The sequence below is a fragment of the Schistocerca americana genome, chromosome X (assembly GCF_021461395.2).
Source record: "Schistocerca americana isolate TAMUIC-IGC-003095 chromosome X, iqSchAmer2.1, whole genome shotgun sequence".
NCBI classification, from domain to species: Eukaryota; Metazoa; Arthropoda; class Insecta; order Orthoptera; family Acrididae; genus Schistocerca; species Schistocerca americana.
In genome coordinates this window covers 67279980-67352068 of record NC_060130.1, presented here as the reverse complement: position 1 = coordinate 67352068, position 72089 = coordinate 67279980, and positions in this window count along the sequence as shown.

Below are 72089 nucleotides of genomic sequence, written 5' to 3'. Positions count from 1 at the left end.
ACTCTCTTAAGGTAGCCAAATGCCTCGTCAACAGGTGAAATACATTAGTAAACTGGAGGAGCCCCTAGCAGAAGTACTTTGAAAGTCATGATGTCTACAAATAATGGCGTATCGCGTCTGGTGAAAGGGGCAGAGGAAAATGGTAGATGTGACTGTGGTTTAACGGAGAGACACGGGCAGGAGTAACTATGACTCTCTTAAGGTAGCCAAACGCCTCGTCAATAGGCGAAATACATCGGCAAAGTCGAAAAGATCCCGGCAGGAGTACTGTGAAAGTCTTTATGTCAACAGATATTAGCGTATCGCTTCAGGAGAATTGGCCAGAGTAAGCTTGTAGATGTGCCTGTTGTAAAATGGGGAGCGACAGCAAGGGGTAACTATGACTCTCTTAAGGTATCCAAATGCCTCGTCAACAGGCGAAATACATCGGCAAACTCGAGAAGCTCCCGGCAGGAGTACTGTGATAATCTTTAGGTTGACTGACAATGGCGTATCGCTTCAGGTGAACTGGCCAGAATAAGATTGAAAATGTGACTGTGGTAAAACGGGGAGCAACTGACAGGAGTAAGTATGACTCTCTTAAGGTAGCCAAATGCCTCGTCAACAGGCGAAATACATTGGTAAACTGGAGGAGCCCCTAGCATGAGTACTGTGAAAGTCATAATTTCGACAAATAATGGCGTATCGCGTCTGGTGAAAGCGGCAGAGGAAAATCGTAGATGTGACTGTGGTTTAACGGGGAGCAACTGACAGGAGTAACTATGACTCTCTTAAGGTAGCCAAATGCCTCGTCAAGTGGCGTATCGCTTCGGGTGAACTGGCCAGAATAAGATTGAAAATGTGACTGTGGTAAAACGGGGAGCAACTGACAGGAGTAAGTATGACTCTCTTAAGGTAGCCAAATAGCTCGTCAACAGGCGAAATACATTGGTAAACTGGAGGAGCCCCTAGCAGAAGTACTTTGAAAGTCATGATGTCTACAAATAATGGCGTATCGCGTCTGGTGAAAGGGGCAGAGGAAAATGGTAGATGTGACTGTGGTTTAACGGAGAGACACGGACAGGAGTAACTATGACTCTCTTAAGGTAGCCAAACGCCTCGTCAATAGGCGAAATACATCGGCAAAGTCGAAAAGATCCCGGCAGGAGTACTGTGAAAGTCTTTATGTCAACAGATATTAGCGTATCGCTTCAGGAGAATTGGCCAGAGTAAGCTTGTAGATGTGCCTGTTGTAAAATGGGGAGCGACAGCAAGGGGTAACTATGACTCTCTTAAGGTATCCAAATGCCTCGTCAACAGGCGAAATACATCGGCAAACTCGAGAAGCTCCCGGCAGGAGTACTGTGATAATCTTTAGGTTGACTGACAATGGCGTATCGCTTCAGGTGAACTGGCCAGAATAAGATTGAAAATGTGACTGTGGTAAAACGGGGAGCAACTGACAGGAGTAAGTATGACTCTCTTAAGGTAGCCAAACGCCTCGTCAATAGGCGAAATACATCGGCAAAGTCGAAAAGCTCCCGGCAGGAGTACTGTGAAAGTCTTTATGTCAATAGATATTAGCGTATCGCTTCAGGAGAATTGGCCAGAGTAAGCTTGTAGATGTGCCTGTTGTAAAATGGGGAGCAACAGCAAGAGGTAACTATGACTCTCTTCAGGTAACCAAATGCCTCGTCAACAGGCGAAATACATCGGCAAACTCGAGAGCTCCCGGCAAAAGTACTGTGAAATTCTTTAGGTTGACCGATAATGGCGTATCGCTTCAATTGAACTGGCCAGAATAAGATTGAAAATGTGACTGTGGTAAAACGGGGAGCAACTGACAGGAGTAACTATGACTCTCTTAAGGTAGCCAAATGGTTCGTCAACAGGCGAAATACATTGGTAAACTGGAGGAATCCCTAGCATGAGTACTGTGAAAGTCATAATTTCGACAAATAATGGCGTATCGCGTCTGGTGAAAGCGGCAGAGGAAAATCGTAGATGTGACTGTGGTTTAACGGGGAGCAACTGACAGGAGTAACTATGACTCTCTTAAGGTAGCCAAATGCCTCGTCAAGTGGCGTATCGCTTCGGGTGAACTGGCCAGAATAAGATTGAAAATGTGACTGTGGTAAAACGGGGAGCAACTGACAGGAGTAAGTATGACTCTCTTAAGGTAGCCAAATGCCTCGTCAACAGGTGAAATACATTGGTAAACTGGAGGAGCCCCTAGCAGAAGTACTTTGAAAGTCATGATGTCTACAAATAATGGCGTATCGCGTCTGGTGAAAGGGGCAGAGGAAAATGGTAGATGTGACTGTGTTTTAACGGAGAGACACGGGCAGGAGTAACTATGACTCTCTTAAGGTAGCCAAACGCCTCGTCAATAGGCGAAATACATCGGCAAAGTCGAAAAGATCCCGGCAGGAGTACTGTGAAAGTCTTTATGTCAACAGATATTAGCGTATCGCTTCAGGAGAATTGGCCAGAGTAAGCTTGTAGATGTGCCTGTTGTAAAATGGGGAGCGACAGCAAGGGGTAACTATGACTCTCTTAAGGTATCCAAATGCCTCGTCAACAGGCGAAATACATCGGCAAACTCGAGAAGCTCCCGGCAGGAGTACTGTGATAATCTTTAGGTTGACTGACAATGGCGTATCGCTTCAGGTGAACTGGCCAGAATAAGATTGAAAATGTGACTGTGGTAAAACGGGGAGCAACTGACAGGAGTAAGTATGACTCTCTTAAGGTAGCCAAATGCCTCGTCAATAGGCGAAATACATTGGTAAACTGGAGGAGCCCCTAGCATGAGTACTGTGAAAGTCATAATTTCGACAAATAATGGCGTATCGCGTCTGGTGAAAGCGGCAGAGGAAAATCGTAGATGTGACTGTGGTTTAACGGGGAGCAACTGACAGGAGTAACTATGACTCTCTTAAGGTAGCCAAATGCCGCGTCAAGTGGCGTATCGCTTCGGGTGAACTGGCCAGAATAAGATTGAAAATGTGACTGTGGTAAAACGGGGAGCAACTGACAGGAGTAAGTATGACTCTCTTAAGGTAGCCAAATGCCTCGTCAACAGGCGAAATACATTGGTAAACTGGAGGAGCCCCTAGCAGAAGTACTTTGAAAGTCATGATGTCTACAAATAATGGCGTATCGCGTCTGGTGAAAGGGGCAGAGGAAAATGGTAGATGTGACTGTGGTTTAACGGAGAGACACGGGCAGGAGTAACTATGACTCTCTTAAGGTAGCCAAACGCCTCGTCAATAGGCGAAATACATCGGCAAAGTCGAAAAGATCCCGGCAGGAGTACTGTGAAAGTCTTTATGTCAACAGATATTAGCGTATCGCTTCAGGAGAATTGGCCAGAGTAAGCTTGTAGATGTGCCTGTTGTAAAATGGGGAGCGACAGCAAGGGGTAACTATGACTCTCTTAAGGTATCCAAATGCCTCGTCAACAGGCGAAATACATCGGCAAACTCGAGAAGCTCCCGGCAGGAGTACTGTGATAATCTTTAGGTTGACTGACAATGGCGTATCGCTTCAGGTGAACTGGCCAGAATAAGATTGAAAATGTGACTGTGGTAAAACGGGGAGCAACTGACAGGAGTAAGTATGACTCTCTTAAGGTAGCCAAACGCCTCGTCAATAGGCGAAATACATCGGCAAAGTCGAAAAGCTCCCGGCAGGAGTACTGTGAAAGTCTTTATGTCAATAGATATTAGCGTATCGCTTCAGGAGAATTGGCCAGAGTAAGCTTGTAGATGTGCCTGTTGTAAAATGGGGAGCAACAGCAAGAGGTAACTATGACTCTCTTCAGGTAACCAAATGCCTCGTCAACAGGCGAAATACATCGGCAAACTCGAGAGCTCCCGGCAAAAGTACTGTGAAATTCTTTAGGTTGACCGATAATGGCGTATCGCTTCAATTGAACTGGCCAGAATAAGATTGAAAATGTGACTGTGGTAAAACGGGGAGCAACTGACAGGAGTAACTATGACTCTCTTAAGGTAGCCAAATGGTTCGTCAACAGGCGAAATACATTGGTAAACTGGAGGAATCCCTAGCATGAGTACTGTGAAAGTCATAATTTCGACAAATAATGGCGTATCGCGTCTGGTGAAAGCGGCAGAGGAAAATCGTAGATGTGACTGTGGTTTAACGGGGAGCAACTGACAGGAGTAACTATGACTCTCTTAAGGTAGCCAAATGCCTCGTCAAGTGGCGTATCGCTTCGGGTGAACTGGCCAGAATAAGATTGAAAATGTGACTGTGGTAAAACGGGGAGCAACTGACAGGAGTAAGTATGACTCTCTTAAGGTAGCCAAATGCCTCGTCAACAGGTGAAATACATTGGTAAACTGGAGGAGCCCCTAGCAGAAGTACTTTGAAAGTCATGATGTCTACAAATAATGGCGTATCGCGTCTGGTGAAAGGGGCAGAGGAAAATGGTAGATGTGACTGTGTTTTAACGGAGAGACACGGGCAGGAGTAACTATGACTCTCTTAAGGTAGCCAAACGCCTCGTCAATAGGCGAAATACATCGGCAAAGTCGAAAAGATCCCGGCAGGAGTACTGTGAAAGTCTTTATGTCAACAGATATTAGCGTATCGCTTCAGGAGAATTGGCCAGAGTAAGCTTGTAGATGTGCCTGTTGTAAAATGGGGAGCGACAGCAAGGGGTAACTATGACTCTCTTAAGGTATCCAAATGCCTCGTCAACAGGCGAAATACATCGGCAAACTCGAGAAGCTCCCGGCAGGAGTACTGTGATAATCTTTAGGTTGACTGACAATGGCGTATCGCTTCAGGTGAACTGGCCAGAATAAGATTGAAAATGTGACTGTGGTAAAACGGGGAGCAACTGACAGGAGTAAGTATGACTCTCTTAAGGTAGCCAAATGCCTCGTCAATAGGCGAAATACATTGGTAAACTGGAGGAGCCCCTAGCATGAGTACTGTGAAAGTCATAATTTCGACAAATAATGGCGTATCGCGTCTGGTGAAAGCGGCAGAGGAAAATCGTAGATGTGACTGTGGTTTAACGGGGAGCAACTGACAGGAGTAACTATGACTCTCTTAAGGTAGCCAAATGCCGCGTCAAGTGGCGTATCGCTTCGGGTGAACTGGCCAGAATAAGATTGAAAATGTGACTGTGGTAAAACGGGGAGCAACTGACAGGAGTAAGTATGACTCTCTTAAGGTAGCCAAATGCCTCGTCAACAGGCGAAATACATTGGTAAACTGGAGGAGCCCCTAGCAGAAGTACTTTGAAAGTCATGATGTCTACAAATAATGGCGTATCGCGTCTGGTGAAAGGGGCAGAGGAAAATGGTAGATGTGACTGTGGTTTAACGGAGAGACACGGGCAGGAGTAACTATGACTCTCTTAAGGTAGCCAAACGCCTCGTCAATAGGCGAAATACATCGGCAAAGTCGAAAAGATCCCGGCAGGAGTACTGTGAAAGTCTTTATGTCAACAGATATTAGCGTATCGCTTCAGGAGAATTGGCCAGAGTAAGCTTGTAGATGTGCCTGTTGTAAAATGGGGAGCGACAGCAAGGGGTAACTATGACTCTCTTAAGGTATCCAAATGCCTCGTCAACAGGCGAAATGCATCGGCAAACTCGAGAAGCTCCCGGCAGGAGTACTGTGATAATCTTTAGGTTGACTGACAATGGCGTATCGCTTCAGGTGAACTGGCCAGAATAAGATTGAAAATGTGAGTGTGGTAAAACGGGGAGCAACTGACAGGAGTAAGTATGACTCTCTTAAGGTAGCCAAACGCCTCGTCAATAGGCGAAATACATCGGCAAAGTCGAAAAGCTCCCGGCAGGAGTACTGTGAAAGTCTTTATGTCAATAGATATTAGCGTATCGCTTCAGGAGAATTGGCCAGAGTAAGCTTGTAGATGTGCCTGTTGTAAAATGGGGAGCAACAGCAAGAGGTAACTATGACTCTCTAAAGGTAACCAAATGCCTCGTCAACAGGCGAAATACATCGGCAAACTCGAGAGCTCCCGGCAGGAGTACTGTGAAATTCTTTAGGTTGACCGATAATGGCGTATCGCTTCAATTGAACTGGCCAGAATAAGATTGAAAATGTGACTGTGGTAAAACGGGGAGCAACTGACAGGAGTAAGTATGACTCTCTTAAGGTAGCCAAATGCCTCGTCAACAGGCGAAATACATTGGTAAACTGGAGGAACCCCTAGCATGAGTACTGTGAAAGTCATAATTTCGACAAATAATGGCGTATCGCGTCTGGTGAAAGGGGCAGAGGAAAATCGTAGATGTGACTGTGGTTTAACGGGGAGCAACTGACAGGAGTAACTATGACTCTCTTAAGGTAGCCAAATGCCTCGTCAAGTGGCGTATCGCTTCGGGTGAACTGGCCAGAATAAGATTGAAAATGTGACTGTGGTAAAATGGGGAGCAACTGACAGGAGTAAGTATGACTCTCTTAAGGTAGCCAAATGCCTCGTCAACAGGCGAAATACATTGGTAAACTGGAGGAGCCCCTAGCAGAAGTACTTTGAAAGTCATGATGTCTACAAATAATGGCGTATCGCGTCTGGTGAAAGGGGCAGAGGAAAATGGTAGATGTGACTGTGGTTTAACGGAGAGACACGGGCAGGAGTAACTATGACTCTCTTAAGGTAGCCAAACGCCTCGTCAATAGGCGAAATACATCGGCAAAGTCGAAAAGATCCCGGCAGGAGTACTGTGAAAGTCTTTATGTCAACAGATATTAGCGTATCGCTTCAGGAGAATTGGCCAGAGTAAGCTTGTAGATGTGCCTGTTGTAAAATGGGGAGCGACAGCAAGGGGTAACTATGACTCTCTTAAGGTATCCAAATGCCTCGTCAACAGGCGAAATACATCGGCAAACTCGAGAAGCTCCCGGCAGGAGTACTGTGATAATCTTTAGGTTGACTGACAATGGCGTATCGCTTCAGGTGAACTGGCCAGAATAAGATTGAAAATGTGACTGTGGTAAAACGGGGAGCAACTGACAGGAGTAAGTATGACTCTCTTAAGGTAGCCAAACGCCTCGTCAATAGGCGAAATACATCGGCAAAGTCGAAAAGCTCCCGGCAGGAGTACTGTGAAAGTCTTTATGTCAATAGATATTAGCGTATCGCTTCAGGAGAATTGGCCAGAGTAAGCTTGTAGATGTGCCTGTTGTAAAATGGGGAGCAACAGCAAGAGGTAACTATGACTCTCTTCAGGTAACCAAATGCCTCGTCAACAGGCGAAATACATCGGCAAACTCGAGAGCTCCCGGCAAAAGTACTGTGAAATTCTTTAGGTTGACCGATAATGGCGTATCGCTTCAATTGAACTGGCCAGAATAAGATTGAAAATGTGACTGTGGTAAAACGGGGAGCAACTGACAGGAGTAACTATGACTCTCTTAAGGTAGCCAAATGGTTCGTCAACAGGCGAAATACATTGGTAAACTGGAGGAATCCCTAGCATGAGTACTGTGAAAGTCATAATTTCGACAAATAATGGCGTATCGCGTCTGGTGAAAGCGGCAGAGGAAAATCGTAGATGTGACTGTGGTTTAACGGGGAGCAACTGACAGGAGTAACTATGACTCTCTTAAGGTAGCCAAATGCCTCGTCAAGTGGCGTATCGCTTCGGGTGAACTGGCCAGAATAAGATTGAAAATGTGACTGTGGTAAAACGGGGAGCAACTGACAGGAGTAAGTATGACTCTCTTAAGGTAGCCAAATGCCTCGTCAACAGGTGAAATACATTGGTAAACTGGAGGAGCCCCTAGCAGAAGTACTTTGAAAGTCATGATGTCTACAAATAATGGCGTATCGCGTCTGGTGAAAGGGGCAGAGGAAAATGGTAGATGTGACTGTGTTTTAACGGAGAGACACGGGCAGGAGTAACTATGACTCTCTTAAGGTAGCCAAACGCCTCGTCAATAGGCGAAATACATCGGCAAAGTCGAAAAGATCCCGGCAGGAGTACTGTGAAAGTCTTTATGTCAACAGATATTAGCGTATCGCTTCAGGAGAATTGGCCAGAGTAAGCTTGTAGATGTGCCTGTTGTAAAATGGGGAGCGACAGCAAGGGGTAACTATGACTCTCTTAAGGTATCCAAATGCCTCGTCAACAGGCGAAATACATCGGCAAACTCGAGAAGCTCCCGGCAGGAGTACTGTGATAATCTTTAGGTTGACTGACAATGGCGTATCGCTTCAGGTGAACTGGCCAGAATAAGATTGAAAATGTGACTGTGGTAAAACGGGGAGCAACTGACAGGAGTAAGTATGACTCTCTTAAGGTAGCCAAATGCCTCGTCAATAGGCGAAATACATTGGTAAACTGGAGGAGCCCCTAGCATGAGTACTGTGAAAGTCATAATTTCGACAAATAATGGCGTATCGCGTCTGGTGAAAGCGGCAGAGGAAAATCGTAGATGTGACTGTGGTTTAACGGGGAGCAACTGACAGGAGTAACTATGACTCTCTTAAGGTAGCCAAATGCCGCGTCAAGTGGCGTATCGCTTCGGGTGAACTGGCCAGAATAAGATTGAAAATGTGACTGTGGTAAAACGGGGAGCAACTGACAGGAGTAAGTATGACTCTCTTAAGGTAGCCAAATGCCTCGTCAACAGGCGAAATACATTGGTAAACTGGAGGAGCCCCTAGCAGAAGTACTTTGAAAGCCATGATGTCTACAAATAATGGCGTATCGCGTCTGGTGAAAGGGGCAGAGGAAAATGGTAGATGTGACTGTGGTTTAACGGAGAGACACGGGCAGGAGTAACTATGACTCTCTTAAGGTAGCCAAACGCCTCGTCAATAGGCGAAATACATCGGCAAAGTCGAAAAGATCCCGGCAGGAGTACTGTGAAAGTCTTTATGTCAACAGATATTAGCGTATCGCTTCAGGAGAATTGGCCAGAGTAAGCTTGTAGATGTGCCTGTTGTAAAATGGGGAGCGACAGCAAGGGGTAACTATGACTCTCTTAAGGTATCCAAATGCCTCGTCAACAGGCGAAATGCATCGGCAAACTCGAGAAGCTCCCGGCAGGAGTACTGTGATAATCTTTAGGTTGACTGACAATGGCGTATCGCTTCAGGTGAACTGGCCAGAATAAGATTGAAAATGTGACTGTGGTAAAACGGGGAGCAACTGACAGGAGTAAGTATGACTCTCTTAAGGTAGCCAAACGCCTCGTCAATAGGCGAAATACATCGGCAAAGTCGAAAAGCTCCCGGCAGGAGTACTGTGAAAGTCTTTATGTCAATAGATATTAGCGTATCGCTTCAGGAGAATTGGCCAGAGTAAGCTTGTAGATGTGCCTGTTGTAAAATGGGGAGCAACAGCAAGAGGTAACTATGACTCTCTAAAGGTAACCAAATGCCTCGTCAACAGGCGAAATACATCGGCAAACTCGAGAGCTCCCGGCAGGAGTACTGTGAAATTCTTTAGGTTGACCGATAATGGCGTATCGCTTCAATTGAACTGGCCAGAATAAGATTGAAAATGTGACTGTGGTAAAACGGGGAGCAACTGACAGGAGTAAGTATGACTCTCTTAAGGTAGCCAAATGCCTCGTCAACAGGCGAAATACATTGGTAAACTGGAGGAACCCCTAGCATGAGTACTGTGAAAGTCATAATTTCGACAAATAATGGCGTATCGCGTCTGGTGAAAGCGGCAGAGGAAAATCGTAGATGTGACTGTGGTTTAACGGGGAGCAACTGACAGGAGTAACTATGACTCTCTTAAGGTAGCCAAATGCCTCGTCAAGTGGCGTATCGCTTCGGGTGAACTGGCCAGAATAAGATTGAAAATGTGACTGTGGTAAAACGGGGAGCAACTGACAGGAGTAAGTATGACTCTCTTAAGGTAGCCAAATGCCTCGTCAACAGGCGAAATACATTGGTAAACTGGAGGAGCCCCTAGCAGAAGTACTTTGAAAGTCATGATGTCTACAAATAATGGCGTATCGCGTCTGGTGAAAGGGGCAGAGGAAAATGGTAGATGTGACTGTGGTTTAACGGAGAGACACGGGCAGGAGTAACTATGACTCTCTTAAGGTAGCCAAACGCCTCGTCAATAGGCGAAATACATCGGCAAAGTCGAAAAGATCCCGGCAGGAGTACTGTGAAAGTCTTTATGTCAACAGATATTAGCGTATCGCTTCAGGAGAATTGGCCAGAGTAAGCTTGTAGATGTGCCTGTTGTAAAATGGGGAGCGACAGCAAGGGGTAACTATGACTCTCTTAAGGTATCCAAATGCCTCGTCAACAGGCGAAATACATCGGCAAACTCGAGAAGCTCCCGGCAGGAGTACTGTGATAATCTTTAGGTTGACTGACAATGGCGTATCGCTTCAGGTGAACTGGCCAGAATAAGATTGAAAATGTGACTGTGGTAAAACGGGGAGCAACTGACAGGAGTAAGTATGACTCTCTTAAGGTAGCCAAACGCCTCGTCAATAGGCGAAATACATCGGCAAAGTCGAAAAGCTCCCGGCAGGAGTACTGTGAAAGTCTTTATGTCAATAGATATTAGCGTATCGCTTCAGGAGGATTGGCCAGAGTAAGCTTGTAGATGTGCCTGTTGTAAAATGGGGAGCAACAGCAAGAGGTAACTATGACTCTCTAAAGGTAACCAAATGCCTCGTCAACAGGCGAAATACATCGGCAAACTCGAGAGCTCCCGGCAGGAGTACTGTGAAATTCTTTAGGTTGACCGATAATGGCGTATCGCTTCAATTGAACTGGCCAGAATAAGATTGAAAATGTGACTGTGGTAAAACGGGGAGCAACTGACAGGAGTAACTATGACTCTCTTAAGGTAGCCAAATGGTTCGTCAACAGGCGAAATACATTGGTAAACTGGAGGAACCCCTAGCATGAGTACTGTGAAAGTCATAATTTCGACAAATAATGGCGTATCGCGTCTGGTGAAAGCGGCAGAGGAAAATCGTAGATGTGACTGTGGTTTAACGGGGAGCAACTGACAGGAGTAACTATGACTCTCTTAAGGTAGCCAAATGCCTCGTCAAGTGGCGTATCGCTTCGGGTGAACTGGCCAGAATAAGATTGAAAATGTGACTGTGGTAAAACGGGGAGCAACTGACAGGAGTAAGTATGACTCTCTTAAGGTAGCCAAATGCCTCGTCAACAGGTGAAATACATTGGTAAACTGGAGGAGCCCCTAGCAGAAGTACTTTGAAAGTCATGATGTCTACAAATAATGGCGTATCGCGTCTGGTGAAAGGGGCAGAGGAAAATGGTAGATGTGACTGTGGTTTAACGGAGAGACACGGGCAGGAGTAACTATGACTCTCTTAAGGTAGCCAAACGCCTCGTCAATAGGCGAAATACAATGGCAAAGTCGAAAAGATCCCGGCAGGAGTACTGTGAAAGTCTTTATGTCAACAGATATTAGCGTATCGCTTCAGGAGAATTGGCCAGAGTAAGCTTGTAGATGTGCCTGTTGTAAAATGGGGAGCGACAGCAAGGGGTAACTATGACTCTCTTAAGGTATCCAAATGCCTCGTCAACAGGCGAAATACATCGGCAAACTCGAGAAGCTCCCGGCAGGAGTACTGTGATAATCTTTAGGTTGACTGACAATGGCGTATCGCTTCAGGTGAACTGGCCAGAATAAGATTGAAAATGTGACTGTGGTAAAACGGGGAGCAACTGACAGGAGTAAGTATGACTCTCTTAAGGTAGCCAAATGGTTCGTCAACAGGCGAAATACATTGGTAAACTGGAGGAGCCCCTAGCATGAGTACTGCGAAAGTCATAATTTCGACAAATAATGGCGTATCGCGTCTGGTGAAAGCGGCAGAGGAAAATCGTAGATGTGACTGTGGTTTAACGGGGAGCAACTGACAGGAGTAACTATGACTCTCTTAAGGTAGCCAAATGCCTCGTCAAGTGGCGTATCGCTTCGGGTGAACTGGCCAGAATAAGATTGAAAATGTGACTGTGGTAAAACGGGGAGCAACTGACAGGAGTAAGTATGACTCTCTTAAGGTAGCCAAATGCCTCGTCAACAGGTGAAATACACTGGTAAACTGGAGGAGCCCCTAGCAGAAGTACTTTGAAAGTCATGATGTCTACAAATAATGGCGTATCGCGTCTGGTGAAAGGGGCAGAGGAAAATGGTAGATGTGACTGTGGTTTAACGGAGAGACACGGGCAGGAGTAACTATGACTCTCTTAAGGTAGCCAAACGCCTCGTCAATAGGCGAAATACATCGGCAAAGTCGAAAAGATCCCGGCAGGAGTACTGTGAAAGTCTTTATGTCAACAGATATTAGCGTATCGCTTCAGGAGAATTGGCCAGAGTAAGCTTGTAGATGTGCCTGTTGTAAAATGGGGAGCGACAGCAAGGGGTAACTATGACTCTCTTAAGGTATCCAAATGCCTCGTCAACAGGCCAAATACATCGGCAAACTCGAGAAGCTCCCGGCAGGAGTACTGTGATAATCTTTAGGTTGACTGACAATGGCGTATCGCTTCAGGTGAACTGGCCAGAATAAGATTGAAAATGTGACTGTGGTAAAACGGGGAGCAACTGACAGGAGTAAGTATGACTCTCTTAAGGTAGCCAAACGCCTCGTCAATAGGCGAAATACATCGGCAAAGTCGAAAAGCTCCCGGCAGGAGTACTGTGAAAGTCTTTATGTCAATAGATATTAGCGTATCGCTTCAGGAGAATTGGCCAGAGTAAGCTTGTAGATGTGCCTGTTGTAAAATGGGGAGCAACAGCAAGAGGTAACTATGACTCTCTAAAGGTAACCAAATGCCTCGTCAACAGGCGAAATACATCGGCAAACTCGAGAGCTCCCGGCAGGAGTACTGTGAAATTCTTTAGGTTGACCGATAATGGCGTATCGCTTCAATTGAACTGGCCAGAATAAGATTGAAAATGTGACTGTGGTAAAACGGGGAGCAACTGACAGGAGTAACTATGACTCTCTTAAGGTAGCCAAATGGTTCGTCAACAGGCGAAATACATTGGTAAACTGGAGGAACCCCTAGCATGAGTACTGTGAAAGTCATAATTTCGACAAATAATGGCGTATCGCGTCTGGTGAAAGCGGCAGAGGAAAATCGTAGATGTGACTGTGGTTTAACGGGGAGCAACTGACAGGAGTAACTATGACTCTCTTAAGGTAGCCAAATGCCTCGTCAAGTGGCGTATCGCTTCGGGTGAACTGGCCAGAATAAGATTGAAAATGAGACTGTGGTAAAACGGGGAGCAACTGACAGGAGTAAGTATGACTCTCTTAAGGTAGCCAAATGCCTCGTCAACAGGTGAAATACATTGGTAAACTGGAGGAGCCCCTAGCAGAAGTACTTTGAAAGTCATGATGTCTACAAATAATGGCGTATCGCGTCTGGTGAAAGGGGCAGAGGAAAATGGTAGATGTGACTGTGGTTTAACGGAGAGACACGGGCAGGAGTAACTATGACTCTCTTAAGGTAGCCAAACGCCTCGTCAATAGGCGAAATACATCGGCAAAGTCGAAAAGATCCCGGCAGGAGTACTGTGAAAGTCTTTATGTCAACAGATATTAGCGTATCGCTTCAGGAGAATTGGCCAGAGTAAGCTTGTAGATGTGCCTGTTGTAAAATGGGGAGCGACAGCAAGGGGTAACTATGACTCTCTTAAGGTATCCAAATGCCTCGTCAACAGGCGAAATACATCGGCAAACTCGAGAAGCTCCCGGCAGGAGTACTGTGATAATCTTTAGGTTGACTGACAATGGCGTATCGCTTCAGGTGAACTGGCCAGAATAAGATTGAAAATGTGACTGTGGTAAAACGGGGAGCAACTGACAGGAGTAAGTATGACTCTCTTAAGGTAGCCAAATGCCTCGTCAACAGGCGAAATACATTGGTAAACTGGAGGAGCCCCTAGCATGAGTACTGTGAAAGTCATAATTTCGACAAATAATGGCGTATCGCGTCTGGTGAAAGCGGCAGAGGAAAATCGTAGATGTGACTGTGGTTTAACGGGGAGCAACTGACAGGAGTAACTATGACTCTCTTAAGGTAGCCAAATGCCTCGTCAAGTGGCGTATCGCTTCGGGTGAACTGGCCAGAATAAGATTGAAAATGTGACTGTGGTAAAACGGGGAGCAACTGACAGGAGTAAGTATGACTCTCTTAAGGTAGCCAAATGCCTCGTCAACAGGTGAAATACATTGGTAAACTGGAGGAGCCCCTAGCAGAAGTACTTTGAAAGTCATGATGTCTACAAATAATGGCGTATCGCGTCTGGTGAAAGGGGCAGAGGAAAATGGTAGATGTGACTGTGGTTTAACGGAGAGACACGGGCAGGAGTAACTATGACTCTCTTAAGGTAGCCAAACGCCTCGTCAATAGGCGAAATACATCGGCAAAGTCGAAAAGATCCCGGCAGGAGTACTGTTTAAGTCTTTATGTCAATAGATATTAGCGTTTCGCTTCAGGAGAATTGGCCAGAGTAAGCTTGTAGATGTGCCTGTTGTAAAATGGGGAGCGACAGCAAGGGGTAACTATGACTCTCTTAAGGTATCCAAATGCCTCGTCAACAGGCGAAATACATCGGCAAACTCGAGAAGCTCCCGGCAGGAGTACTGTGATAATCTTTAGGTTGACTGACAATGGCGTATCGCTTCAGGTGAACTGGCCAGAATAAGATTGAAAATGTGACTGTGGTAAAACGGGGAGCAACAGACAGGAGTAAGTATGACTCTCTTAAGGTAGCCAAACGCCTCGTCAATAGGCGAAATACATCGGCAAAGTCGAAAAGCTCCCGGCAGGAGTACTGTGAAAGTCTTTATGTCAATAGATATTAGCGTATCGCTTCAGGAGAATTGGCCAGAGTAAGCTTGTAGATGTGCCTGTTGTAAAATGGGGAGCAACAGCAAGAGGTAACTATGACTCTCTAAAGGTAACCAAATGCCTCGTCAACAGGCGAAATACATCGGCAAACTCGAGAGCTCCCGGCAGGAGTACTGTGAAATTCTTTAGGTTGACCGATAATGGCGTATCGCTTCAATTGAACTGGCCAGAATAAGATTGAAAATGTGACTGTGGTAAAACGGGGAGCTACTGACAGGAGTAACTATGACTCTCTTAAGGTAGCCAAATGGTTCGTCAACAGGCGAAATACATTGGTAAACTGGAGGAACCCCTAGCATGAGTACTGTGAAAGTCATAATTTCGACAAATAATGGCGTATCGCGTCTGGTGAAAGCGGCAGAGGAAAATCGTAGATGTGACTGTGGTTTAACGGGGAGCAACTGACAGGAGTAACTATGACTCTCTTAAGGTAGCCAAATGCCTCGTCAAGTGGCGTATCGCTTCGGGTGAACTGGCCAGAATAAGATTGAAAATGTGACTGTGGTAAAACGGGGAGCAACTGACAGGAGTAAGTATGACTCTCTTAAGGTAGCCAAATGCCTCGTCAACAGGCGAAATACATTGGTAAACTGGAGGAGCCCCTAGCAGAAGTACTTTGAAAGTCATGATGTCTACAAATAATGGCGTATCGCGTCTGGTGAAAGGGGCAGAGGAAAATGGTAGATGTGACTGTGGTTTAACGGAGAGACACGGGCAGGAGTAACTATGACTCTCTTAAGGTAGCCAAACGCCTCGTCAATAGGCGAAATACATCGGCAAAGTCGAAAAGATCCCGGCAGGAGTACTGTGAAAGTCTTTATGTCAACAGATATTAGCGTATCGCTTCAGGAGAATTGGCCAGAGTAAGCTTGTAGATGTGCCTGTTGTAAAATGGGGAGCGACAGCAAGGGGTAACTATGACTCTCTTAAGGTATCCAAATGCCTCGTCAACAGGCGAAATACATCGGCAAACTCGAGAAGCTCCCGGCAGGAGTACTGTGATAATCTTTAGGTTGACTGACAATGGCGTATCGCTTCAGGTGAACTGGCCAGAATAAGATTGAAAATGTGACTGTGGTAAAACGGGGAGCAACTGACAGGAGTAAGTATGACTCTCTTAAGGTAGCCAAACGCCTCGTCAATAGGCGAAATACATCGGCAAAGTCGAAAAGCTCCCGGCAGGAGTACTGTGAAAGTCTTTATGTCAATAGATATTAGCGTATCGCTTCAGGAGAATTGGCCAGAGTAAGCTTGTAGATGTGCCTGTTGTAAAATGGGGAGCAACAGCAAGAGGTAACTATGACTCTCTAAAGGTAACCAAATGCCTCGTCAACAGGCGAAGTACATCGGCAAACTCGAGAGCTCCCGGCAGGAGTACTGTGAAATTCTTTAGGTTGACCGATAATGGCGTATCGCTTCAATTGAACTGGCCAGAATAAGATTGAAAATGTGACTGTGGTAAAACGGGGAGCAACTGACAGGAGTAACTATGACTCTCTTAAGGTAGCCAAATGGTTCGTCAACAGGCGAAATACATTGGTAAACTGCAGGAACCCCTAGCATGAGTACTGTGAAAGTCATAATTTCGACAAATAATGGCGTATCGCGTCTGGTGAAAGCGGCAGAGGGAAATCGTAGATGTGACTGTGGTTTAACGGGGAGCAACTGACAGGAGTAACTATGACTCTCTTAAGGTAGCCAAATGCCTCGTCAAGTGGCGTATCGCTTCGGGTGAACTGGCCAGAATAAGATTGAAAATGAGACTGTGGTAAAACGGGGAGCAACTGACAGGAGTAAGTATGACTCTCTTAAGGTAGCCAAATGCCTCGTCAACAGGTGAAATACATTGGTAAACTGGAGGAGCCCCTAGCAGAAGTACTTTGAAAGTCATGATGTCTACAAATAATGGCGTATCGCGTCTGGTGAAAGGGGCAGAGGAAAATGGTAGATGTGACTGTGGTTTAACGGAGAGACACGGGCAGGAGTAACTATGACTCTCTTAAGGTAGCCAAACGCCTCGTCAATAGGCGAAATACATCGGCAAAGTCGAAAAGATCCCGGCAGGAGTACTGTGAAAGTCTTTATGTCAACAGATATTAGCGTATCGCTTCAGGAGAATTGGCCAGAGTAAGCTTGTAGATGTGCCTGTTGTAAAATGGGGAGCGACAGCAAGGGGTAACTATGACTCTCTTAAGGTATCCAAATGCCTCGTCAACAGGCGAAATACATCGGCAAACTCGAGAAGCTCCCGGCAGGAGTACTGTGATAATCTTTAGGTTGACTGACAATGGCGTATCGCTTCAGGTGAACTGGCCAGAATAAGATTGAAAATGTGACTGTGGTAAAACGGGGAGCAACTGACAGGAGTAAGTATGACTCTCTTAAGGTAGCCAAATGCCTCGTCAACAGGCGAAATACATTGGTAAACTGGAGGAGCCCCTAGCATGAGTACTGTGAAAGTCATAATTTCGACAAATAATGGCGTATCGCGTCTGGTGAAAGCGGCAGAGGAAAATCGTAGATGTGACTGTGGTTTAACGGGGAGCAACTGACAGGAGTAACTATGACTCTCTTAAGGTAGCCAAATGCCTCGTCAAGTGGCGTATCGCTTCGGGTGAACTGGCCAGAATAAGATTGAAAATGTGACTGTGGTAAAACGGGGAGCAACTGACAGGAGTAAGTATGACTCTCTTAAGGTAGCCAAATGCCTCGTCAACAGGTGAAATACATTGGTAAACTGGAGGAGCCCCTAGCAGAAGTACTTTGAAAGTCATGATGTCTACAAATAATGGCGTATCGCGTCTGGTGAAAGGGGCAGAGGAAAATGGTAGATGTGACTGTGGTTTAACGGAGAGACACGGGCAGGAGTAACTATGACTCTCTTAAGGTAGCCAAACGCCTCGTCAATAGGCGAAATACATCGGCAAAGTCGAAAAGATCCCGGCAGGAGTACTGTTTAAGTCTTTATGTCAATAGATATTAGCGTTTCGCTTCAGGAGAATTGGCCAGAGTAAGCTTGTAGATGTGCCTGTTGTAAAATGGGGAGCGACAGCAAGGGGTAACTATGACTCTCTTAAGGTATCCAAATGCCTCGTCAACAGGCGAAATACATCGGCAAACTCGAGAAGCTCCCGGCAGGAGTACTGTGATAATCTTTAGGTTGACTGACAATGGCGTATCGCTTCAGGTGAACTGGCCAGAATAAGATTGAAAATGTGACTGTGGTAAAACGGGGAGCAACTGACAGGAGTAAGTATGACTCTCTTAAGGTAGCCAAACGCCTCGTCAATAGGCGAAATACATCGGCAAAGTCGAAAAGCTCCCGGCAGGAGTACTGTGAAAGTCTTTATGTCAATAGATATTAGCGTATCGCTTCAGGAGAATTGGCCAGAGTAAGCTTGTAGATGTGCCTGTTGTAAAATGGGGAGCAACAGCAAGAGGTAACTATGACTCTCTAAAGGTAACCAAATGCCTCGTCAACAGGCGAAATACATCGGCAAACTCGAGAGCTCCCGGCAGGAGTACTGTGAAATTCTTTAGGTTGACCGATAATGGCGTATCGCTTCAATTGAACTGGCCAGAATAAGATTGAAAATGTGACTGTGGTAAAACGGGGAGCTACTGACAGGAGTAACTATGACTCTCTTAAGGTAGCCAAATGGTTCGTCAACAGGCGAAATACATTGGTAAACTGGAGGAACCCCTAGCATGAGTACTGTGAAAGTCATAATTTCGACAAATAATGGCGTATCGCGTCTGGTGAAAGCGGCAGAGGAAAATCGTAGATGTGACTGTGGTTTAACGGGGAGCAACTGACAGGAGTAACTATGACTCTCTTAAGGTAGCCAAATGCCTCGTCAAGTGGCGTATCGCTTCGGGTGAACTGGCCAGAATAAGATTGAAAATGTGACTGTGGTAAAACGGGGAGCAACTGACAGGAGTAAGTATGACTCTCTTAAGGTAGCCAAATGCCTCGTCAACAGGCGAAATACATTGGTAAACTGGAGGAGCCCCTAGCAGAAGTACTTTGAAAGTCATGATGTCTACAAATAATGGCGTATCGCGTCTGGTGAAAGGGGCAGAGGAAAATGGTAGATGTGACTGTGGTTTAACGGAGAGACACGGGCAGGAGTAACTATGACTCTCTTAAGGTAGCCAAACGCCTCGTCAATAGGCGAAATACATCGGCAAAGTCGAAAAGATCCCGGCAGGAGTACTGTGAAAGTCTTTATGTCAACAGATATTAGCGTATCGCTTCAGGAGAATTGGCCAGAGTAAGCTTGTAGATGTGCCTGTTGTAAAATGGGGAGCGACAGCAAGGGGTAACTATGACTCTCTTAAGGTATCCAAATGCCTCGTCAACAGGCGAAATACATCGGCAAACTCGAGAAGCTCCCGGCAGGAGTACTGTGATAATCTTTAGGTTGACTGACAATGGCGTATCGCTTCAGGTGAACTGGCCAGAATAAGATTGAAAATGTGACTGTGGTAAAACGGGGAGCAACTGACAGGAGTAAGTATGACTCTCTTAAGGTAGCCAAACGCCTCGTCAATAGGCGAAATACATCGGCAAAGTCGAAAAGCTCCCGGCAGGAGTACTGTGAAAGTCTTTATGTCAATAGATATTAGCGTATCGCTTCAGGAGAATTGGCCAGAGTAAGCTTGTAGATGTGCCTGTTGTAAAATGGGGAGCAACAGCAAGAGGTAACTATGACTCTCTAAAGGTAACCAAATGCCTCGTCAACAGGCGAAGTACATCGGCAAACTCGAGAGCTCCCGGCAGGAGTACTGTGAAATTCTTTAGGTTGACCGATAATGGCGTATCGCTTCAATTGAACTGGCCAGAATAAGATTGAAAATGTGACTGTGGTAAAACGGGGAGCAACTGACAGGAGTAACTATGACTCTCTTAAGGTAGCCAAATGGTTCGTCAACAGGCGAAATACATTGGTAAACTGCAGGAACCCCTAGCATGAGTACTGTGAAAGTCATAATTTCGACAAATAATGGCGTATCGCGTCTGGTGAAAGCGGCAGAGGGAAATCGTAGATGTGACTGTGGTTTAACGGGGAGCAACTGACAGGAGTAACTATGACTCTCTTAAGGTAGCCAAATGCCTCGTCAAGTGGCGTATCGCTTCGGGTGAACTGGCCAGAATAAGATTGAAAATGTGACTGTGGTAAAACGGGGAGCAACTGACAGGAGTAAGTATGACTCTCTTAAGGTAGCCAAATGCCTCGTCAACAGGTGAAATACATTGGTAAACTGGAGGAGCCCCTAGCAGAAGTACTTTGAAAGTACTGCAAACTCGAGAAGCTCCCGGCAGGAGTACTGTGATAATCTTTAGGTTGACTGACAATGGCGTATCGCTTCAGGTGAACTGGCCAGAATAAGATTGAAAATGTGACTGTGGTAAAACGGGGAGCAACTGACAGGAGTAAGTATGACTCTCTTAAGGTAGCCAAATGCCTCGTCAACAGGCGAAATACATTGGTAAACTGGAGGAGCCCCTAGCATGAGTACTGTGAAAGTCATAATTTCGACAAATAATGGCGTATCGCGTCTGGTGAAAGCGGCAGAGGAAAATCGTAGATGTGACTGTGGTTTAACGGTGAGCAACTGACAGGAGTAACTATGACTCTCTTAAGGTAGCCAAATGCCTCGTCAAGTGGCGTATCGCTTCGGGTGAACTGGCCAGAATAAGATTGAAAATGTGTTTGTGGTAAAACGGGGAGCAACTGACAGGAGTAAGTATGACTCTCTTAAGGTAGCCAAATGCCTCGTCAACAGGCGAAATACATTGGTAAACTGGAGGAGCCCCTAGCAGAAGTACTTTGAAAGTCATGATGTCTACAAATAATGGCGTATCGCGTCTGGTGAAAGGGGCAGAGGAAAATGGTAGATGTGACTGTGGTTTAACGGAGAGACACGGGCAGGAGTAACTATGACTCTCTTAAGGTAGCCAAACGCCTCGTCAATAGGCGAAATACATCGGCAAAGTCGAAAAGATCCCGGCAGGAGTACAGTGAAAGTCTTTATGTCAACAGATATTAGCGTATCGCTTCAGGAGAATTGGCCAGAGTAAGCTTGTAGATGTGCCTGTTGTAAAATGGGGAGCGACAGCAAGTGGTAACTATGACTCTCTTAAGGTATCCAAATGCCTCGTCAACAGGCGAAATACATCGGCAAACTCGAGAAGCTCCCGGCAGGAGTACTGTGATAATCTTTAGGTTGACTGACAATGGCGTATCGCTTCAGGTGAACTGGCCAGAATAAGATTGAAAATGTGACTGTGGTAAAACGGGGAGCAACTGACAGGAGTAAGTATGACTCTCTTAAGGTAGCCAAACGCCTCGTCAATAGGCGAAATACATCGGCAAAGTCGAAAAGCTCCCGGCAGGAGTACTGTGAAAGTCTTAATGTCAATAGATATTAGCGTATCGCTTCAGGAGAATTGGCCAGAGTAAGCTTGTAGATGTGCCTGTTGTAAAATGGGGAGCAACAGCAAGAGGTAACTATGACTCTCTAAAGGTAACCAAATGCCTCGTCAACAGGCGAAATACATCGGCAAACTCGAGAGCTCCCGGCAGGAGTACTGTGAAATTCTTTAGGTTGACCGATAATGGCGTATCGCTTCAATTGAACTGGCCAGAATAAGATTGAAAATGTGACTGTGGTAAAACGGGGAGCAACTGACAGGAGTAACTATGACTCTCTTAAGGTAGCCAAATGGTTCGTCAACAGGCGAAATACATTGGTAAACTGGAGGAACCCCTAGCATGAGTACTGTGAAAGTCATAATTTCGACAAATAATGGCGTATCGCGTCTGGTGAAAGCGGCAGAGGAAAATCGTAGATGTGACTGTGGTTTAACGGGGAGCAACTGACAGGAGTAACTATGACTCTCTTAAGGTAGCCAAATGCCTCGTCAAGTGGCGTATCGCTTCGGGTGAACTGGCCAGAATAAGATTGAAAATGTGACTGTGGTAAAACGGGGAGCAACTGACAGGAGTAAGTATGACTCTCTTAAGGTAGCCAAATGCCTCGTCAACAGGTGAAATACATTGGTAAACTGGAGGAGCCCCTAGCAGAAGTACTTTGAAAGTCATGATGTCTACAAATAATGGCGTATCGCGTCTGGTGAAAGGGGCAGAGGAAAATGGTAGATGTGACTGTGGTTTAACGGAGAGACACGGGCAGGAGTAACTATGACTCTCTTAAGGTAGCCAAACGCCTCGTCAATAGGCGAAATACATCGGCAAAGTCGAAAAGATCCCGGCAGGAGTACTGTGAAAGTCTTTATGTCAACAGATATTAGCGTATCGCTTCAGGAGAATTGGCCAGAGTAAGCTTGTAGATGTGCCTGTTGTAAAATGGGGAGCGACAGCAAGGGGTAACTATGACTCTCTTAAGGTATCCAAATGCCTCGTCAACAGGCGAAATACATCGGCAAACTCGAGAAGCTCCCGGCAGGAGTACTGTGATAATCTTTAGGTTGACTGACAATGGCGTATCGCTTCAGGTGAACTGGCCAGAATAAGATTGAAAATGTGACTGTGGTAAAACGGGGAGCAACTGACAGGAGTAAGTATGACTCTCTTAAGGTAGCCAAACGCCTCGTCAATAGGCGAAATACATCGGCAAAGTCGAAAAGCTCCCGGCAGGAGTACTGTGAAAGTCTTTATGTCAATAGATATTAGCGTATCGCTTCAGGAGAATTGGCCAGAGTAAGCTTGTAGATGTGCCTGTTGTAAAATGGGGAGCAACAGCAAGAGGTAACTATGACCCTCTAAAGGTAACCAAATGCCACGTCAACAGGCGAAATACATCGGCAAACACGAGAGCTCCCGGCAGGAGTACTGTGAAATTCTTTAGGTTGACCGATAATGGCGTATCGCTTCAATTGAACTGGCCAGAATAAGATTGAAAATGTGACTGTGGTAAAACGGGGAGCAACTGACAGGAGTAACTATGACTCTCTTAAGGTAGCCAAATGGTTCGTCAACAGGCGAAATACATTGGTAAACTGGAGGAACCCCTAGCATGAGTACTGTGAAAGTCATAATTTCGACAAATAATGGCGTATCGCGTCTGGTGAAAGCGGCAGAGGAAAATCGTAGATGTGACTGTGGTTTAACGGGGAGCAACTGACAGGAGTAACTATGACTCTCTTAAGGTAGCCAAATGCCTCGTCAAGTGGCGTATCGCGTCGGGTGAACTGGCCAGAGTAAGATTGAAAATGTGACTGTGGTAAAACGGGGAGCAACTGACAGGAGTAAGTATGACTCTCTTAAGGTAGCCAAATGCCTCGTCAACAGGCGAAATACATTGGTAAACTGGAGGAGCCCCTAGCAGAAGTACTTTGAAAGTCATGATGTCTACAAATAATGGCGTATCGCGTCTGGTGAAAGGGGCAGAGGAAAATGGTAGATGTGACTGTGGTTTAACGGAGAGACGCGGGCAGGAGTAACTATGACTCTCTTAAGGTAGCCAAACGCCTCGTCAATAGGCGAAATACATCGGCAAAGTCGAAAAGATCCCGGCAGGAGTACTGTGAAAGTCTTTATGTCAACAGATATTAGCATATCGCTTCAGGAGAATTGGCCAGAGTAAGCTTGTAGATGTGCCTGTTGTAAAATGGGGAGCGACAGCAAGGGGTAACTATGACTCTCTTAAGGTATCCAAATGCCTCGTCAACAGGCGAAATACATCGGCAAACTCGAGAAGCTCCCGGCAGGAGTACTGTGATAATCTTTAGGTTGACTGACAATGGCGTATCGCTTCAGGTGAACTGGCCAGAATAAGATTGAAAATGTGACTGTGGTAAAACGGGGAGCAACTGACAGGAGTAAGTATGACTCTCTTAAGGTAGCGAAATGCCTCGTCAACAGGCGAAATACATTGGTAAACTGGAGGAGCCCCTAGCAGGAGTACTTTGAAAGTCATGATGTCGACAAATAATGGCGTATCGCGTCTGGTGAAAGGGGCAGAGGAAAATGGTAGATGTGACTGTGGTTTAACGGAGAGACACTGGCAGGAGTAACTATGACTCTCTTAAGGTAGCCAAACGCCTCGTCAATAGGCGAAATACATCGCCAAAGTCGAAAAGCTCCCGGCAGGAGTACTGTGAAAGTCTTTATGTCAATAGATATTAGCGTATCGCTTCAGGAGAATTGGCCACAGTAAGCTTGTAGATGTGCCTGTTGTAAAATGGGGAGCAACAGCAAGGGGTAACTATGACTCTCTTAAGGTAACCAAATGCCTCGTCAACAGGCGAAATACATCGGCAAACTCGAGAGCTCCCGGCATTAGTACTGTGAAATTCTTTAGGTTGACCGATAATGGCGTATCGCTTCAGGTGAACTGGCCAGAATAAGATTGGCAATGTGACTGTGGTAAAACGGGGAGCAACTGACAGGAGTAACTATGACTCTCTTAAGGTAGCCAAATGGTTCGTCAACAGGCGAAATACATTGGTAAACTGGAGGAACCCCTAGCATGAGTACTGTGAAAGTCATAATTTCGACAAATAATGGCGTATCGCGTCTGGTGAAAGCGGCAGAGGAAAATCGTAGATGTGACTGTGGTTTAACGGGGAGCAACTGACAGGAGTAACTATGACTCTCTTAAGGTAGCCAAATGCCTCGTCAAGTGGCGTATCGCTTCGGGTGAACTGGCCAGAATAAGATTGAAAATGTGACTGTGGTAAAACGGGGAGCAACTGACAGGAGTAAGTATGACTCTCTTAAGGTAGCCAAATGCCTCGTCAACAGGTGAAATACATTGGTAAACTGGAGGAGCCCCTAGCAGAAGTACTTTGAAAGTACTGCAAACTCGAGAAGCTCCCGGCAGGAGTACTGTGATAATCTTTAGGTTGACTGACAATGGCGTATCGCTTCAGGTGAACTGGCCAGAATAAGATTGAAAATGTGACTGTGGTAAAACGGGGAGCAACTGACAGGAGTAAGTATGACTCTCTTAAGGTAGCCAAATGCCTCGTCAACAGGCGAAATACATTGGTAAACTGGAGGAGCCCCTAGCATGAGTACTGTGAAAGTCATAATTTCGACAAATAATGGCGTATCGCGTCTGGTGAAAGCGGCAGAGGAAAATCGTAGATGTGACTGTGGTTTAACGGTGAGCAACTGACAGGAGTAACTATGACTCTCTTAAGGTAGCCAAATGCCTCGTCAAGTGGCGTATCGCTTCGGGTGAACTGGCCAGAATAAGATTGAAAATGTGTTTGTGGTAAAACGGGGAGCAACTGACAGGAGTAAGTATGACTCTCTTAAGGTAGCCAAATGCCTCGTCAACAGGCGAAATACATTGGTAAACTGGAGGAGCCCCTAGCAGAAGTACTTTGAAAGTCATGATGTCTACAAATAATGGCGTATCGCGTCTGGTGAAAGGGGCAGAGGAAAATGGTAGATGTGACTGTGGTTTAACGGAGAGACACGGGCAGGAGTAACTATGACTCTCTTAAGGTAGCCAAACGCCTCGTCAATAGGCGAAATACATCGGCAAAGTCGAAAAGATCCCGGCAGGAGTACAGTGAAAGTCTTTATGTCAACAGATATTAGCGTATCGCTTCAGGAGAATTGGCCAGAGTAAGCTTGTAGATGTGCCTGTTGTAAAATGGGGAGCGACAGCAAGTGGTAACCATGACTCTCTTAAGGTATCCAAATGCCTCGTCAACAGGCGAAATACATCGGCAAACTCGAGAAGCTCCCGGCAGGAGTACTGTGATAATCTTTAGGTTGACTGACAATGGCGTATCGCTTCAGGTGAACTGGCCAGAATAAGATTGAAAATGTGACTGTGGTAAAACGGGGAGCAACTGACAGGAGTAAGTATGACTCTCTTAAGGTAGCCAAACGCCTCGTCAATAGGCGAAATACATCGGCAAAGTCGAAAAGCTCCCGGCAGGAGTACTGTGAAAGTCTTAATGTCAATAGATATTAGCGTATCGCTTCAGGAGAATTGGCCAGAGTAAGCTTGTAGATGTGCCTGTTGTAAAATGGGGAGCAACAGCAAGAGGTAACTATGACTCTCTAAAGGTAACCAAATGCCTCGTCAACAGGCGAAATACATCGGCAAACTCGAGAGCTCCCGGCAGGAGTACTGTGAAATTCTTTAGGTTGACCGATAATGGCGTATCGCTTCAATTGAACTGGCCAGAATAAGATTGAAAATGTGACTGTGGTAAAACGGGGAGCAACTGACAGGAGTAACTATGACTCTCTTAAGGTAGCCAAATGGTTCGTCAACAGGCGAAATACATTGGTAAACTGGAGGAACCCCTAGCATGAGTACTGTGAAAGTCATAATTTCGACAAATAATGGCGTATCGCGTCTGGTGAAAGCGGCAGAGGAAAATCGTAGATGTGACTGTGGTTTAACGGGGAGCAACTGACAGGAGTAACTATGACTCTCTTAAGGTAGCCAAATGCCTCGTCAAGTGGCGTATCGCTTCGGGTGAACTGGCCAGAATAAGATTGAAAATGTGACTGTGGTAAAACGGGGAGCAACTGACAGGAGTAAGTATGACTCTCTTAAGGTAGCCAAATGCCTCGTCAACAGGTGAAATACATTGGTAAACTGGAGGAGCCCCTAGCAGAAGTACTTTGAAAGTCATGATGTCTACAAATAATGGCGTATCGCGTCTGGTGAAAGGGGCAGAGGAAAATGGTAAATGTGACTGTGGTTTAACGGAGAGACACGGGCAGGAGTAACTATGACTCTCTTAAGGTAGCCAAACGCCTCGTCAATAGGCGAAATACATCGGCAAAGTCGAAAAGATCCCGGCAGGAGTACTGTGAAAGTCTTTATGTCAACAGATATTAGCGTATCGCTTCAGGAGAATTGGCCAGAGTAAGCTTGTAGATGTGCCTGTTGTAAAATGGGGAGCGACAGCAAGGGGTAACTATGACTCTCTTAAGGTATCCAAATGCCTCGTCAACAGGCGAAATACATCGGCAAACTCGAGAAGCTCCCGGCAGGAGTACTGTGATAATCTTTAGGTTGACTGACAATGGCGTATCGCTTCAGGTGAACTGGCCAGAATAAGATTGAAAATGTGACTGTGGTAAAACGGGGAGCAACTGACCGGAGTAAGTATGACTCTCTTAAGGTAGCCAAACGCCTCGTCAATAGGCGAAATACATCGGCAAAGTCGAAAAGCTCCCGGCAGGAGTACTGTGAAAGTCTTTATGTCAATAGATATTAGCGTATCGCTTCAGGAGAATTGGCCAGAGTAAGCTTGTAGATGTGCCTGTTGTAAAATGGGGAGCAACAGCAAGAGGTAACTATGACTCTCTAAAGGTAACCAAATGCCTCGTCAACAGGCGAAATACATCGGCAAACTCGAGAGCTCCCGGCAGGAGTACTGTGAAATTCTTTAGGTTGACCGATAATGGCGTATCGCTTCAATTGAACTGGCCAGAATAAGATTGAAAATGTGACTGTGGTAAAACGGGGAGCAACTGACAGGAGTAACTATGACTCTCTTAAGGTAGCCAAATGGTTCGTCAACAGGCGAAATACATTGGTAAACTGGAGGAACCCCTAGCATGAGTACTGTGAAAGTCATAATTTCGACAAATAATGGCGTATCGCGTCTGGTGAAAGCGGCAGAGGAAAATCGTAGATGTGACTGTGGTTTAACGGGGAGCAACTGACAGGAGTAACTATGACTCTCTTAAGGTAGCCAAATGCCTCGTCAAGTGGCGTATCGCGTCGGGTGAACTGGTCAGAGTAAGATTGAAAATGTGACTGTGGTAAAACGGGGAGCAACTGACAGGAGTAAGTATGACTCTCTTAAGGTAGCCAAATGCCTCGTCAACAGGCGAAATACATTGGTAAACTGGAGGAGCCCCTAGCAGAAGTACTTTGAAAGTCATGATGTCTACAAATAATGGCGTATCGCGTCTGGTGAAAGGGGCAGAGGAAAATGGTAGATGTGACTGTGGTTTAACGGAGAGACGCGGGCAGGAGTAACTATGACTCTCTTAAGGTAGCCAAACGCCTCGTCAATAGGCGAAATACATCGGCAAAGTCGAAAAGATCCCGGCAGGAGTACTGTGAAAGTCTTTATGTCAACAGATATTAGCGTATCGCTTCAGGAGAATTGGCCAGAGTAAGCTTGTAGATGTGCCTGTTGTAAAATGGGGAGCGACAGCAAGGGGTAACTATGACTCTCTTAAGGTATCCAAATGCCTCGTCAACAGGCGAAATACATCGGCAAACTCGAGAAGCTCCCGGCAGGAGTACTGTGATAATCTTTAGGTTGACTGACAATGGCGTATCGCTTCAGGTGAACTGGCCAGAATAAGATTGAAAATGTGACTGTGGTAAAACGGGGAGCAACTGACAGGAGTAAGTATGACTCTCTTAAGGTAGCGAAATGCCTCGTCAACAGGCGAAATACATTGGTAAACTGGAGGAGCCCCTAGCAGGAGTACTTTGAAAGTCATGATGTCGACAAATAATGGCGTATCGCGTCTGGTGAAAGGGGCAGAGGAAAATGGTAGATGTGACTGTGGTTTAACGGAGAGACACTGGCAGGAGTAACTATGACTCTCTTAAGGTAGCCAAACGCCTCGTCAATAGGCGAAATACATCGGCAAAGTCGAAAAGCTCCCGGCAGGAGTACTGTGAAAGTCTTTATGTCAATAGATATTAGCGTATCGCTTCAGGAGAATTGGCCACAGTAAGCTTGTAGATGTGCCTGTTGTAAAATGGGGAGCAACAGCAAGGGGTAACTATGACTCTCTTAAGGTAACCAAATGCCTCGTCAACAGGCGAAATACATCGGCAAACTCGAGAGCTCCCGGCATTAGTACTGTGAAATTCTTTAGGTTGACCGATAATGGCGTATCGCTTCAGGTGAACTGGCCAGAATAAGATTGGAAATGTGACTGTGGTAAAACGGGGAGCAACTGAAAGGAGTAACTATGACTCTCTTAAGGTAGCCAAATGGTTCGTCAACAGGCGAAATACATTGGTAAACTGGAGGAACCCCTAGCATGAGTACTGTGAAAGTCATAATTTCGACAAATAATGGCGTATCGCGTCTGGTGAAAGCGGCAGAGGAAAATCGTAGATGTGACTGTGGTTTAACGGGGAGCAACTGACAGGAGTAACTATGACTCTCTTAAGGTAGCCAAATGCCTCGTCAAGTGGCGTATCGCTTCGGGTGAACTGGCCAGAATATGATTGAAAATGTGACTGTGGTAAAACGGGGAGCAACTGACAGGAGTAAGTATGACTCTCTTAAGGTAGCCAAATGCCTCGTCAACAGGCGAAATACATTGGTAAACTGGAGGAGCCCCTAGCAGAAGTACTTTGAAAGTCATGATGTCTACAAATAATGGCGTATCGCGTCTGGTGAAAGGGGCAGAGGAAAATGGTAGATGTGACTGTGGTTTAACGGAGAGACGCGGGCAGGAGTAACTATGACTCTCTTAAGGTAGCCAAACGCCTCGTCAATAGGCGAAATACATCGGCAAAGTCGAAAAGATCCCGGCAGGAGTACTGTGAAAGTCTTTATGTCAACAGATATTAGCGTATCGCTTCAGGAGAATTGGCCAGAGTAAGCTTGTAGATGTGCCTGTTGTAAAATGGGGAGCGACAGCAAGGGGTAACTATGACTCTCTTAAGGTATCCAAATGCCTCGTCAACAGGCGAAATACATCGGCAAACTCGAGAAGCTCCCGGCAGGAGTACTGTGATAATCTTTAGGTTGACTGACAATGGCGTATCGCTTCAGGTGAACTGGCCAGAATAAGATTGAAAATGTGACTGTGGTAAAACGGGGAGCAACTGACAGGAGTAAGTATGACTCTCTTAAGGTAGCCAAATGCCTCGTCAACAGGCGAAATACATTGGTAAACTGGAGGAGCCCCTAGCAGGAGTACTTTGAAAGTCATGATGTCGACAAATAATGGCGTATCGCGTCTGGTGAAAGGGGCAGAGGAAAATGGTAGATGTGACTGTGGTTTAACGGAGAGACACTGGCAGGAGTAACTATGACTCTCTTAAGGTAGCCAAACGCCTCGTCAATAGGCGAAATACATCGGCAAAGTCGAAAAGCTCCCGGCAGGAGTACTGTGAAAGTCTTTATGTCAATAGATATTAGCGTATCGCTTCAGGAGAATTGGCCACAGTAAGCTTGTAGATGTGCCTGTTGTAAAATGGGGAGCAACAGCATGGGGTAACTATGACTCTCTTAAGGTAACCAAATGCCTCGTCAACAGGCGAAATACATCGGCAAACTCGAGAGCTCCCGGCATTAGTACTGTGAAATTCTTTAGGTTGACCGATAATGGCGTATCGCTTCAGGTGAACTGGCCAGAATAAGATTGAAAATGTGACTGTGGTAAAACGGGGAGCAACTGACAGGAGTAACTATGACTCTCTTAAGGTAGCCAAATGGTTCGTCAACAGGCGAAATACATTGGTAAACTGGAGGAACCCCTAGCATGAGTACTGTGAACGTCATAATTTCGACAAATAATGGCGTATCGCGTCTGGTGAAAGCGGCAGAGGAAAATCGTAGATGTGACTGTGGTTTAACGGGGAGCAACTGACAGGAGTAACTATGACTCTCTTAAGGTAGCCAAATGCCTCGTCAAGTGGCGTATCGCTTCGGGTGAACTGGCCAGAATATGATTGAAAATGTGACTGTGGTAAAACGGGGAGCAACTGACAGGAGTAAGTTTGACTCTCTTAAGGTAGCCAAATGCCTCGTCAACAGGCGAAATACATTGGTAAACTGGAGGAGCCCCTAGCAGAAGTACTTTGAAAGTCATGATGTCTACAAATAATGGCGTATCGCGTCTGGTGAAAGGGGCAGAGGAAAATGGTAGATGTGACTGTGGTTTAACGGAGAGACGCGGGCAGGAGTAACTATGACTCTCTTAAGGTAGCCAAACGCCTCGTCAATAGGCGAAATACATCGGCAAAGTCGAAAAGATCCCGGCAGGAGTACTGTGAAAGTCTTTATGTCAACAGATATTAGCGTATCGCTTCAGGAGAATTGGCCAGAGTAAGCTTGTAGATGTGCCTGTTGTAAAATGGGGAGCGACAGCAAGGGGTAACTATGACTCTCTTAAGGTATCCAAATGCCTCGTCAACAGGCGAAATACATCGGCAAACTCGAGAAGCTCCCGGCAGGAGTACTGTGATAATCTTTAGGTTGACTGACAATGGCGTATCGCTTCAGGTGAACTGGCCAGAATAAGATTGAAAATGTGACTGTGGTAAAACGGGGAGCAACTGACAGGAGTAAGTATGACTCTCTTAAGGTAGCCAAATGCCTCGTCAACAGGCGAAATACATTGGTAAACTGGAGGAGCCCCTAGCAGGAGTACTTTGAAAGTCATGATGTCGACAAATAATGGCGTATCGCGTCTGGTGAAAGGGGCAGAGGAAAATGGTAGATGTGACTGTGGTTTAACGGAGAGACACTGGCAGGAGTAACTATGACTCTCTTAAGGTAGCCAAACGCCTCGTCAATAGGCGAAATACATCGGCAAAGTCGAAAAGCTCCCGGCAGGAGTACTGTGAAAGTCTTTATGTCAATAGATATTAGCGTATCGCTTCAGGAGAATTGGCCACAGTAAGCTTGTAGATGTGCCTGTTGTAAAATGGGGAGCAACAGCATGGGGTAACTATGACTCTCTTAAGGTAACCAAATGCCTCGTCAACAGGCGAAATACATCGGCAAACTCGAGAGCTCCCGGCATTAGTACTGTGAAATTCTTTAGGTTGACCGATAATGGCGTATCGCTTCAGGTGAACTGGCCAGAATAAGATTGAAAATGTGACTGTGGTAAAACGGGGAGCAACTGACAGGAGTAACTATGACTCTCTTAAGGTAGCCAAATGGTTCGTCAACAGGCGAAATACATTGGTAAACTGGAGGAACCCCTAGCATGAGTTCTGTGAACGTCATAATTTCGACAAATAATGGCGTATCGCGTCTGGTGAAAGCGGCAGAGGAAAATCGTAGATGTGACTGTGGTTTCACGGGGAGCAACTGACAGGAGTAACTATGACTCTCTTAAGGTAGCCAAATGCCTCGTCAAGTGGCGTATCGCTTCGGGTGAACTGGCCAGAATATGATTGAAAATGTGACTGTGGTAAAACGGGGAGCAACTGACAGGAGTAAGTATGACTCTCTTAAGGTAGCCAAATGCCTCGTCAACAGGCGAAATACATTGGTAAACTGGAGGAGCCCCTAGCAGAAGTACTTTGAAAGTCATGATGTCTACAAATAATGGCGTATCGCGTCTGGTGAAAGGGGCAGAGGAAAATGGTAGATGTGACTGTGGTTTAACGGAGAGACGCGGGCAGGAGTAACTATGACTCTCTTAAGGTAGCCAAACGCCTCGTCAATAGGCGAAATACATCGGCAAAGTCGAAAAGATCCCGGCAGAAGTACTGTGAAAGTCTTTATGTCAACAGATATTAGCGTATCGCTTCAGGAGAATTGGCCAGAGTAAGCTTGTAGATGTGCCTGTTGTAAAATGGGGAGCGACAGCAAGGGGTAACTATGACTCTCTTAAGGTATCCAAATGCCTCATCAACAGGCGAAATACATCGGCAAACTCGAGAAGCTCCCGGCAGGAGTACTGTGATAATCTTTAGGTTGACTGACAATGGCGTATCGCTTCAGGTGAACTGGCCAGAATAAGATTGAAAATGTGACTGTGGTAAAACGGGGAGCAACTGACAGGATTAAGTATGACTCTCTTAAGGTAGCCAAATGCCTCGTCAACAGGCGAAATACATTGGTAAACTGGAGGAGCCCCTAGCAGGAGTACTTTGAAAGTCATGATGTCGACAAATAATGGCGTATCGCGTCTGGTGAAAGCGGCAGAGGAAAATCGTAGATGTGACTGTGGTTTAACGGAGAGACACTGGCAGGAGTAACTATGACTCTCTTAAGGTAGCCAAACGCCTCGTCAATAGGCGAAATACATCGGCAAAGTCGAAAAGATCCCGGCAGGAGTACTGTGAAAGTCTTTATGTCAACAGATATTAGCGTATCGCTTCAGGAGAATTGGCCAGAGTAAGCTTGTAGATGTGCCTGTTGTAAAATGGGGAGCGACAGCAAGGGGTAACTATGACTCTCTTAAGGTATCCAAATGCCTCGTCAACAGGCGAAATACATCGGCAAACTCGAGAAGCTCCCGGCAGGAGTACTGTGATAATCTTTAGGTTGACTGACAATGGCGTATCGCTTCAGGTGAACTGGCCAGAATAAGATTGAAAATGTGACTGTGGTAAAACGGGGAGCAACTGACAGGAGTAAGTATGACTCTCTTAAGGTAGCCAAATGCCTCGTCAACAGGCGAAATACATTGGTAAACTGGAGGAGCCCCTAGCAGAAGTACTTTGAAAGTCATGATGTCTACAAATAATGGCGTATCGCGTCTGGTGAAAGGGGCAGAGGAAAATGGTAGATGTGACTGTGGTTTAACGGAGAGACGCGGGCAGGAGTAACTATGACTCTCTTAAGGTAGCCAAACGCCTCGTCAATAGGCGAAATACATCGGCAAAGTCGAAAAGATCCCGGCAGAAGTACTGTGAAAGTCTTTATGTCAACAGATATTAGCGTATCGCTTCAGGAGAATTGGCCAGAGTAAGCTTGTAGATGTGCCTGTTGTAAAATGGGGAGCGACAGCAAGGGGTAACTATGACTCTCTTAAGGTATCCAAATGCCTCATCAACAGGCGAAATACATCGGCAAACTCGAGAAGCTCCCGGCAGGAGTACTGTGATAATCTTTAGGTTGACTGACAATGGCGTATCGCTTCAGGTGAACTGGCCAGAATAAGATTGAAAATGTGACTGTGGTAAAACGGGGAGCAACTGACAGGATTAAGTATGACTCTCTTAAGGTAGCCAAATGCCTCGTCAACAGGCGAAATACATTGGTAAACTGGAGGAGCCCCTAGCAGGAGTACTTTGAAAGTCATGATGTCGACAAATAATGGCGTATCGCGTCTGGTGAAAGCGGCAGAGGAAAATCGTAGATGTGACTGTGGTTTAACGGAGAGACACTGGCAGGAGTAACTATGACTCTCTTAAGGTAGCCAAACGCCTCGTCAATAGGCGAAATACATCGGCAAAGTCGAAAAGATCCCGGCAGGAGTACTGTGAAAGTCTTTATGTCAACAGATATTAGCGTATCGCTTCAGGAGAATTGGCCAGAGTAAGCTTGTAGATGTGCCTGTTGTAAAATGGGGAGCGACAGCAAGGGGTAACTATGACTCTCTTAAGGTATCCAAATGCCTCGTCAACAGGCGAAATACATCGGCAAACTCGAGAAGCTCCCGGCAGGAGTACTGTGATAATCTTTAGGTTGACTGACAATGGCGTATCGCTTCAGGTGAACTGGCCAGAATAAGATTGAAAATGTGACTGTGGTAAAACGGGGAGCAACTGACAGGAGTAAGTATGACTCTCTTAAGGTAGCCAAATGCCTCGTCAACAGGCGAAATACATTGGTAAACTGGAGGAGCCCCTAGCAGGAGTACTTTGAAAGTCATGATGTCGACAAATAATGGCGTATCGCGTCTGGTGAAAGGGGCAGAGGAAAATGGTAGATGTGACTGTGGTTTAACGGAGAGACACTGGCAGGAGTAACTATGACTCTCTTAAGGTAGCCAAACGCCTCGTCAATAGGCGAAATACATCGGCAAAGTCGAAAAGCTCCCGGCAGGAGTACTGTGAAAGTCTTTATGTCAATAGATATTAGCGTATCGCTTCAGGAGAATTGGCCACAGTAAGCTTGTAGATGTGCCTGTTGTAAAATGGGGAGCAACAGCATGGGGTAACTATGACTCTCTTAAGGTAACCAAATGCCTCGTCAACAGGCGAAATACATCGGCAAACTCGAGAGCTCCCGGCATTAGTACTGTGAAATTCTTTAGGTTGACCGATAATGGCGTATCGCTTCAGGTGAACTGGCCAGAATAAGATTGAAAATGTGACTGTGGTAAAACGGGGAGCAACTGACAGGAGTAACTATGACTCTCTTAAGGTAGCCAAATGGTTCGTCAACAGGCGAAATACATTGGTAAACTGGAGGAACCCCTAGCATGAGTTCTGTGAACGTCATAATTTCGACAAATAATGGCGTATCGCGTCTGGTGAAAGCGGCAGAGGAAAATCGTAGATGTGACTGTGGTTTAACGGGGAGCAACTGACAGGAGTAACTATGACTCTCTTAAGGTAGCCAAATGCCTCGTCAAGTGGCGTATCGCTTCGGGTGAACTGGCCAGAATATGATTGAAAATGTGACTGTGGTAAAACGGGGAGCAACTGACAGGAGTAAGTATGACTCTCTTAAGGTAGCCAAATGCCTCGTCAACAGGCGAAATACATTGGTAAACTGGAGGAGCCCCTAGCAGAAGTACTTTGAAAGTCATGATGTCTACAAATAATGGCGTATCGCGTCTGGTGAAAGGGGCAGAGGAAAATGGTAGATGTGACTGTGGTTTAACGGAGAGACGCGGGCAGGAGTAACTATGACTCTCTTAAGGTAGCCAAACGCCTCGTCAATAGGCGAAATACATCGGCAAAGTCGAAAAGATCCCGGCAGAAGTACTGTGAAAGTCTTTATGTCAACAGATATTAGCGTATCGCTTCAGGAGAATTGGCCAGAGTAAGCTTGTAGATGTGCCTGTTATAAAATGGGGAGCGACAGCAAGGGGTAACTATGACTCTCTTAAGGTATCCAAATGCCTCATCAACAGGCGAAATACATCGGCAAACTCGAGAAGCTCCCGGCAGGAGTACTGTGATAATCTTTAGGTTGACTGACAATGGCGTATCGCTTCAGGTGAACTGGCCAGAATAAGATTGAAAATGTGACTGTGGTAAAACGGGGAGCAACTGACAGGATTAAGTATGACTCTCTTAAGGTAGCCAAATGCCTCGTCAACAGGCGAAATACATTGGTAAACTGGAGGAGCCCCTAGCAGGAGTACTTTGAAAGTCATGATGTCGACAAATAATGGCGTATCGCGTCTGGTGAAAGCGGCAGAGGAAAATCGTAGATGTGACTGTGGTTTAACGGAGAGACACTGGCAGGAGTAACTATGACTCTCTTAAGGTAGCCAAACGCCTCGTCAATAGGCGAAATACATCGGCAAAGTCGAAAAGCTCCCGGCAGGAGTACTGTGAAAGTCTTTATGTCAATAGATATTAGCGTATCGCTTCAGGAGAATTGGCCAGAGTAAGCTTGTAGATGTGCCTGTTGTAAAATGGGGAGCAACAGCAAGAGGTAACTATGACTCTCTTAAGGTAACCAAATGCCTCGTCAACAGGCGAAATACATCGGCAAACTCGAGAGCTCCCGGCAGGAGTACTGTGAAATTCTTTAGGTTGACCGATAATGGCGTATCGCTTCAATTGAACTGGCCAGAATAAGATTGAAAATGTGACTGTGGTAAAACGGGGAGCAACTGACAGGAGTAACTATGACTCTCTTAAGGTAGCCAAATGGTTCGTCAACAGGCGAAATACATTGGTAAACTGGAGGAACCCCTAGCATGAGTACTGTGAAAGTCATAATTTCGACAAATAATGGCGTATCGCGTCTGGTGAAAGCGGCAGAGGAAAATCGTAGATGTGACTGTGGTTTAACGGGGAGCAACTGACAGGAGTAACTATGACTCTCTTAAGGTAGCCAAACGCCTCGTCAATAGGCGAAATCCATCGGCAAAGTCGAAAAGCTCCCGGCAGGAGTACTGTGAAAGTCTTTATGTCAATAGATATTAGCGTATCGCTTCAGGAGAATTGGCGACAGTAAGCTTGTAGATGTGCCTGTTGTAAAATGGGGAGCAACAGCAAGGGGTAACTATGACTCTCTTAAGGTAACCAAATGCCTCGTCAACCTGCGAAATACATCGGCAAACTCGAGAGCTCCCGGCATTAGTACTGTGAAATTCTTTAGGTTGACCGATAATGGCGTATCGCTTCAGGTGAACTGGCCAGAATAAGATTGAAAATGTGACTCTGGTAAAACGGGGAGCAACTGACAGGAGTAACTATGACTCTCTTAAGGTAGCCAAATGGTTCGTCAACAGGCGAAATACATTGGTAAACTGGAGGAACCCCTAGCATGAGTACTGTGAAAGCCATAATTTCGACAAATAATGGCGTATCGCGTCTGGTGAAAGCGGCAGAGGAAAATCGTAGATGTGACTGTGGTTTAACGGGGAGCAACTGACAGGAGTAACTATGACTCTCTTAAGGTAGCCAAATGCCTCGTCAAGTGGCGTATCGCTTCGGGTGAACTGGCCAGAATATGATTGAAAATGTGACTGTGGTAAAACGGGGAGCAACTGACAGGAGTAAGTATGACTCTCTTAAGGTAGCCAAATGCCTCGTCAACAGGCGAAATACATTGGTAAACTGGAGGAGCCCCTAGCAGAAGTACTTTGAAAGTCATGATGTCTACAAATAATGGCGTATCGCGTCTGGTGAAAGGGGCAGAGGAAAATGGTAGATGTGACTGTGGTTTAACGGAGAGACGCGGGCAGGAGTAACTATGACTCTCTTAAGGTAGCCAAACGCCTCGTCAATAGGCGAAATACATCGGCAAAGTCGAAAAGATCCCGGCAGAAGTACTGTGAAAGTCTTTATGTCAACAGATATTAGCGTATCGCTTCAGGAGAATTGGCCAGAGTAAGCTTGTAGATGTGCCTGTTGTAAAATGGGGAGCGACAGCAAGGGGTAACTATGACTCTCTTAAGGTATCCAAATGCCTCGTCAACAGGCGAAATACATCGGCAAACTCGAGAAGCTCCCGGCAGGAGTACTGTGATAATCTTTAGGTTGACTGGCAATGGCGTATCGCTTCAGGTGAACTGGCCAGAATAAGATTGAAAATGTGACTGTGGTAAAACGGGGAGCAACTGACAGGAGTAAGTATGACTCTCTTAAGGTAGCCAAATGCCTCGTCAACAGGCGAAATACATTGGTAAACTGGAGGAGCCCCTAGCAGGAGTACTTGGAAAGTCATGATGTCGACAAATAATGGCGTATCGCGTCTGGTGAAAGGGGCAGAGGAAAATGGTAGATGTGACTGTGGTTTAACGGAGAGACACTGGCAGGAGTAACTATGACTCTCTTAAGGTAGCCAAACGCCTCGTCAATAGGCGAAATACATCGGCAAAGTCGAAAAGCTCCCGGCAGGAGTACTGTGAAAGTCTTTATGTCAATAGATATTAGCGTATCGCTTCAGGAGAATTGGCCAGAGTAAGCTTGTAGATGTGCCTGTTGTAAAATGGGGAGCAACAGCAAGAGGTAACTATGACTCTCTTAAGGTAACCAAATGCCTCGTCAACAGGCGAAATACATCGGCAAACTCGAGAGTTCCCGGCAGGAGTACTGTGAAATTCTTTAGGTTGACCGATAATGGCGTATCGCTTCAATTGAACTGGCCAGAATAAGATTGAAAATGTGACTGTGGTAAAACGGGGAGCAACTGACAGGAGTAACTATGACTCTCTTAAGGTAGCCAAATGGTTCGTCAACAGGCGAAATACATTGGTAAACTGGAGGAACCCCTAGCATGAGTACTGTGAAAGTCATAATTTCGACAAATAATGGCGTATCGCGTCTGGTGAAAGCGGCAGAGGAAAATCGTAGATGTGACTGTGGTTTAACGGGGAGCAACTGACAGGAGTAACTATGACTCTCTTAAGGTAGCCAAACGCCTCGTCAATAGGCGAAATCCATCGGCAAAGTCGAAAAGCTCCCGGCAGGAGTACTGTGAAAGTCTTTATGTCAATAGATATTAGCGTATCGCTTCAGGAGAATTGGCGACAGTAAGCTTGTAGATGTGCCTGTTGTAAAATGGGGAGCAACAGCAAGGGGTAACTATGACTCTCTTAAGGTAACCAAATGCCTCGTCAACCTGCGAAATACATCGGCAAACTCGAGAGCTCCCGGCATTAGTACTGTGAAATTCTTTAGGTTGACCGATAATGGCGTATCGCTTCAGGTGAACTGGCCAGAATAAGATTGAAAATGTGACTGTGGTAAAACGGGGAGCAACTGACAGGAGTAACTATGACTCTCTTAAGGTAGCCAAATGGTTCGTCAACAGGCGAAATACATTGGTAAACTGGAGGAACCCCTAGCATGAGTACTGTGAAAGTCATAATTTCGACAAATAATGGCGTATCGCGTCTGGTGAAAGCGGCAGAGGAAAATCGTAGATGTGACTGTGGTTTAACGGGGAGCAACTGACAGGAGTAACTATGACTCTCTTAAGGTAGCCAAATGCCTCGTCAAGTGGCGTATCGCTTCGGGTGAACTGGCCAGAATATGATTGAAAATGTGACTGTGGTAAAACGGGGAGCAAATGACAGGAGTAACTATGACTCTCTTAAGGTAGCCAAATGCCTCGTCAACAGGCGAAATACATTGGTAAACTGGAGGAGCCCCTAGCAGGAGTACTTTGAAAGTCATGATGTCGACAAATAATGGCGTATCGCGTCTGGTGAAAGGGGCAGAGGAAAATGGTAGATGTGACTGTGGTTTAACGGAGAGACACTGGCAGGAGTAACTATGACTCTCTTAAGGTAGCCAAACGCCTCGTCAATAGGCGAAATACATCGGCAAAGTCGAAAAGCTCCCGGCAGGAGTACTGTGAAAGTCTTTATGTCAATAGATATTAGCGTATGGCTTCAGGAGAATTGGCCAGAGTAAGCTTGTAGATGTGCCTGTTGTAAAATGGGGAGCAACAGCAAGAGGTAACTATGACTCTCTTAAGGTAACCAAATGCCTCGTCAACAGGCGAAATACATCGGCAAACTCGAGAGCTCGCGGCAGGAGTACTGTGAAATTCTTTAGGTTGACCGATAATGGCGTATCGCTTCAATTGAACTGGCCAGAATAAGATTGAAAATGTGACTGTGGTAAAACGGGGAGCAACTGACAGGAGTAACTATGACTCTCTTAAGGTGGCCAAATGGTTCGTCAACAGGCGAAATACATTGGTAAACTGGAGGAACCCCTAGCATAAGTACTGTGAAAGTCATAATTTCGACAAATAATGGCGTATCGCGTCTGGTGAAAGCGGCAGAGGAAAATCGTAGATGTGACTGTGGTTTAACGGGGAGCAACTGACAGGAGTAACTATGACTCTCTTAAGGTAGCCAAATGCCTCGTCAAGTGGCGTATCGCGTCGGGTGAACTGGCCAGAATAAGATTGAAAATGTGACTGTGGTAAAACGGGGAGCCACTGACAGGAGTAAGTATGACTCTCTTAAGGTAGCCAAATGCCTCGTCAACAGGCGAAATACATTGGTAAACTGGAGGAGCCCCTAGCAGAAGTACTTTGAAAGTCATGATGTCTACAAATAATGGCGTATCGCGTCTGGTGAAAGGGGCAGAGGAAAATGGTAGATGTGACTGTGGTTTAACGGAGAGACGCGGGCAGGAGTAACTATGACTCTCTTAAGGTAGCCAAACGCCTCGTCAATAGGCGAAATACATCGGCAAAGTCGAAAAGATCCCGGCAGGAGTACTGTGAAAGTCTTTATGTCAACAGATATTAGCGTATCGCTTCAGGAGAATTGGCCAGAGTAAGCTTGTAGATGTGCCTGTTGTAAAATGGGGAGCGACAGCAAGGGGTAACTATGACTCTCTTAAGGTATCCAAATGCCTCGTCAACAGGCGAAATACATCGGCAAACTCGAGAAGCTCCCGGCAGGAGTACTGTGATAATCTTTAGGTTGACTGACAATGGCGTATCGCTTCAGGTGAACTGGCCAGAATAAGATTGAAAATGTGACTGTGGTAAAACGGGGAGCAACTGACAGGAGTAAGTATGACTCTCTTAAGGTAGCCAAATGCCTCGTCAACAGGCGAAATACATTGGTAAACTGGAGGAGCCCCTAGCAGGAGTACTTGGAAAGTCATGATGTCGACAAATAATGGCGTATCGCGTCTGGTGAAAGGGGCAGAGGAAAATGGTAGATGTGACTGTGGTTTAACGGAGAGACACTGGCAGGAGTAACTATGACTCTCTTAAGGTAGCCAAACGCCTCGTCAATAGGCGAAATACATCGGCAAAGTCGAAAAGCTCCCGGCAGGAGTACTGTGAAAGTCTTTATGTCAATAGATATTAGCGTATCGCTTCAGGAGAATTGGCCAGAGTAAGCTTGTAGATGTGCCTGTTGTAAAATGGGGAGCAACAGCAAGAGGTAACTATGACTCTCATAAGGTAACCAAATGCCTCGTCAACAGGCGAAATACATCGGCAAACTCGAGAGCTCCCGGCAGGAGTACTGTGAAATTCTTTAGGTTGACCGATAATGGCGTATCGCTTCAATTGAACTGGCCAGAATAAGATTGAAAATGTGACTGTGGTAAAACGGGGAGCAACTGACAGGAGTAAGTATGACTCTCTTAAGGTAGCCAAATGCCTCGTCAACAGGCGAAATACATTGGTAAACTGGAGGAGCCCCTAGCAGGAGTACTTTGAAAGTCATGATGTCGACAAATAATGGCGTATCGCGTCTGGTGAAAGGGGCAGAGGAAAATGGTAGATGTGACTGTGGTTTAACGGAGAGACACTGGCAGGAGTAACTATGACTCTCTTAAGGTAGCCAAACGCCTCGTCAATAGGCGAAATACATCGGCAAAGTCGAAAAGCTCCCGGCAGGAGTACTGTGAAAGTCTTTATGTCAATAGATATTAGCGTATGGCTTCAGGAGAATTGGCCAGAGTAAGCTTGTAGATGTGCCTGTTGTAAAATGGGGAGCAACAGCAAGAGGTAACTATGACTCTCTTAAGGTAACCAAATGCCTCGTCAACAGGCGAAATACATCGGCAAACTCGAGAGCTCGCGGCAGGAGTACTGTGAAATTCTTTAGGTTGACCGATAATGGCGTATCGCTTCAGGTGAACTGGCCAGAATAAGATTGAAAATGTGACTGTGGTAAAACGGGGAGCAACTGACAGGAGTAACTATGACTCTCTTAAGGTAGCCAAATGGTTCGTCAACAGGCGAAATACATTGGTAAACTGGAGGAACCCCTAGCATGAGTACTGTGAAAGTCATAATTTCGACAAATAATGGCGTATCGCGTCTGGTGAAAGCGGCAGAGGAAAATCGTAGACGTGACTGTGGTTTAACGGGGAGCAACTGACAGGAGTAACTATGACTCTCTTAAGGTAGCCAAATGCCTCGTCAAGTGGCGTATCGCGTCGGGTGAACTGGCCAGAATAAGATTGAAAATGTGACTGTGGTAAAACGGGGAGCAACTGACAGGAGTAAGTATGACTCTCTTAAGGTAGCCAAATGCCTCGTCAACAGGCGAAATACATTGGTAAACTGGAGGAGCCCCTAGCAGAAGTACTTTGAAAGTCATGATGTCTACAAATAATGGCGTATCGCGTCTGGTGAAAGGGGCAGAGGAAAATGGTAGATGTGACTGTGGTTTAACGGAGAGACGCGGGCAGGAGTAACTATGACTCTCTTAAGGTAGCCAAACGCCTCGTCAATAGGCGAAATACATCGGCAAAGTCGAAAAGATCCCGGCAGGAGTACTGTGAAAGTCTTTATGTCAACAGATATTAGCGTATCGCTTCAGGAGAATTGGCCAGAGTAAGCTTGTAGATGTGCCTGTTGTAAAATGGGGAGCGACAGCAAGGGGTAACTATGACTCTCTTAAGGTATCCAAATGCCTCGTCAACAGGCGAAATACATCGGCAAACTCGAGAAGCTCCCGGCAGGAGTACTGTGATAATCTTTAGGTTGACTGACAATGGCGTATCGCTTCAGGTGAACTGGCCAGAATAAGATTGAAAATGTGACTGTGGTAAAACGGGGAGCAACTGACAGGAGTAAGTATGACTCTCTTAAGGTAGCCAAATGCCTCGTCAACAGGCGAAATACATTGGTAAACTGGAGGAGCCCCTAGCAGGAGTACTTTGAAAGTCATGATGTCGACAAATAATGGCGTATCGCGTCTGGTGAAAGGGGCAGAGGAAAATGGTAGATGTGACTGTGGGTTAACGGAGAGACACTGGCAGGAGTAACTATGACTCTCTTAAGGTAGCCAAACGCCTCGTCAATAGGCGAAATACATCGGCAAAGTCGAAAAGCTCCCGGCAGGTGTACTGTGAATGTCTTTATGTCAATAGATATTAGCGTATCGCTTCAGGGGAATTGGCCACAGTAAGCTTGTAGATGTGCCTGTTGTAAAATGGGGAGCAACAGCAAGGGGTAACTATGACTCTCTTAAGGTAACCAAATGCCTCGTCAACAGGCGAAATACATCGGCAAACTAGAGAGCTCCCGTCATTAGTACTGTGAAATTCTTTAGGTTGACCGATAATGGCGTATCGCTTCAGGTGAACTGGCCAGAATAAGATTGAAAATGTGACTGTGGTAAAACGGGGAGCAACTGACAGGAGTAAGTATGACTCTCTTAAGGTAGCCAAATGGTTCGTCAACAGGCGAAATACATTGGTAAACTGGAGGAACCCCTAGCATGAGTACTGTGAAAGTCATAATTTCGACAAATAATTGCGTATCGCGTCTGGTGAAAGCGGCAGAGGAAAATCGTAGATGTGACTGTGGTTTAACGGGGAGCAACTGACAGGAGTAACTATGACTCTCTTAAGGTAGCCAAATGCCTCGTCAAGTGGCGTATCGCGTCGGGTGAACTGGCCAGAATAAGATTGAAAATGTGACTGTGGTAAAACGGGGAGCAACTGACAGGAGTAAGTATGACTCTCTTAAGGTAGCCAAATGCCTCGTCAACAGGCGAAATACATTGGTAAACTGGAGGAGCCCCTAGCAGAAGTACTTTGAAAGTCATGATGTCTACAAATAATGGCGTATCGCGTCTGGTGAAAGGGGCAGAGGAAAATGGTAGATGTGACTGTGGTTTAACGGAGAGACGCGGGCAGGAGTAACTATGACTCTCTTAAGGTAGCCAAACGCCTCGTCAATAGGCGAAATACATCGGCAAAGTCGAAAAGATCCCGGCAGGAGTACTGTGAAAGTCTTTATGTCAATAGATATTAGCGTATCGCTTCAGGAGAATTGGCCACAGTAAGCTTGTAGATGTGCCTGTTGTAAAATGGGGAGCAACAGCAAGGGGTAACTATGACTCTCTTAAGGTAACCAAATGCCTCGTCAACAGGCGAAATACATCGGCAAACTCGAGAGCTCCCGGCATTAGTACTGTGAAATTCTTTAGGTTGACCGATAATGGCGTATCGCTTCAGGTGAACTGGCCAGAATAAGATTGAAAATGTGACTGTGGTAAAACGGGGAGCAACTGACAGGAGTAACTATGACTCTCTTAAGGTAGCCAAATGGTTCGTCAACAGGCGAAATACATTGGTAAACTGGAGGAACCCCTAGCATGAGTACTGTGAAAGTCAAAATTTCGACAAATAATGGCGTATCGCGTCTGGTGAAAGCGGCAGAGGAAAATCGTAGATGTGACTGTGGTTTAACGGGGAGCAACTGACAGGAGTAACTATGACTCTCTTAAGGTAGCCAAATGCCTCGTCAAGTGGCGTATCGCGTCGGGTGAACTGGCCAGAATAAGATTGAAAATGTGACTTAGGTAAAACGGGGATCAACTGACAGGAGTAAGTATGACTCTCTTAAGGTAGCCAAATGCCTCGTCAACAGGCGAAATACATTGGTAAACTGGAGGAGCCCCTAGCAGAAGTACTTTGAAAGTCATGATGTCTACAAATAATGGCGTATCGCGTCTGGTGAAAGGGGCAGAGGAAAATGGTAGATGTGACTGTGGTTTAACGGAGAGACGCGGGCAGGAGTAACTATGACTCTCTTAAGGTAGCCAAACGCCTCGTCAATAGGCGAAATACATCGGCAAAGTCGAAAAGATCCCGGCAGGAGTACTGTGAAAGTCTTTATGTCAACAGATATTAGCGTATCGCTTCAGGAGAATTGGCCAGAGTAAGCTTGTAGATGTGCCTGTTGTAAAATGGGGAGCGACAGCAAGGGGTAACTATGACTCTCTTAAGGTATCCAAATGCCTCGTCAACAGGCGAAATACATCGGCAAACTCGAGAAGCTCCCGGCAGGAGTACTGTGATAATCTTTAGGTTGACTGACAATGGCGTATCGCTTCAGGTGAACTGGCCAGAATAAGATTGAAAATGTGACTGTGGTAAAACGGGGAGCAACTGACAGGAGTAAGTATGACTCTCTTAAGGTAGCCAAATGCCTCGTCAACAGGCGAAATACATTGGTAAACTGGAGGAGCCCCTAGCAGGAGTACTTTGAAAGTCATGATGTCGACAAATAATGGCGTATCGCGTCTGGTGAAAGGGGCAGAGGAAAATGGTAGATGTGACTGTGGTTTAACGGAGAGACACTGGCAGGAGTAACTATGACTCTCTTAAGGTAGCCAAACGCCTCGTCAATAGGCGAAATACATCGGCAAAGTCGAAAAGCTCCCGGCAGGAGTACTGTGAAAGTCTTTATGTCAATAGATATTAGCGTATCGCTTCAGGGGAATTGGCCACAGTAAGCTTGTAGATGTGCCTGTTGTAAAATGGGGAGCAACAGCAAGGGGTAACTATGACTCTCTTAAGGTAACCAAATGCCTCGTCAACAGGCGAAATACATCGGCATACTCGAGAGCGCCCGGCATTAGTACTGTGAAATTCTTTAGGTTGACCGATAATGGCGTATCGCTTCAGGTGAACTGGCCAGAATAAGATTGAAAATGTGACTGTGGTAAAACGGGGAGCAACTGACAGGAGTAACTATGACTCTCTTAAGGTAGCCAAATGGTTCGTCAACAGGCGAAATACATTGGTAAACTGGAGGAACCCCTAGCATGAGTACTGTGAAAGTCATAATTTCGACAAATAATGGCGTATCGCGTCTGGTGAAAGCGGCAGAGGAAAATCGTAGATGTGACTGTGGTTTAACGGGGAGCAACTGACAGGAGTAACTATGACTCTCTTAAGGTAGCCAAATGCCTCGTCAAGTGGCGTATCGCGTCGGGTGAACTGGCCAGAATAAGATTGAAAATGTGACTGTGGTAAAACGGGGATCAACTGACAGGAGTAAGTATGACTCTCTTAAGGTAGCCAAATGCCTCGTCAACAGGCGAAATACATTGGTAAACTGGAGGAGCCCCTAGCAGAAGTACTTTGAAAGTCATGATGTCTACAAATAATGGCGTATCGCGTCTGGTGAAAGGGGCAGAGGAAAATGGTAGATGTGACTGTGGTTTAACGGAGAGACGCGGGCAGGAGTAACTATGACTCTCTTAAGGTAGCCAAACGCCTCGTCAATAGGCGAAATACATCGGCAAAGTCGAAAAGATCCTGGCAGGAGTACTGTGAAAGTCTTTATGTCAACAGATATTAGCGTATCGCTTCAGGAGAATTGGCAAGAGTAAGCTTGTAGATGTGCCTGTTGTAAAATGGGGAGCGACAGCAAGGGGTAACTATGACTCTCTTAAGGTATTCAAATGCCTCGTCAACAGGCGAAATACATCGGCAAACTCGAGAAGCTCCCGGCAGGAGTACTGTGATAATCTTTAGGTTGACTGACAATGGCGTATCGCTTCAGGTGAACTGGCCAGAATAAGATTGAAAATGTGACTGTGGTAAAACGGGGAGCAACTGACAGGAGTAAGTATGACTCTCTTAAGGTAGCCAAATGCCTCGTCAACAGGCGAAATACATTGGTAAACTGGAGGAGCCCCTAGCAGGAGTACTTTGAAAGTCATGATGTCGACAAATAATGGCGTATCGCGTCTGGTGAAAGGGGCAGAGGAAAATGGTAGATGTGACTGTGGTTTAACGGAGAGACACTGGCAGGAGTAACTATGACTCTCTTAAGGTAGCCAAACGCCTCGTCAATAGGCGAAATACATCGGCAAAGTCGAAAAGCTCCCGGCAGGAGTACTGTGAAAGTCTTTATGTCAATAGATATTAGCGTATCGCTTCAGGGGAATTGGCCACAGTAAGCTTGTAGATGTGCCTGTTGTAAAATGGGGAGCAACAGCAAGGGGTAACTATGACTCTCTTAAGGTAACCAAATGCCTCGTCAACAGGCGAAATACATCGGCAAACTCGAGAGCTCCCGGCATTAGTACTGTGAAATTCTTTAGGTTGACCGATAATGGCGTATCGCTTCAGGTGAACTGGCCAGAATAAGATTGAAAATGTGACTGTGGTAAAACGGGGAGCAACTGACAGGAGTAACTATGACTCTCTTAAGGTAGCCAAATGGTTCGTCAACAGGCGAAATACATTGGTAAACTGGAGGAACCCCTAGCATGAGTACTGTGAAAGTCATAATTTCGACAAATAATGGCGTATCGCGTCTGGTGAAAGCGGCAGAGGAAAATCGTAGATGTGACTGTGGTTTAACGGGGAGCAACTGACAGGAGTAACTATGACTCTCTTAAGGTAGCCAAATGCCTCGTCAAGTGGCGTATCGCGTCGGGTGAACTGGCCAGAATAAGATTGAAAATGTGACTGTGGTAAAACGGGGAGCAACTGACAGGAGTAAGTATGACTCTCTTAAGGTAGCCAAATGCCTCGTCAACAGGCGAAATACATTGGTAAACTGGAGGAGCCCCTAGCATGAGTACTGTGAAAGTCATAATTTCGACAAATAATGGCGTATCGCGTCTGGTGAAAGCGGCAGAGGAAAATCGTAGATGTGACTGTGGTTTAACGGGGAGCAACTGACAGGAGTAACTATGACTCTCTTAAGGTAGCCAAATGCCTCGTCAAGTGGCGTATCGCGTCGGGTGAACTGGCCAGAATAAGATTGAAAATGTGACTGTGGTAAAACGGGGAGCAACTGACAGGAGTAAGTATGACTCTCTTAAGGTAGCCAAATGCCTCGTCAACAGGCGAAATACATTGGTAAACTGGAGGAGCCCCTAGCAGAAGTACTTTGAAAGTCATGATGTCTACAAATAATGGCGTATCGCGTCTGGTGAAAGGGGCAGAGGAAAATGGTAGATGTGACTGTGGTTTAACGGAGAGACGCGAGCAGGAGTAACTATGACTCTCTTAAGGTAGCCAAACGCCTCGTCAATAGGCGAAATACATCGGCAAAGTCGAAAAGATCCCGGCAGGAGTACTGTGAAAGACTTTATGTCAACAGATATTAGCGTATCGCTTCAGGAGAATTGGCCAGAGTAAGCTTGTAGATGTGCCTGTTGTAAAATGGGGAGCGACAGCAAGGGGTAACTATGACTCTCTTAAGGTATCCAAATGCCTCGTCAACAGGCGAAATACATCGGCAAACTCGAGAAGCTCCCGGCAGGAGTACTGTGATAATCTTTAGGTTGACTGACAATGGCGTATCGCTTCAGGTGAACTGGCCAGAATAAGATTGAAAATGTGACTGTGGTAAAACGGGGAGCAACTGACAGGAGTAAGTATGACTCTCTTAAGGTAGCCAAATGCCTCGTCAACAGGCGAAATACATTGGTAAACTGGAGGAGCCCCTAGCAGGAGTACTTTGAAAGTCATGATGTCGACAAATAATGGCGTATCGCGTCTGGTGAAAGGGGCAGAGGAAAATGGTAGATGTGACTGTGGTTTAACGGAGAGACACTGGCAGGAGTAACTATGACTCTCTTAAGGTAGCCAAACGCCTCGTCAATAGGCGAAATACATCGGCAAAGTCGAAAAGCTCCCGGCAGGAGTACTGTGAAAGTCTTTATGTCAATAGATATTAGCGTATAGCTTCAGGGGAATTGGCCACAGTAAGCTTGTAGATGTGCCTGTTGTAAAATGGGGAGCAACAGCAAGGGGTAACTATGACTCTCTTAAGGTAACCAAATGCCTCGTCAACAGGCGAAATACATCGGCAAACTCGAGAGCTCCCGGCATTAGTACTGTGAAATTCTTTAGGTTGACCGATAATGGCGTATCGCTTCAGGTGAACTGGCCAGAATAAGATTGAAAATGTGACTGTGGTAAAACGGGGAGCAACTGACAGGAGTAACTATGACTCTCTTAAGGTAGCCAAATGGTTTGTCAACAGGCGAAATACATTGGTAAACTGGAGGAACCCCTAGCATGAGTGCTGTGAAAGTCATAATTTCGACAAATAATGGCGTATCGCGTCTGGTGAAAGCGGCAGAGGAAAATCGTAGATGTGACTGTGGTTTAACGGGGAGCAACTGACAGGAGTAACTATGACTCTCTTAAGGTAGCCAAATGCCTCGTCAAGTGGCGTATCGCGTCGGGTGAACTGGCCAGAATAAGATTGAAAATGTGACTGTGGTAAAACGGGGAGCAACTGACAGGAGTAAGTATGACTCTCTTAAGGTAGCCAAATGCCTCGTCAACAGGCGAAATACATTGGTAAACTGGAGGAGCCCCTAGCATGAGTACTGTGAAAGTCATAATTTCGACAAATAATGGCGTATCGCGTCTGGTGAAAGCGGCAGAGGAAAATCGTAGATGTGACTGTGGTTTAACGGGGAGCAACTGACAGGAGTAACTATGACTCTCTTAAGGTAGCCAAATGCCTCGTCAAGTGGCGTATCGCGTCGGGTGAACTGGCCAGAATAAGATTGAAAATGTGACTGTGGTAAAACGGGGAGCAACTGACAGGAGTAAGTATGACTCTCTTAAGGTAGCCAAATGCCGCGTCAACAGGCGAAATACATTGGTAAACTGGAGGAGCCCCTAGCAGAAGTACTTTGAAAGTCATGATGTCTACAAATAATGGCGTATCGCGTCTGGTGAAAGGGGCAGAGGAAAATGGTAGATGTGACTGTGGTTTAACGGAGAGACGCGGGCAGGAGTAACTATGACTCTCTTAAGGTAGCCAAACGCCTCGTCAATAGGCGAAATACATCGGCAAAGTCGAAAAGATCCCGGCAGGAGTACTGTGAAAGACTTTATGTCAACAGATATTAGCGTATCGCTTCAGGAGAATTGGCCAGAGTAAGCTTGTAGATGTGCCTGTTGTAAAATGGGGAGCGACAGCAAGGGGTAACTATGACTCTCTTAAGGTATCCAAATGCCTCGTCAACAGGCGAAATACATCGGCAAACTCGAGAAGCTCCCGGCAGGAGTACTGCGATAATCTTTAGGTTGACTGACAATGGCGTATCGCTTCAGGTGAACTGGCCAGAATAAGATTGAAAATGTGACTGTGGTAAAACGGGGAGCAACTGACAGGAGTAAGTATGACTCTCTTAAGGTAGCCAAATGCCTCGTCAACAGGCGAAATACATTGGTAAACTGGAGGAGCCCCTAGCAGGAGTACTTTGAAAGTCATGATGTCGACAAATAATGGCGTATCGCGTCTGGTGAAAGGGGCAGAGGAAAATGGTAGATGTGACTGTGGTTTAACGGAGAGACACTGGCAGGAGTAACTATGACTCTCTTAAGGTAGCCAAACGCCTCGTCAATAGGCGAAATACATCGGCAAAGTCGAAAAGCTCCCGGCAGGAGTACTGTGAAAGTCTTTATGTCAATAGATATTAGCGTATCGCTTCAGGGGAATTGGCCACAGTAAGCTTGTAGATGTGCCTGTTGTAAAATGGGGAGCAACAGCAAGGGGTAACTATGACTCTCTTAAGGTAACCAAATGCCTCGTCAACAGGCGAAATACATCGGCAAACTCGAGAGCTCCCGGCATTAGTACTGTGAAATTCTTTAGGTTGACCGATAATGGCGTATCGCTTCAGGTGAACTGGCCAGAATAAGATTGAAAATGTGACTGTGGTAAAACGGGGAGCAACTGACAGGAGTAACTATGACTCTCTTAAGGTAGCCAAATGGTTTGTCAACAGGCGAAATACATTGGTAAACTGGAGGAACCCCTAGCATGAGTGCTGTGAAAGTCATAATTTCGACAAATAATGGCGTATCGCGTCTGGTGAAAGCGGCAGAGGAAAATCGTAGATGTGACTGTGGTTTAACGGGGAGCAACTGACAGGAGTAACTATGACTCTCTTAAGGTAGCCAAATGCCTCGTCAAGTGGCGTATCGCGTCGGGTGAACTGGCCAGAATAAGATTGAAAATGTGACTGTGGTAAAACGGGGAGCAACTGACAGGAGTAAGTATGACTCTCTTAAGGTAGCCAAATGCCTCGTCAACAGGCGAAATACATTGGTAAACTGGAGGAGCCCCTAGCATGAGTACTGTGAAAGTCATAATTTCGACAAATAATGGCGTATCGCGTCTGGTGAAAGCGGCAGAGGAAAATCGTAGATGTGACTGTGGTTTAACGGGGAGCAACTGACAGGAGTAACTATGACTCTCTTAAGGTAGCCAAATGCCTCGTCAAGTGGCGTATCGCGTCGGGTGAACTGGCCAGAATAAGATTGAAAATGTGACTGTGGTAAAACGGGGAGCAACTGACAGGAGTAAGTATGACTCTCTTAAGGTAGCCAAATGCCTCGTCAACAGGCGAAATACCTTGGTAAACTGGAGGAGCCCCTAGCAGAAGTACTTTGAAAGTCATGATGTCTACAAATAATGGCGTATCGCGTCTGGTGAAAGGGGCAGAGGAAAATGGTAGATGTGACTGTGGTTTAACGGAGAGACGCGGGCAGGAGTAACTATGACTCTCTTAAGGTAGCCAAACGCCTCGTCAATAGGCGAAATACATCGGCAAAGTCGAAAAGATCCCGGCAGGAGTACTGTGAAAGACTTTATGTCAACAGATATTAGCGTATCGCTTCAGGAGAATTGGCCAGAGTAAGCTTGTAGATGTGCCTGTTGTAAAATGGGGAGCGACAGCAAGGGGTAACTATGACTCTCTTAAGGTATCCAAATGCCTCGTCAACAGGCGAAATACATCGGCAAACTCGAGAAGCTCCCGGCAGGAGTACTGTGATAATCTTTAGGTTGACTGACAATGGCGTATCGCTTCAGGTGAACTGGCCAGAATAAGATTGAAAATGTGACTGTGGTAAAACGGGGAGCAACTGACAGGAGTAAGTATGACTCTCTTAAGGTAGCCAAATTCCTCGTCAACAGGCGAAATACATTGGTAAACTGGAGGAGCCCCTAGCAGGAGTACTTTGAAAGTCAAGATGTCGACAAATAATGGCGTATCGCGTCTGGTGAAAGGGGCAGAGGAAAATGGTAGATGTGACTGTGGTTTAACGGAGAGACACTGGCAGGAGTAATTATGACTCTCATAAGGTAGCCAAACGCCTCGTCAATAGGCGAAATACATCGGCAAAGTCGAAAAGCTCCCGGCAGGAGTACTGTGAAAGTCTTTATGTCAATAGACATTAGCGTATCGCTTCAGGGGAATTGGCCACAGTAAGCTTGTAGATGTGCCTGTTGTAAAATGGGGAGCAACAGCAAGGGGTAACTATGACTCTCTTAAGGTAACCAAATGCCTCGTCAACAGGCGAAATACATCGGCAAACTCGAGAGCTCCCGGCATTAGTACTGTGAAATTCTTTTGGTTGACCGATAATGGGGTATCGCTTCAGGTGAACTGGCCAGAATAAGATTGAAAATGTGACTGTGGTAAAACGGGGAGCAACTGACAGGAGTAACTATGACTCTCTTAAGGTAGCCAAATGGTTCGTCAACAGGCGAAATACATTGGTAAACTGGAGGAACCCCTAGCATGAGTACTGTGAAAGTCATAATTTCGACAAATAATGGCGTATCGCGTCTGGTGAAAGCGGCAGAGGAAAATCGTAGATGTGACTGTGGTTTAACGGGGAGCAACTGACAGGAGTAACTATGACTCTCTTAAGGTAGCCAAATGCCTCGTCAAGTGGCGTATCGCGTCGGGTGAACTGGCCAGAATAAGATTGAAAATGTGACTTAGGTAAAACGGGGATCAACTGACAGGAGTAAGTATGACTCTCTTAAGGTAGCCAAATGCCTCGTCAACAGGCGAAATACATTGGTAAACTGGAGGAGCCCCTAGCATGAGTACTGTGAAAGTCATAATTTCGACAAATAATGGCGTATCGCGTCTGGTGAAAGCGGCAGAGGAAAATCGTAGATGTGACTGTGGTTTAACGGGGAGCAACTGACAGGAGTAACTATGACTCTCTTAAGGTAGCCAAATGCCTCGTCAAGTGGCGTATCGCGTCGGGTGAACTGGCCAGAATAAGATTGAAAATGTGACTGTGGTAAAACGGGGAGCAACTGACAGGAGTAAGTATGACTCTCTTAAGGTAGCCAAATGCCTCGTCAACAGGCGAAATACATTGGTAAACTGGAGGAGCCCCTAGCAGAAGTACTTTGAAAGTCATGATGTCTACAAATGATGGCGTATCGCGTCTGGTGAAAGGGGCAGAGGAAAATGGTAGATGTGACTGTGGTTTAACGGAGAGACGCGGGCAGGAGTAACTATGACTCTCTTAAGGTAGCCAAACGCCTCGTCAATAGGCGAAATACATCGGCAAAGTCGAAAAGATCCCGGCAGGAGTACTGTGAAAGACTTTATGTCAACAGATATTAGCGTATCGCTTCAGGAGAATTGGCCAGAGTAAGCTTGTAGATGTGCCTGTTGTAAAATGGGGAGCGACAGCAAGGGGTAACTATGACTCTCTTAAGGTATCCAAATGCCTCGTCAACAGGCGAAATACATCGGCAAACTCGAGAAGCTCCCGGCAGGAGTACTGTGATAATCTTTAGGTTGACTGACAATGGCGTATCGCTTCAGGTGAACTGGCCAGAATAAGATTGAAAATGTGACTGTGGTAAAACGGGGAGCAACTGACAGGAGTAAGTATGACTCTCTTAAGGTAGCCAAATGCCTCGTCAACAGGCGAAATACATTGGTAAACTGGAGGAGCCCCTAGCAGGAGTACTTTGAAAGTCATGATGTCGACAAATAATGGCGTATCGCGTCTGGTGAAAGGGGCAGAGGAAAATGGTAGATGTGACTGTGGTTTAACGGAGAGACACTGGCAGGAGTAACTATGACTCTCTTAAGGTAGCCAAACGCCTCGTCAATAGGCGAAATACATCGGCAAAGTCGAAAAGCTCCCGGCAGGAGTACTGTGAAAGTCTTTATGTCAATAGATATTAGCGTATCGCTTCAGGGGAATTGGTTACAGTAAGCTTGTAGATGTGCCTGTTGTAAAATGGGGAGCAACAGCAAGGGGTAACTATGACTCTCTTAAGGTAACCAAATGCCTCGTCAACAGGCGAAATACATCGGCAAACTCGAGAGCTCCCGGCATTAGTACTGTGAAATTCTTTAGGTTGACCGATAATGGCGTATCGCTTCAGGTGAACTGGCCAGAATAAGATTGAAAATGTGACTGTGGTAAAACGGGGAGCAACTGACAGGAGTAACTATGACTCTCTTAAGGTAGCCAAATGGTTCGTCAACAGGCGAAATACATTGGTAAACTGGAGGAACCCCTAGCATGAGTACTGTGAAAGTCATAATTTCGACAAATAATGGCGTATCGCGTCTGGTGAAAGCGGCAGAGGAAAATCGTAGATGTGACTGTGGTTTAACGGGGAGCAACTGACAGGAGTAACTATGACTCTCTTAAGGTAGCCAAATGCCTCGTCAAGTGGCGTATCGCGTCGGGTGAACTGGCCAGAATAAGATTGAAAATGTGACTTAGGTAAAACGGGGATCAACTGACAGGAGTAAGTATGACTCTCTTAAGGTAGCCAAATGCCTCGTCAACAGGCGAAATACATTGGTAAACTGGAGGAGCCCCTAGCAGAAGTACTTTGAAAGTCATGATGTCTACAAATAATGGCGTATCGCGTCTGGTGAAAGGGGCAGAGGAAAATGGTAGATGTGACTGTGGTTTAACGGAGAGACGCGGGCAGGAGTAACTATGACTCTCTTAAGGTAGCCAAACGCCTCGTCAATAGGCGAAATACATCGGCAAAGTCGAAAAGATCCCGGCAGGAGTACTGTGAAAGTCTTTATGTCAACAGATATTAGCGTATCGCTTCAGGAGAATTGGCCAGAGTAAGCTTGTAGATGTGCCTGTTGTAAAATGGGGAGCGACAGCAAGGGGTAACTATGACTCTCTTAAGGTATCCAAATGCCTCGTCAACAGGCGAAATACATCGGCAAACTCGAGAAGCTCCCGGCAGGAGTACTGTGATAATCTTTAGGTTGACTGACAATGGCGTATCGCTTCAGGTGAACTGGCCAGAATAAGATTGAAAATGTGACTGTGGTAAAACGGGGAGCAACTGACAGGAGTAAGTATGACTCTCTTAAGGTAGCCAAATGCCTCGTCAACAGGCGAAATACATTGGTAAACTGGAGGAGCCCCTAGCAGGAGTACTTTGAAAGTCATGATGTCGACAAATAATGGCGTATCGCGTCTGGTGAAAGGGGCAGAGGAAAATGGTAGATGTGACTGTGGTTTAACGGAGAGACACTGGCAGGAGTAACTATGACTCTCTTAAGGTAGCCAAACGCCTCGTCAATAGGCGAAATACATCGGCAAAGTCGAAAAGCTCCCGGCAGGAGTACTGTGAATGTCTCCTATGTCAATAGATATTAGCGTATCGCTTCAGGGGAATTGGCCACAGTAAGCTTGTAGATGTGCCTGTTGTAAAATGGGGAGCAACAGCAAGGGGTAACTATGACTCTCTTAAGGTAACCAAATGCCTCGTCAACAGGCGAAATACATCGGCAAACTCGAGAGCTCCCGGCATTAGTACTGTGAAATTCTTTAGGTTGACCGATAATGGCGTATCGCTTCAGGTGAACTGGCCAGAATAAGATTGAAAATGTGACTGTGGTAAAACGGGGAGCAACTGACAGGAGTAACTATGACTCTCTTAAGGTAGCCAAATGGTTCGTCAACAGGCGAAATACATTGGTAAACTGGAGGAACCCCTAGCATGAGTACTGTGAAAGTCATAATTTCGACAAATAATGGCGTATCGCGTCTGGTGAAAGCGGCAGAGGAAAATCGTAGATGTGACTGTGGTTTAACGGGGAGCAACTGACAGGAGTAACTATGACTCTCTTAAGGTAGCCAAATGCCTCGTCAAGTGGCGTATCGCGTCGGGTGAACTGGCCAGAATAAGATTGAAAATGTGACTGTGGTAAAACGGGGAGCAACTGACAGGAGTAAGTATGACTCTCTTAAGGTAGCCAAATGCCTCGTCAACAGGCGAAATACATTGGTAAACTGGAGGAGCCCCTAGCAGAAGTACTTTGAAAGTCATGATGTCTACAAATAATGGCGTATCGCGATTGGTGAAAGGGGCAGAGGAAAATGGTAGATGTGACTGTGGTTTAACGGAGAGACGCGGGCAGGAGTAACTATGACTCTCTTAAGGTAGCCAAACGCCTCGTCAATTGGCGAAATACATCGGCAAAGTCGAAAAGATCCCGGCAGGAGTACTGTGAAAGACTTTATGTCAACAGATATTAGCGTATCGCTTCAGGAGAATTGGCCAGAGTAAGCTTGTAGATGTGCCTGTTGTAAAATGGGGAGCGACAGCAAGGGGTAACTATGACTCTCTTAAGGTATCCAAATGCCTCGTCAACAGGCGAAATACATCGGCAAACTCGAGAAGCTCCCGGCAGGAGTACTGTGATAATCTTTAGGTTGACTGACAATGGCGTATCGCTTCAGGTGAACTGGCCAGAATAAGATTGAAAATGTGACTGTGGTAAAACGGGGAGCAACTGACAGGAGTAACTATGACTCTCTTAAGGTAGCCAAATGGTTCGTCAACAGGCGAAATACATTGGTAAACTGGAGGAACCCCTAGCATGAGTACTGTGAAAGTCATAATTTCGACAAATAATGGCGTATCGCGTCTGGTGAAAGCGGCAGAGGAAAATCGTAGATGTGACTGTGGTTTAACGGGGAGCAACTGACAGGAGTAACTATGACTCTCTTAAGGTAGCCAAATGCCTCGTCAAGTGGCGTATCGCGTCGGGTGAACTGGCCAGAATAAGATTGAAAATGTGACTGTGGTAAAACGGGGAGCAACTGACAGGAGTAAGTATGACTCTCTTAAGGTAGCCAAATGCCTCGTCAACAGGCGAAATACATTGGTAAACTGGAGGAGCCCCTAGCAGAAGTACTTTGAAAGTCATGATGTCTACAAATAATGGCGTATCGCGTCTGGTGAAAGGGGCAGAGGAAAATGGTAGATGTGACTGTGGTTTAACGGAGAGACGCGGGCAGGAGTAACTATGACTCTCTTAAGGTAGCCAAACGCCTCGTCAATAGGCGAAATACATCGGCAAAGTCGAAAAGATCCCGGCAGGAGTACTGTGAAAGTCTTTATGTCAACAGATATTAGCGTATCGCTTCAGGAGAATTGGCAAGAGTAAGCTTGTAGATTTGCCTGTTGTAAAATGGGGAGCGACAGCAAGGGGTAACTATGACTCTCTTAAGGTATTCAAATGCCTCGTCAACAGGCGAAATACATCGGCAAACTCGAGAAGCTCCCGGCAGGAGTACTGTGATAATCTTTAGGTTGACTGACAATGGCGTATCGCTTCAGGTGAACTGGCCAGAATAAGATTGAAAATGTGACTGTGGTAAAACGGGGAGCAACTGACAGGAGTAACTATGACTCTCTTAAGGTAGCCAAATGGTTCGTCAACAGGCGAAATACATTGGTAAACTGGAGGAACCCCTAGCATGAGTACTGTGAAAGTCATAATTTCGACAAATAATGGCGTATCGCGTCTGGTGAAAGCGGCAGAGGAAAATCGTAGATGTGACTGTGGTTTAACGGGGAGCAACTGACAGGAGTAACTATGACTCTCTTAAGGTAGCCAAATGCCTCGTCAAGTGGCGTATCGCGTCGGGTGAACTGGCCAGAATAAGATTGAAAATGTGACTGTGGTAAAACGGGGAGCAACTGACAGGAGTAAGTATGACTCTCTTAAGGTAGCCAAATGCCTCGTCAACAGGCGAAATACATTGGTAAACTGGAGGAGCCCCTAGCAGAAGTACTTTGAAAGTCATGATGTCTACAAATAATGGCGTATCGCGTCTGGTGAAAGGGGCAGAGGAAAATGGTAGATGTGACTGTGGTTTAACGGAGAGACGCGGGCAGGAGTAACTATGACTCTCTTAAGGTAGCCAAACGCCTCGTCAATAGGCGAAATACATCGGCAAAGTCGAAAAGATCCCGGCAGGAGTACTGTGAAAGTCTTTATGTCAACAGATATTAGCGTATCGCTTCAGGAGAATTGGCAAGAGTAAGCTTGTAGATGTGCCTGTTGTAAAATGGGGAGCGACAGCAAGGGGTAACTATGACTCTCTTAAGGTATTCAAATGCCTCGTCAACAGGCGAAATACATCGGCAAACTCGAGAAGCTCCCGGCAGGAGTACTGTGATAATCTTTAGGTTGACTGACAATGGCGTATCGCTTCAGGTGAACTGGCCAGAATAAGATTGAAAATGTGACTGTGGTAAAACGGGGAGCAACTGACAGGAGTAAGTATGACTCTCTTAAGGTAGCCAAATGCCTCGTCAACAGGCGAAATGCATTGGTAAACTGGAGGAGCCCCTAGCAGGAGTACTTTGAAAGTCATGATGTCGACAAATAATGGCGTATCGCGTCTGGTGAAAGGGGCAGAGGAAAATGGTAGATGTGACTGTGGTTTAACGGAGAGACACTGGCAGGAGTAACTATGACTCTCTTAAGGTAGCCAAACGCCTCGTCAATAGGCGAAATACATCGGCAAAGTCGAAAAGCTCCCGGCAGGAGTACTGTGAAAGTCTTTATGTCAATAGATATTAGCGTATCGCTTCAGGGGAATTGGCCACAGTAAGCTTGTAGATGTGCCTGTTGTAAAATGGGGAGCAACAGCAAGGGGTAACTATGACTCTCTTAAGGTAACCAAATGCCTCGTCAACAGGCGAAATACATCGGCAAACTCGAGAGCTCCCGGCATTAGTACTGTGAAATTCTTTAGGTTGACCGATAATGGCGTATCGCTTCAGGTGAACTGGCCAGAATAAGATTGAAAATGTGACTGTGGTAAAACGGGGAGCAACTGACAGGAGTAACTATGACTCTCTTAAGGTAGCCAAATTATTCGTCAACAGGCGAAATACATTGGTAAACTGGAGGAACCCCTAGCATGAGTACTGTGAAAGTCATAATTTCGACAAATAATGGCGTATCGCGTCTGGTGAAAGCGGCAGAGGAAAATCGTAGATGTGACTGTGGTTTAACGGGGAGCAGCTGACAGGAGTAACTATGACTCTCTTAAGGTAGCCAAATGCCTCGTCAAGTGGCGTATCGCGTCGGGTGAACTGGCCAGAATAAGATTGAAAATGTGACTGTGGTAAAACGGGGAGCAACTGACAGGAGTAAGTATGACTCTCTTAAGGTAGCCAAATGCCTCGTCAACAGGCGAAATACATTGGTAAACTGGAGGAGCCCCTAGCAGAAGTACTTTGAAAGTCATGATGTCTACAAATAATGGCGTATCGCGTCTGGTGAAAGGGGCAGAGGAAAATGGTAGATGTGACTGTGGTTTAACGGAGAGACGCGGGCAGGAGTAACTATGACTCTCTTAAGGTAGCCAAACGCCTCGTCAATAGGCGAAATACATCGGCAAAGTCGAAAAGATCCCGGCAGGAGTACTGTGAAAGTCTATATGTCAACAGATATTAGCGTATCGCTTCAGGAGAATTGGCCAGAGTAAGCTTGTAGATGTGCCTGTTGTAAAATGGGGAGCGACAGCAAGGGGTAACTATGACTCTCTTAAGGTATCCAAATGCCTCGTCAACAGGCGAAATACATCGGCAAACTCGAGAAGCTCCCGGCGGGAGTACTGTGATAATCTTTAGGTTGACTGACAATGGCGTATCGCTTCAGGTGAACTGGCCAGAATAAGATTGAAAATGTGACTGTGGTAAAACGGGGAGCAACTGACAGGAGTAAGTATGACTCTCTTAAGGTAGCCAAATGCCTCGTCAACAGGCGAAATACATTGGTAAACTGGAGGAGCCCCTAGCAGGAGTACTTGGAAAGTCATGATGTCGACAAATAATGGCGTATCGCGTCTGGTGAAAGGGGCAGAGGAAAATGGTAGATGTGACTGTGGTTTAACGGAGAGACACTGGCAGGAGTAACTATGACTCTCTTAAGGTAGCCAAACGCCTCGTCAATAGGCGAAATACATCGGCAAAGTCGAAAAGCTCCCGGCAGGAGTACTGTGAAAGTCTTTATGTCAATAGATATTAGCGTATCGCTTCAGGAGAATTGGCCAGAGTAAGCTTGTAGATGTGCCTGTTGTAAAATGGGGAGCAACAGCAAGAGGTAACTATGACTCTCTTAAGGTAACCAAATGCCTCGTCAACAGGCGAAATACATCGGCAAACTCGAGAGCTCCCGGCAGGAGTACTGTGAAATTCTTTAGGTTGACCGATAATGGCGTATCGCTTCAATTGAACTGGCCAGAATAAGATTGAAAATGTGACTGTGGTAAAACGGGGAGCAACTGACAGGAGTAACTATGACTCTCTTAAGGTAGCCAAATGGTTCGTCAACAGGCGAAATACATTGGTAAACTGGAGGAACCCCTAGCATAAGTACTGTGAAAGTCATAATTTCGACAAATAATGGCGTATCGCGTCTGGTGAAAGCGGCAGAGGAAAATGGTAGATGTGACTGTGGTTTAACGGGGAGCAACTGACAGGAGTAACTATGACTCTCTTAAGGTAGCCAAATGCCTCGTCAAGTGGCGTATCGCGTCGGGTGAACTGGCCAGAATAAGATTGAAAATGTGACTGTGGTAAAACGGGGAGCAACTGACAGGAGTAAGTATGACTCTCTTAAGGTAGCCAAATGCCTCGTCAACAGGCGAAATACATTGGTAAACTGGAGGAGTCCCTAGCAGAAGTACTTTGAAAGTCATGATGTCTACAAATAATGGCGTATCGCGTCTGGTGAAAGGGGCAGAGGAAAATGGTAGATGTGACTGTGGTTTAACGGAGAGACCCGGGCAGGAGTAACTATGACTCTCTTAAGGTAGCCAAACGCCTCGTCAATAGGCGAAATACATCGGCAAAGTCGAAAAGATCCCGGCAGGAGTACTGTGAAAGTCTTTATGTCAACAGATATTAGCGTATCGCTTCAGGAGAATTGGCCAGAGTAAGCTTGTAGATGTGCCTGTTGTAAAATGGGGAGCGACAGCAAGGGGTAACTATGACTCTCTTAAGGTATCCAAATGCCTCGTCAACAGGCGAAATACATCGGCAAACTCGAGAAGCTCCCGGCAGGAGTACTGTGATAATCTTTAGGTTGACTGACAATGGCGTATCGCTTCAGGTGAACTGGCCAGAATAAGATTGAAAATGTGACTGTGGTAAAACGGGGAGCAACTGACAGGAGTAAGTATGACTCTCTTAAGGTAGCCAAATGCCTCGTCAACAGGCGAAATACATTGGTAAACTGGAGGAGCCCCTAGCAGGAGTACTTGGAAAGTCATGATGTCGACAAATAATGGCGTATCGCGTCTGGTGAAAGGGGCAGAGGAAAATGGTAGATGTGACTGTGGTTTAACGGAGAGACACTGGCAGGAGTAACTATGACTCTCTTAAGGTAGCCAAACGCCTCGTCAATAGGCGAAATACATCGGCAAAGTCGAAAAGCTCCCGGCAGGAGTACTGTGAAAGTCTTTATGTCAATAGATATTAGCGTATCGCTTCAGGAGAATTGGCCAGAGTAAGCTTGTAGATGTGCCTGTTGTAAAATGGGGAGCAACAGCAAGAGGTAACTATGACTCTCTTAAGGTAACCAAATGCCTCGTCAACAGGCGAAATACATCGGCAAACTCGAGAGCTCCCGGCAGGAGTACTGTGAAATTCTTTAGGTTGACCGATAATGGCGTATCGCTTCAATTGAACTGGCCAGAATAAGATTGAAAATGTGACTGTGGTAAAACGGGGAGCAACTGACAGGAGTAACTATGACTCTCTTAAGGTAGCCAAATGGTTCGTCAACAGGCGAAATACATTGGTAAACTGGAGGAACCCCTAGCATAAGTACTGTGAAAGTCATAATTTCGACAAATAATGGCGTATCGCGTCTGGTGAAAGCGGCAGAGGAAAATGGTAGTTGTGACTGTGGTTTAACGGGGAGCAACTGACAGGAGTAACTATGACTCTCTTAAGGTAGCCAAATGCCTCGTCAAGTGGCGTATCGCGTCGGGTGAACTGGCCAGAATAAGATTGAAAATGTGACTGTGGTAAAACGGGGAGCAACTGACAGGAGTAAGTATGACTCTCTTAAGGTAGCCAAATGCCTCGTCAACAGGCGAAATACATTGGTAAACTGGAGGAGTCCCTAGCAGAAGTACTTTGAAAGTCATGATGTCTACAAATAATGGCGTATCGCGTCTGGTGAAAGGGGCAGAGGAAAATGGTAGATGTGACTGTGGTTTAACGGAGAGACCCGGGCAGGAGTAACTATGACTCTCTTAAGGTAGCCAAACGCCTCGTCAATAGGCGAAATACATCGGCAAAGTCGAAAAGATCCCGGCAGGAGTACTGTGAAAGTCTTTATGTCAACAGATATTAGCGTATCGCTTCAGGAGAATTGGCCAGAGTAAGCTTGTAGATGTGCCTGTTGTAAAATGGGGAGCGACAGCAAGGGCTAACTATGACTCTCTTAAGGTATCCAAATGCCTCGTCAACAGGCGAAATACATCGGCAAACTCGAGAAGCTCCCGGCAGGAGTACTGTGATAATCTTTAGGTTGACTGACAATGGCGTATCGCTTCAGGTGAACTGGCCAGAATAAGATTGAAAATGTGACTGTGGTAAAACGGGGAGCAACTGACAGGAGTAAGTATGACTCTCTTAAGGTAGCCAAATGCCTCGTCAACAGGCGAAATACATTGGTAAACTGGAGGAGCCCCTAGCAGGAGTACTTGGAAAGTCATGATGTCGACAAATAATGGCGTATCGCGTCTGGTGAAAGGGGCAGAGGAAAATGGTAGATGTGACTGTGGTTTAACGGAGAGACACTGGCAGGAGTAACTATGACTCTCTTAAGGTAGCCAAACGCCTCGTCAATAGGCGAAATACATCGGCAAAGTCGAAAAGCTCCCGGCAGGAGTACTGTGAAAGTCTTTATGTCAATAGATATTAGCGTATCGCTTCAGGAGAATTGGCCAGAGTAAGCTTGTAGATGTGCCTGTTGTAAAATGGGGAGCAACAGCAAGAGGTAACTATGACTCTCTTAAGGTAACCAAATGCCTCGTCAACAGGCGAAATACATCGCAAACTCGAGAGCTCCCGGCAGGAGTACTGTGAAATTCTTTAGGTTGACCGATAATGGCGTATCGCTTCAATTGAACTGGCCAGAATAAGATTGAAAATGTGACTGTGGTAAAACGGGGAGCAACTGACAGGAGTAACTATGACTCTCTTAAGGTAGCCAAATGGTTCGTCAACAGGCGAAATACATTGGTAAACTGGAGGAACACCTAGCATAAGTACTGTGAAAGTCATAATTTCGACAAATAATGGCGTATCGCGTCTGGTGAAAGCGGCAGAGGAAAATGGTAGATGTGACTGTGGTTTAACGGGGAGCAACTGACAGGAGTAACTATGACTCTCTTAAGGTAGCCAAATGCCTCGTCAAGTGGCGTATCGCGTCGGGTGAACTGGCCAGAATAAGATTGAAAATGTGACTGTGGTAAAACGGGGAGCAACTGACAGGAGTAAGTATGACTCTCTTAAGGTAGCCAAATGCCTCGTCAACAGGCGAAATACATTGGTAAACTGGAGGAGTCCCTAGCAGAAGTACTTTGAAAGTCATGATGTCTACAAATAATGGCGTATCGCGTCTGGTGAAAGGGGCAGAGGAAAATGGTAGATGTGACTGTGGTTTAACGGAGAGACCCGGGCAGGAGTAACTATGACTCTCTTAAGGTAGCCAAACGCCTCGTCAATAGGCGAAATACATCGGCAAAGTCGAAAAGATCCCGGCAGGAGTACTGTGAAAGTCTTTATGTCAACAGATATTAGCGTATCGCTTCAGGAGAATTGGCCAGAGTAAGCTTGTAGATGTGCCTGTTGTAAAATGGGGAGCGACAGCAAGGGGTAACTATGACTCTCTTAAGGTATCCAAATGCCTCGTCAACAGGCGAAATACATCGGCAAACTCGAGAAGCTCCCGGCAGGAGTACTGTGATAATCTTTAGGTTGACTGACAATGGCGTATCGCTTCAGGTGAACTGGCCAGAATAAGATTGAAAATGTGACTGTGGTAAAACGGGGAGCAACTGACAGGAGTAAGTATGACTCTCTTAAGGTAGCCAAATGCCTCGTCAACAGGCGAAATACATTGGTAAACTGGAGGAGCCCCTAGCAGGAGTACTTGGAAAGTCATGATGTCGACAAATAATGGCGTATCGCGTCTGGTGAAAGGGGCAGAGGAAAATGGTAGATGTGACTGTGGTTTAACGGAGAGACACTGGCAGGAGTAACTATGACTCTCTTAAGGTAGCCAAACGCCTCGTCAATAGGCGAAATACATCGGCAAAGTCGAAAAGCTCCCGGCAGGAGTACTGTGAAAGTCTTTATGTCAATAGATATTAGCGTATCGCTTCAGGAGAATTGGCCAGAGTAAGCTTGTAGATGTGCCTGTTGTAAAATGGGGAGCAACAGCAAGAGGTAACTATGACTCTCTTAAGGTAACCAAATGCCTCGTCAACAGGCGAAATACATCGGCAAACTCGAGAGCTCCCGGCAGGAGTACTGTGAAATTCTTTAGGTTGACCGATAATGGCGTATCGCTTCAATTGAACTGGCCAGAATAAGATTGAAAATGTGACTGTGGTAAAACGGGGAGCAACTGACAGGAGTAACTATGACTCTCTTAAGGTAGCCAAATGGTTCGTCAACAGGCGAAATACATTGGTAAACTGGAGGAACCCCTAGCATAAGTACTGTGAAAGTCATAATTTCGACAAATAATGGCGTATCGCGTCTGGTGAAAGCGGCAGAGGAAAATGGTAGATGTGACTGTGGTTTAACGGGGAGCATCTGACAGGAGTAACTATGACTCTCTTAAGGTAGCCAAATGCCTCGTCAAGTGGCGTATCGCGTCGGGTGAACTGGCCAGAATAAGATTGAAAATGTGACTGTGGTAAAACGGGGAGCAACTGACAGGAGTAAGTATGACTCTCTTAAGGTAGCCAAATGCCTCGTCAACAGGCGAAATACATTGGTAAACTGGAGGAGTCCCTAGCAGAAGTACTTTGAAAGTCATGATGTCTACAAATAATGGCGTATCGCGTCTGGTGAAAGGGGCAGAGGAAAATGGTAGATGTGACTGTGGTTTAACGGAGAGACCCGGGCAGGAGTAACTATGACTCTCTTAAGGTAGCCAAACGCCTCGTCAATAGGCGAAATACATCGGCAAAGTCGAAAAGATCCCGGCAGGAGTACTGTGAAAGTCTTTATGTCAACAGATATTAGCGTATCGCTTCAGGAGAATTGGCCAGAGTAAGCTTGTAGATGTGCCTGTTGTAAAATGGGGAGCGACAGCAAGGGGTAACTATGACTCTCTTAAAGTATCCAAATGCCTCGTCAACAGGCCAAATGCATCGGCAAACTCGAGAAGCTCCCGGCAGGAGTACTGTGATAATCTTTAGGTTGACTGACAATGGCGTATCGGTTCAGGTGAACTGGCCAGAATAAGATTGAAAATGTGACTGTGGTAAAACGGGGAGCAACTGACAGGAGTGAGTATGACTCTCTTAAGGTAGCCAAATGCCTCGTCAACAGGCGAAATACATTGGTAAACTGGAGGAGCCCCTAGCAGGAGTACTTTGAAAGTCATGATGTCGACATATAATGGCGTATCGCGTCTTGTGAAAGGGGCAGAGGAAAATGGTAGATGTGACTGTGGTTTAACGGAGAGACACTGGCAGGAGAAACTATGACTCTCTTAAGGTAGCCAAACGCCTCGTCAATAGGCGAAATACATCGGCAAAGTCGAAAAGCTCCCGGCAGGAGTACTGTGAAAGTCTTTATGTCAATAGATATTAGCGTATCGCTTCAGGAGATTTGACCAGAGTAAGCTTGTAGATGTGCCTGTTGTAAAATGGGGAGCAACAGCAAGAGGTAACTATGACTCTCTTAAGGTAACCAAATGCCTCGTCAACAGGCGAAATACATCGGCAAACTCGAGAGCTCCCGGCATTAGTACTGTGAAATTCTTTAGGTTGACCGATAATGGCGTATCGCTTCAATTGAACTGGCCAGAATAAGATTGAAAATGTGACTGTGGTAAAACGGGGAGCAACTGAAAGGAGTAACTATGACTCTCTTAAGGTAGCCAAATGCCTCGTCAACAGGCGAAATACATTGGTAAACTGGAGGAGTCCCTAGCAGAAGTACTTTGAAAGTCATGATGTCTACAAATAATGGCGTATCGCGTCTGGTGAAAGGGGCAGAGGAAAATGGTAGATGTGACTGTGGTTTAACGGAGAGACCCGGGCAGGAGTAACTATGACTCTCTTAAGGTAGCCAAACGCCTCGTCAATAGGCGAAATACATCGGCAAAGTCGAAAAGATCCCGGCAGGAGTACTGTGAAAGTCTTTATGTCAACAGATATTAGCGTATCGCTTCAGGAGAATTGGCCAGAGTAAGCTTGTAGATGTGCCTGTTGTAAAATGGGGAGCGACAGCAAGGGGTAACTATGACTCTCTTTAGGTATCCAAATGCCTCGTCAACAGGCGAAATACATCGGCAAACTCGAGAAGCTCCCGGCAGGAGTACTGTGATAATCTTTAGGTTGACTGACAATGGCGTATCGCTTCAGGTGAACTGGCCAGAATAAGATTGAAAATGTGACTGTGGTAAAACGGGGAGCAACTGACAGGAGTGAGTATGACTCTCTTAAGGTAGCCAAATGCCTCGTCAACAGGCGAAATACATTGGTAAACTGGAGGAGCCCCTAGCAGGAGTACTTTGAAAGTCATGATGTCGACAAATAATGGCGTATCGCGTCTGGTGAAAGGGGCAGAGGAAAATGGTAGATGTGACTGTGGTTTAACGGAGAGACACTGGCAGCAGTAACTATGACTCTCTTAAGGTAGCCAAACGCCTCGTCAATAGGCGAAATACATCGGCAAAGTCGAAAAGCTCCCGGCAGGAGTACTGTGAAAGTCTTTATGTCAATAGATATTAGCGTATCGCTTCAGGAGATTTGACCAGAGTAAGCTTGTAGATGTGCCTGTTGTAAAATGGGGAGCAACAGCAAGAGGTAACTATGACTCTCTTAAGGTAACCAAATGCCTCGTCAACAGGCGAAATACATCGGCAAACTCGAGAGCTCCCGGCATTAGTACTGTGAAATTCTTTAGGTTGACCGATAATGGCGTATCGCTTCAATTGAACTGGCCAGAATAAGATTGAAAATGTGACTGTGGTAAAACGGGGAGCAACTGACAGGAGTAACTATGACTCTCTTAAGGTAGCCAAATGGTTCGTCAACAGGCGAAATACATTGGTAAACTGGAGGAACCCCTAGCATAAGTACTGTGAAAGTCATAATTTCGACAAATAATGGCGTATCGCGTCTGGTGAAAGCGGCAGAGGAAAATCGTAGATGTGACTGTGGTTTAACGGGGAGCAACTGACAGGAGTAACTATGACTCTCTTAAGGTAGCCAAATGCCTCGTCAAGTGGCGTATCGCGTCGGGTGAACTGGCCAGAATAAGATTGAAAATGTGACTGTGGTAAAACGGGGAGCAACTGACAGGAGTAAGTATGACTCTCTTAAGGTAGCCAAATGCCTCGTCAACAGGCGAAATACATTGGTAAACTGGAGGAGCCCCTAGCAGAAGTACTTTGAAAGTCATGATGTCTACAAATAATGGCGTATCGCGTCTGGTGAAAAGGGCAGAGGAAAATGGTAGATGTGACTGTGGTTTAACGGAGAGACGCGGGCAGGAGTAACTATGACTCTCTTAAGGTAGCCAAACGCCTCGTCAATAGGCGAAATACATCGGCAAAGTCGAAAAGATCCCGGCAGGAGTACTGTGAAAGTCTTTATGTCAACAGATATTAGCGTATCGCTTCAGGAGAATTGGCCAGAGTAAGCTTGTAGATGTGCCTGTTGTAAAATGGGGAGCGACAGCAAGGGGTAACTATGACTCTCTTAAGGTATCCAAATGCTTCGTCAACAGGCGAAATACATCGGCAAACTCGAGAAGCTCCCGGCAGGAGTACTGTGATAATCTTTAGGTTGACTGACAATGGCGTATCGCTTCAGGTGAACTGGCCAGAATAAGATTGAAAATGTGACTGTGGTAAAACGGGGAGCAACTGACAGGAGTAAGTATGACTCTCTTAAGGTAGCCAAATGCCTCGTCAACAGGCGAAATACATTGGTAAACTGGAGGAGCCCCTAGCAGGAGTACTTTGAAAGTCATGATGTCGACAAATAATGGCGTATCGCGTCTGGTGAAAGGGGCAGAGGAAAATGGTAGATGTGACTGTGGTTTAACGGAGAGACACTGGCAGGAGTAACTATGACTCTCTTAAGGTAACCAAACGCCTCGTCAATAGGCGAAATACATCGGCAAAGTCGAAAAGCTCCCGGCAGGAGTACTGTGAAAGTCTTTATGTCAATAGATATTAGCGTATCGCTTCAGGAGAATTGGCCACAGTAAGCTTGTAGATGTGCCTGTTGTAAAATGGGGAGCAACAGCAAGGGGTAACTATGACTCTCTTAAGGTAACCAAATGCCTCGTCAACAGGCGAAATCCATCGGCAAACTCGAGAGCTCCCGGCATTAGTACTGTGAAATTCTTTAGGTTGACCGATAATGACGTATCGCTTCAGGTGAACTGGCCAGAATAAGATTGAAAATGTGACTGTGGTAAAACGGGGAGCAACTGACAGGAGTAACTATGACTCTCTTAAGGTAGCCAAATGGTTCGTCAACAGGCGAAATACATTGGTAAACTGGAGGAACCCCTAGCATGAGTACTGTGAAAGTCATAATTTCGACAAATAATGGCGTATCGCGTCTGGTGAAAGCGGCAGAGGAAAATCGTAGATGTGACTGTGGTTTAACGGGGAGCAACTGACAGGAGTAACTATGACTCTCTTAAGGTAGCCAAATGCCTCGTCAAGTGGCGTATCGCGTCGGGTGAACTGGCCAGAATAAGATTGAAAATGTGACTGTGGTAAAACGGGGAGCAACTGACAGGAGTAAGTATGACTCTCTTAAGGTAGCCAAATGCCTCGTCAACAGGCGAAATACATTGGTAAACTGGAGGAGCCCCTAGCAGAAGTACTTTGAAAGTCATGATGTCTACAAATAATGGCGTATCGCGTCTGGTGAAAGGGGCAGAGGAAAATGGTAGATGTGACTGTGGTTTAACGGAGAGACGCGGGCAGGAGTAACTATGACTCTCTTAAGGTAGCCAAACGCCTCGTCAATAGGCGAAATACATCGGCAAAGTCGAAAAGATCCCGGCAGGAGTACTGTGAAAGACTTTATGTCAACAGATATTAGCGTATCGCTTCAGGAGAATTGGCCAGAGTAAGCTTGTAGATGTGCCTGTTGTAAAATGGGGAGCGACAGCAAGGGGTAACTATGACTCTCTTGAGGTATCCAAATGCCTCGTCAACAGGCGAAATACATCGGCAAACTCGAGAAGCTCCCGGCAGGAGTACTGTGATAATCTTTAGGTTGACTGACAATGGCGTATCGCTTCAGGTGAACTGGCCAGAATAAGATTGAAAATGTGACTGTGGTAAAACGGGGAGCAACTGACAGGAGTAAGTATGACTCTCTTAAGGTAGCCAAATGCCTCGTCAACAGGCGAAATACATTGGTAAACTGGAGGAGCCCCTAGCAGGAGTACTTTGAAAGTCATGATGTCGACAAATAATGGCGTATCGCGTCTGGTGAAAGGGGCAGAGGAAAATGGTAGATGTGACTGTGGTTTAACGGAGAGACACTGGCAGGAGTAACTATGACTCTCTTAAGGTAGCCAAACGCCTCGTCAATAGGCGAAATACATCGGCAAAGTCGAAAAGCTCCCGGCAGGAGTACTGTGAAAGTCTTTATGTCAATAGATATTAGCGTATCGCTTCAGGGGAATTGGCCACAGTAAGCTTGTAGATGTGCCTGTTGTAAAATGGGGAGCAACAGCAAGGGGTAACTATGACTCTCTTAAGGTAACCAAATGCCTCGTCAACAGGCGAAATACATCGGCAAACTCGAGAGCTCCCGGCATTAGTACTGTGAAATTCTTTAGGTTGACCGATAATGGCGTATCGCTTCAGGTGAACTGGCCAGAATAAGATTGAAAATGTGACTGTGGTAAAACGGGGAGCAACTGACAGGAGTAATTATGACTCTCTTAAGGTAGCCAAATGGTTCGTCAACAGGCGAAATACATTGGTAAACTGGAGGAACCCCTAGCATGAGTACTGTGAAAGTCATAATTTCGACAAATAATGGCGTATCGCGTCTGGTGAAAGCGGCAGAGGAAAATCGTAGATGTGACTGTGGTTTAACGGGGAGCAACTGACAGGAGTAACTATGACTCTCTTAAGGTAGCCAAATGCCTCGTCAAGTGGCGTATCGCGTCGGGTGAACTGGCCAGAATAAGATTGAAAATGTGACTGTGGTAAAACGGGGAGCAACTGACAGGACTAAGTATGACTCTCTTAAGGTAGCCAAATGCCTCGTCAACAGGCGAAATACATTGGTAAACTGGAGGAGCCCCTAGCAGAAGTACTTTGAAAGTCATGATGTCTACAAATAATGGCGTATCGCGTCTGGTGAAAGGGGCAGAGGAAAATGGTAGATGTGACTGTGGTTTAACGGAGAGACGCGGGCAGGAGTAACTATGACTCTCTTAAGGTAGCCAAACGCCTCGTCAATAGGCGAAATACATCGGCAAAGTCGAAAAGATCCCGGCAGGAGTACTGTGAAAGTCTTTATGTCAACAGATATTAGCGTATCGCTTCAGGAGAATTGGCCAGAGTAAGCTTGTAGATGTGCCTGTTGTAAAATGGGGAGCGACAGCAAGGGGTAACTATGACTCTCTTAAGGTATCCAAATGCCTCGTCAACAGGCGAAATACATCGGCAAACTCGAGAAGCTCCCGGCAGGAGTACTGTGATAATCTTTAGGTTGACTGACAATGGCGTATCGCTTCAGGTGAACTGGCCAGAATAAGATTGAAAATGTGACTGTGGTAAAACGGGGAGCAACTGACAGGAGTAAGTATGACTCTCTTAAGGTAGCCAAATGCCTCGTCAACAGGCGAAATACATTGGTAAACTGGAGGAGCCCCTAGCAGGAGTACTTTGAAAGTCATGATGTCGACAAATAATGGCGTATCGCGTCTGGTGAAAGGGGCAGAGGAAAATGGTAGATGTGACTGTGGTTTAACGGAGAGACACTGGCAGGAGTAACTATGACTCTCTTAAGGTAGCCAAACGCCTCGTCAATAGGCGAAATACATCGGCAAAGTCGAAAAGCTCCCGGCAGGAGTACTGTGAAAGTCTTTATGTCAATAGATATTAGCGTACCGCTTCAGGGGAATTGGCCACAGTAAGCTTGTAGATGTGCCTGTTGTAAAATGGGGAGCAACAGCAAGGGGTAACTATGACTCTCTTAAGGTAACCAAATGCCTCGTCAACAGGCGAAATACATCGGCAAACTCGAGAGCTCCCGGCATTAGTACTGTGAAATTCTTTAGGTTGACCGATAATGGCGTATCGCTTCAGGTGAACTGGCCAGAATAAGATTGAAAATGTGACTGTGGTAAAACGGGGAGCAACTGACAGGAGTAACTATGACTCTCTTAAGGTAGCCAAATGGTTCGTCAACAGGCGAAATACATTGGTAAACTGGAGGAACCCCTAGCATGAGTACTGTGAAAGTCATAATTTCGACAAATAATGGCGTATCGCGTCTGGTGAAAGCGGCAGAGGAAAATCGTAGATGTGACTGTGGTTTAACGGGGAGCAACTGACAGGAGTAACTATGACTCTCTTAAGGTAGCCAAATGCCTCGTCAAGTGGCGTATCGCGTCGGGTGAACTGGCCAGAATAAGATTGAAAATGTGACTGTGGTAAAACGGGGAGCAACTGACAGGAGTAAGTATGACTCTCTTAAGGTAGCCAAATGCCTCGTCAACAGGCGAAATACATTGGTAAACTGGAGGAGCCCCTAGCAGAAGTACTTTGAAAGTCATGATGTCTACAAATAATGGCGTATCGCGTCTGGTGAAAGGGGCAGAGGA